At 34.8% G+C, this 72089-nt stretch overlaps 1 protein-coding gene and 1 long non-coding RNA gene across 2 annotated transcripts; both read left to right on the top strand.

Moving 5' to 3' along the window:
* Nucleotides 1-1239: 1239 nt before the first annotated feature.
* Nucleotides 1240-1890, top strand: LOC133522738 (uncharacterized). Its single transcript, XR_009800118.1, has 2 exons — nucleotides 1240-1450; nucleotides 1759-1890. It is a non-coding gene; the product is annotated as an uncharacterized LOC133522738 (long non-coding RNA).
* A 27476-nt stretch (nucleotides 1891-29366) lies between these two features.
* LOC133523120 (uncharacterized) lies at nucleotides 29367-41206 on the top strand. The gene is made up of 4 exons (XM_061858629.1): nucleotides 29367-31086; nucleotides 31557-33155; nucleotides 40944-41041; nucleotides 41134-41206. Exons 1-4 carry the CDS (start codon nucleotides 31027-31029, stop codon nucleotides 41204-41206), a joined length of 1830 nt encoding a protein of 609 aa, XP_061714613.1. The 5' UTR covers nucleotides 29367-31026.
* The last annotated feature ends 30883 nt before the right edge of the window (nucleotides 41207-72089 follow it).

Below are 72089 nucleotides of genomic sequence, written 5' to 3' on the forward strand. Positions count from 1 at the left end.
AGGCTTATTGAAAACAGAAAAACATAAGTTATATTTGCCTTATTTATAATGGTTTTAACATAGAAAACGATTCAACCGCATTTGAGGATTTTTATGGGGTAAGTAGGCATGTATTGAGGGGTGAGTTGGGACGACAACGGGGACAGTTGGGTCATGAATTTTGTCAATTTGCATGAGTAGTCAAAAGTGATAAATTATTAAGTGGTAACTATGATAAAATCGTAGATATTATTAAAATAAATATTGAAGTATCGGAGGAGTTGAAGAAATTGCAAATAAAATGAACATGTAATATTAAAATGTGCCCTTTTTATTTCATACAGTAATACAGGCTATACTGAGTATTTAACCGACTTTCATTCAAATTAAGTGTACATAGAATATTTGAAAAGTCGGCCATTTAAACTTCCCCGCGACCGTCCTCGCACTATCGCCCGATAGAACTGTACCTCTCACCCACCACCGCTCCCTCACACCAACTTAAACCAAAGTAATTAATTTTTTTTTCTCTATAAAACATAAAAATAAAGGTCACTTCTTACAGAAAATATTAAATCGTTTTATGTAGGAGCATAAATAAAACAAAATTTTGCTACATACAATAAAATATTCTCTTGACAAGTCAAGCTATTGTCATAATCCGGAAGTGTCAACCCTAGCAATTTTCCCATTGCTATCCCATCTAACCCCAACTACGGTGTGAGCTGGGATTGCCTATGTGTTTATCGTTGAAACTATGAAATGAAACAACAAATTATCATTGAATAACTAAAATTCATACATCCGGGACACTTTTTTGTATATAAATAAATGTGCTACATATAAAAATAAACTTTTATCCAGGTTTGAACTTCGATTTCGTCCCTACTCATCCCATTTTACGGTACACAGTTACTTGAAATAGGCACTCTATGTCACTAAAACCAATTACTACCTGAAGATAACACCAAAACTTCATAATCCGTCAACAGATCAAATCCACTAAGGGCCAGTTGCACCAAACCACCTGCTAACGTAAGCACAGTTCGCTAAATTTTAACGCTTACGTGGGGGTCTTATCGATTGCTAAATAAAATGCGTTGCACCAACTATAAAATAACAGAATGTCGTCGCTAATCGTGTGGCCATACTATGAACGCGTTCCTACCAAAATTTTTATGGTAGAATTATTTTTTCATATAGCAACCCAGTCATAAATGTCAAAGTTGTCAAATTTTTCAACAACGAGAAAACTTTTGTAGGCGCGAACTAGTTTCTTTTCAGGTTTTAAATCTAAATACTACACAAGTTATGCCATGCCAATCTTCTATATATTTACTTATGATTATATTAAAAACAATGTATCTTCATGGCACTTTAAAGTAAAACTGCTGACTATGACTACGATTGTTCAGTGGCCAAGTGCTTTCCAAGCTGCAAAGCCGAATCAAACGAGGAGCTGCATTGCCTGGTAAGTTATCTTATTAGTTTAATACGTATCCCTAACTACTTTCAGAGCCTTAAGCACAAGGAATTACCTACGCTATCTACGACTATGACCCAAATACCGACAGTTGGAGTAACATTTCCATTATTTCCAATTACATATATTGTTGACACAATAATACATAACTGTTAGTTCTGTTAGTAGCAGGTATTCAAGTTACTTTTGTACTTTAATTTAAACCTGCTTGATCTAAGCATTTTCTTTTTGCCAATGGTTGAAACGGATCACAATATATTTTTATGCATAATAATTTCATGTTACTTTCTTTTCAGGTTTGATATACACCATTTGATATGGAATACAAGAGGAAAGTTACACACAAGTGAATCGATTCAAGAAATCAAAGAGTCATACACTAGATTAACTGGAAAAACTTGTCGCAAAAAATAAAGTATTATAAATAGTATCTGAATTTCATTGATGATAATAAAATAAATTTTTAGTTACCTTATCTTACTTTATTTTCTATCTTACACTAAATCCTTTTTAGGTAGTGACTAATGGAGGTAAAAGGTTATCCGGAGAGAAATCAACAACTCATTGACATATAATATATTATTTCACAATTAGATTTAAGTGCCTACTTATTATATTTTCTGTCATACTGGTGACTTCATTTGTTTATTCCAACTATTATTATTTTTTTCTTTATTGGGATGATCATGATATAAATCATTTATGAAACATGCATGGGCTGTTGAAAAACTGGTATTATGACTGAATTTAGAGCTATTTAGGTATGTTAGGTTTTAAATGATGATTTATAGGGACTGGTAGGTTAATATGTAGGTAGGGTATTGTCAGTAGTCAGTTGTGTATAATAAATGTGTAGTCAGGTTTAAAAATAATGGGTTTACACATTCTCTAAAGTATGTTGTAATGCTCTTTTGCAAATTAAGACCTATGGATTATATTTTTACTAATTTACTGTTATGTTATTTCCAATACATGGCTAGGGTTACATATAATTGTTACATTGTCATTTATTTATATGAGACTCCACTGTATGACTGGTTGAACACAAGTAAAATTCAGGTGACAGAAGGGAGGCCATGTTATATTTTATCTAACCCAGGTATTGGCTGTTATATTTATAAATGTTATCCAGTATGAAAGGAAACAATTAAGATGGTCAGCTCTTTATCATTTGCCACCATGCCTGTCACGTTCTAACAAGTATGTAAGCTCAAAAGTGACAGGTATAGTGACAAGTGATAAAAATGGAACCATGCTGCCACCGCAGGTTATACTTATACCTATTAAACTACTCAGTTGTTCTCATGTATATTCGATATTTCCAGAAGAATTACTTTATTAGGCTCGGAGGCCACTATTGTCTAGACACAGTAAGAGATCCTTTGGCATAGTATCAAGGTAAGTATGTCAGGGCATGCCGAGGCATCCCTCACACAAATAAATGCTAAGAACATCTGGCATGTCTAAGACACTTTGGTAAACCTGAAAATTCCAGAGGGATACCTTGACATTCACAAGCAGAGCTCAATGTGTAGGGATGCCTCGGCAATATGCTGAAGGACACCCTGCCATGCCATGTCGCTAACGGGTGTGGGACCCTATAATAGGTATAATGTAATAATTGAAGATAAGAGATACCCAGGTAGCCCACACTCAAAATAACTGTAGATTTTTGGAGCTGTTAATTGGTAAATCTAATTGTAACTTTGTATTCTAATAAATATTAATTTAAATATAAATATCACCATAAATAAAACTGTTTTTAGTTCATTACTTACAAAGTTGTTGTTTCTAGGGTTAATGAATAAGATATGTTGTAAAAGCAAATAAAACACAAGCAAGTATGTATGAATTGAAGTATTATAATCAGTTTTACATTAGGTACACATTTTGCCCACTTTAACCTATTATGCAGACTGGTCTGGAATTGTCCAATACATTTTCTTCACACTAAAATACTTGATTTCATATGTAGCATCTTGTTTTATGTGCGTTTATAGTTATAAATATAGTTCACTTCTGTTGTGGGTTACGATTTTCAGAGGCCGACTTTGTATATGTTTATAGTTGTCATCTCGCTGTTTTCGAATATCTTAGTTAGTCCACTAATATTTCCAAGGGATATAACATTCTTATCTTCATTCCAATAAACAGAGAGCGTTTTAAATTGATTTTAATGACCAGTCTGTAGATAAATAGTGTTCATTACATGCCGTCGAATTTCACTTTATGGGACGTATTTTTTAACCTGTGATAGCATCAATCTGGTTTTATCCTCAACTTAAACTCATTCTGCACTCGATTTCAATTTAAAACACACCTTTTCTTTGAATATCCAGAACAAATTAATGCATTTTATGAAACACGAGTCGTCTCGCAACTAAAATGACATTTAATACCATTATGTCAACTATCACACGTTTTTGCGTTTAGATATTTCCACCTTTTTATCGTTATAAATATATTTTTAATAATTTACATTACTTTTTTACTCAAATTCTTTAATAATCAAACATAAATTCGTGAAATACGGACAATTTCCAAAAAGCGCCGCCATATTTATCGAACGACTTTGCTGTTAACCAGTGGTCTACCACCGGTTAAGGGCAGCGTAACTTTTTAACGGACACATAGCGTGGTGCAACGCAAATATGCAGTTAGCATTCGCTAGCGCCATTTTTACACATGATCAGTACATCAAATGGGCATGGTGCAACTGGCCCTAAGAGTTTCGTTACACAAATAATTGATTCGCCGCCTCGTCGGCAGAGAACTCTCAGTTCTATTTAAGTTTCCTAAAAGGAAATGAAAGGAAATCAGAGCTCGTGCCTTCGGAGCCTTTATCGAAACTTATCGCCTTATAACCTAGAAGAAATCGGCAGTAGACCCTTTTATTAAGCCAACATTTAGAAAAATGGTTTTTGCCCTTAACTAAGTATATCATATGAATACTAATAATTATGTTTCACTTGTTGTATATAAATGAAACAGTAGTAATATCTATATAATTAATGGTCGAAGATGCAGGTCAAAAAATACGGCGTTGCGTTAACTACTTTGGCAGGATTTGGTGATATTGATACCATTCCGAAGTAAAAACATAAAAAATATGAAAAAAAAGCCTTTACAGTACATATGGGGCTACTTTATAGCACTAGTGCGAGAAGTAGCATATTACGTTACTGTGTCGAACATTTAAAGGGCCATATGTACTGTAAAACGTTGTACGATACATGTGCGAAGTGGTAATTCGCAACTCGTGTCGATTTAAAACACTCCCTTCGGTCGTGTTTTAATTTATCGCCACTCGTTTCGAATTTCCTATTTTTCGCACTTGTATCGTAATGTACTATTTTAGGGTTTCAAACCCAGCCAACCAGTTATGGGTAACCATAACTGATGTAACTTCTCTTTTTATAAATAAAAAAATACCCAAAGGGTAAAACCGGGACCCTATTACTAAATCTCCACTGTCCGTCTGTCTATCTGTGACCAGGCTGTATCTGATAAACCGTGACAGCTGGACAGTTGAAATTTCGTATAGAGATAGTTTGCGAGCCGGGGAAGAACATGGGATAGTTTTTAGAAAAGGGAGGTGGACATTTGTATGGGGAGTCCATAACTGCTGAATCAATTTTGATGAAATTTGGTATAAAGATATTTTGAGTCCTGAGGAAGAACATAGGATAGTTTTTATTCCGAAAAATTCCTTGAAAAGTGAAAAGGGAGGTGTAGGTTTATATGGGGAATCAATAACTGCTCAACCGATTTCGATAACCTCAGCCGTCGCCGACGCTGAAATTCCTCCCCTTTGATCAAAAATCTGGGTGGCCCAGTTCTTAAATTTATCTTATTTTTTTATATACTACGTCGGTGGAAAACAAGCATACGGCCCACCTGATGGTAAGCGGTTACCGTATTCTCCCCACATTACCGTACACCCTGCACTCTCGCAACACAACATAAAATACAAAGATAAATTCTGCCAAAGGAAATCTTTTGTTCAGACGACGCCCTATTTGACCTTTTTATGCTTTCTGCACCTTCGACTATAAGGTATACTACGCTTCAAACTAATTACAAACGCGCAAAATTCAACTCAAACAGAAGAAGTTCTGTTACATTTATAATTAACTTATGTCAAGGTCGAAATTAAAACAATTCTTTTTCAACATCTAAAGGAGAGGAGACGAACTCTAGTTTACTTTTAAGCGAAAACTTCTCAAGTAAAATGTGATAATTTCAAAGGCGAAAAGGGGGGAAGGGCTGTCAAAATGGCGCGAGAGAAGTTCTCAAGTGGCTCGTCAGCAAATTACTGTCTAAGTCGGAGTATCGCCGGGATACAAGTTCGTGTATAAAGCTCAACTTTCCGCCATACAAACTTATGATTTTCATTAAATCCTCTTGGAGTTAAAACCTTTACCGAGGCCATTTACACACGGACTTTAAATATGCTTGACTTGCGATTAAGTGGCATTTAATTTTTCGAATGAATTACAGATCCATGGGGAGATTTCCGTTCAAATTCTCAGATATTTCAATTAAGTTTTTGTTTCAAGTAGCAAAGATGGCATATTCTTGTTTTGGTCGGTTACCAAGTAAATTAAACCAAGTGGTCCATTCTGTGTTAGTTGATTCTGGCCTACGTAAGTACTTTATAATGAACATAGATTTTGTACTTTGACAAAGTTTCCACATCAACATCAATTGATCGTCCTATGAAAATTAGTTATTAGCTATCATATTTAAGATGTTATAACTGCTTCCACGTACCCTGCTTAAAAGCAAGGTCGATTTCTTCCGCCAGATAGCGTCGAAGCTACCTGTCCGCGTCTCAGCAAACATAAAAATGAGTATAATAATCTTGATGATTTAGAGCCCTGCTTAAAACTAAATTATCAAAATAATTTAATAAAATATAGATATATATGATTACCTCTTACGCTTTCCATTACAGGGATTAATACGAAATTCTGAACTCTTTCGATAAGAATTTATGTCTGTTATCTCGAAAAATACTTAAACCTACTCAGTTTCCCAGCAACTAACTTAGTCAAGCAAAAATCACATTAACTCGTTTCAACACCAAGTTGAACTGCGAATCCAAATGTAGCAGTGACACCCAACTCGCATATCGCACACATGTGAGCCTAACTAACTGAATACTGCCTCGCCCAAAACTCCGCGATACAAACTTTCGACTTGCAAGATTTGCGAAAACGCTCGCGGCTTTTCTGCTGAAGCGAACCATGCATAGTACGATTACTATTTAACGATTGCGATTGAAAATTTTAAAGTATTTACGTTTAAATACTATATTTAGATATCTATGCCTCCACTTGAACCACCTACGAGATAACACCTAATTTCACAACTCGCAGCGCCATCTATCGCGCCACTCAAGTACTAATGTCAAATGCCAATGTAAATACGTGGCTAAGTGGCTATCATATACTTATTTTTTAACAAATTAATAAGAATATACATTCTGGTAGCCACGTTGCGATTTGTTACTATCCCAATATCGTATAATCGGGCTTTCCGATATGTCGGTGAGAAAAATCCAAAGCTAAAATAAATATTCATGAAAAACTTTCGTTAACCGCGACTACCGTGATTTACATGTTGAGCCTCAGCGAGCCTACGGGACGTATTTATTTCTCAAACGAATAGCTGCGTGCCGTAAACTTGCCAAGATTAGCGCAAAATATAGATCAGACTAAAATTAATTTGCTTTCATTATATACTTTGAGATTAAACAAATGCGACTTTAACCCAACATTAATTTGTATTTCGTTATATTAAAGAGTTATTTAAAAAATCTACACCATAAGACAATTGTATTGAAGAAGTATTACAATCTGTCCACGAGTAACCTGCTTTAGAAGCGACACCTACAGGCACTACGAAAGTGGATTTAGAAACACGTCGCTTCGTTTTAAGTTGCAATATAGGGTGATTCTGTAATGTAATGCATAAATTTTCACACCTTTCAGAAAAAATGCGGACTCGTGTTTATAGACTAGGTACGGGCGGGCGAACGGGACTATATTGACTTGGGGACTAGAAAAGAAAATATTATAAATTTAGAACAAAGAATTCCTGTAAACTATACAACGTGTTCACGACGAACTCGAAAGATTTTAACAGTGTATTTCTGATCATATTTAAACACTAAAATGTCCTTTAAACTTTTCAGATCAGTTTCAGAGTTAATACCAATTTAAAAAATACTGCATTGTTACTTACTGCAAAACGCCTTTTTGATGGCGATTTTGCCACGATGGGGCCTAGTTTAAATATCCGTATTGAGAGAAACAGAGTATCGTGAAAAAATGCCAATTCATTTTTAGTAATACTTTTACCTTTTTATGTACAAATAAATTAAAAAAAATACATTAAAACTCATATTAATTTTTTAGGGTTCCGTAGCCAAATGGCAAAAAACGGAACCCTTATAGATTCGTCATGTCCGTCTGTCTGTCCGATTATGTCACAGCCACTTTTTTCCGAAACTATAAGAGCTATACTGTTCAAACTTGGTAAGTAGATGTATTCTATGAACCGCATTAAGATTTTCACACAAAAATAGAAAAAAAAAATTTTTTGGGGGTTCCCCATACTTAGAACTGAAACTCAAAAAATCTTTTTTCATCAAACCCATACTTGTGGGATATCTATGGATAGGTCTTCAAAAAGGATATTGAGGTTTCTAATATCACTCAACACATCAATTTTTTTAAACTGAATAGTTTGCGCGAGAGACACTTCTAAAGTGGTAAAATGTGTCCCCCCCCCCCTGTAACTTCTAAAATAACAGAATGAAAAATCTTATAAAATATCTGAAAGCTACGGCACGTAGAAGAATGGTATATTAAGAGGCAACAGCAACCTCGGTTCTTCATAGAAACCTAGTTACATTCTCATTTTAATACTACTAGATTGCTCTAAAACTATGTACTTGCAATAGGAAAAGGTATGACTGTTATTAGTTTGTGTAGCTTAAGGTACCTACCATAGTTAAATAATACAGCGAATTTAAGTTTTGCATATAAAACTTGTTTTTACCCTATTTCGTTTGTTTTACAAGCTGGAGCTATATAAACTTATTACAGGCATATATATATCTCATGTCATTGCACGTGCAAAGTTTCATTACAATCCAACGAGTAGTTTTAAAATGAGAACGAAACTTCGTTGGTATCGGAAGGTGGAACTTATCCGATCTTGCTGCGGACTCTTAAAACGACTCGTAAACCAGAACCAGTACACTTCATTGGCAAAACTTATGTTTGAAATTGCAAATAACTAATATAAAATTTCCATTTAAATCCAATATTGAACGTCTCTGCAGATGACCGAAGTAGGCTAGCTAGCCAAACTAGACAAAGATGATACAGTAGGTTATTCAAAACATTTTATAATATGTATATCGCTTTGATAATTTAAAGAACAAAATTATTTAATAATTAGATTAATATTCTATCGCTGCATTGCAGCACAAAAACTAAATACTTATAGAAGATATTTAAGCTTTTATATATAATGTCTTTAAAATTTTAGACAATTAAATTTTTAAATTTGCGACAGTTATGTGGATTTACAATATTATTAAAACATATGCCGTATGGCGAAGCAAGTCGAATCTTGACTTTCAAGCCAATTCGAATGTCCACTGATATCAAAATTACATCTAACTGATGTCATTCAGTTATTGTGTATTTCGATCGTACTTTTCCCTAAATGTTAGCTTAATGACACGATTCAAATATCATTCTGATGTCAGTGTACATTCGAATCGGCCTGTTTGTTGCTATTTGTATTTTTTACTTATATTTTCTCCTCAAAACGGCTGCAATTTTCGAAATAAGATGCACTGTTTCTTTGTCCATCATCGTTCTGGTTGGCACAAGAGTTATGCCCGACACAGTTGGCAAGAACTGAACATTTAGCTCTTCGCTTGAAAAGAATAATAGTCCTGAATATTGTATAAGAAACTCAAGAAGAACTAGGCGAACTACTTACTTAGTTTGCTCTTAATAATACTTCAAATAGAAATAAGTATCGAAAGTTGCAAAGAAAACAAAGCGAGCCACGAAATTCCTTTGGAAAATCTGCTATCGACATTTTTATACATGATTAAATATAGTAAGTAAGTTAAGTTAATCAAATCATTTTGCGAGTCCGTTTTTGAGATATAATTGACTATTTTTTACTTTATTTATAAGTAAGCTATTATTTCAATTTGTTTATTTTAGAATTTTTATTTCTTTTTATTTATTCCTACTTTTTTAGTGCAAAGATACAATGTTATTTTCTTTTGACTTGTAATTTTTATTCTTATATGTTTGTACATTTTATCATAATCATGTTAGGTAGATCTACCTATTATCTGAGTGGTTTAGGGGTTCTAATATCAGCCGGGATTGCAGAAGACGATAGTTCAATTCCAGCCCCGCCAAGTGGGAATTGTTTATAGGAAACGCCAATATAAACTTAAGTATTGCAAGGAAATGAAAAATATATGTATGTATAAGTACATCTTTACACTCATGCAGCTTATGGAGGTATTATACGCAGAGAGCCTATGGAGCCCTCCGAATACAATATAATAATGCGTTTCGGGTGTTGGTGGGGCTGCCCCGCTTCTGTAGCGCATCTGGGATGTTTGCGGAGGCGCGTATGGATTGCTTTCATGCGACCATACGCAAGCGATGCTGATCCCTGATGCGCCGGGTGCGGGACAGCCCCAACCCCATCCTGCGCTCAATTGCGGACAGGTTCGACTGTCCATACTTGAGGCGTTGCTGTGAGATGCATGTGTCTTGCAGCCCTTATTATGTTTAATTTATTAATTATATACTAACATTAGATATAAGAATTAATATTGTATTGTATACTAACAAATTGTATGAGTCATGTTACTTGATAAATAAAAATTAATTGAATTGAATTGAAAAATAAACTTTAAGTCACATCTATCATTCCGAGAAATGTTATCTCGCAATTAGCGATTGTCGATAAACGCATGTCATCAATCCCTAAAGCAATACAAAATAGATAAGTAAGTACTCAATATTCTTTATTGCACCACAAAGAAAACAAATTTAAATACAGATTTACAATGTAAAGAAAGGTAGCAACAGGCGGTTTTATCGCTGTAAGCGATCTCTTCCAGACAACCTTAGGGTAGCATAGATGTCAGTAACTAAGGCTTATCTCACTAAGGCAGTATAGAATAGATCTTCTCATGTGGTTGATTATATATTGATAAAATTAACTTGATATTGAAATGGCGTACCAAAATATAAATCCTAAAGCTAATTCACCAAAAAAAGGAAACACTTAACTTGTTTAGATTAGCAAAGCTGTTCCGCAAAACGATAATGTCACAAACTATTTGGACGCGTGTTTTGCGTGGTCTAACAAAGTTCATTACGCAGCGATTAAAACAGATAAAATGGCGGGTTTAGCATAAAATAGGGTGACCCTACTCATAAAGGTCCCGGGATGTGTTGTATGTGGGGAAAGGGACAAATTTATGTTGCTTGGACACAAAAACCAACGGTCGTGTCCAAAGCGGCAGATACTCGTGGAAGCATGGAGTTTGACATCGGCACGAATAAGGTTTATTTATTAGGAAAGTTTCTAACTGGGAGCAACAGTAAATCAGCAACATGTCCAGTAGAGGACTAAATATGAACATTGGGCTGTGAATGGAATCTATGCTATGGAATATTTTGTGATTTGTTACTAGAAAAAGAGGTTTATCACTGGACCAAATTTATATCTACATAATAACATTTGGGCCGTTACGAGTTTTCCTAATAGATTCGAGTATAAACATAAAAGTTACGTGGGTCCGTTTTAACCATTTGTTATCTTCATTATTTAAGAATTTTATTTTATTACACGATGCCAGTAAATCACATGCGATTGATTTTTATAACGTAAGCCGTTACATAAGATTTACTTTATTTTTATTTAAAGCGACAAAACTTTCAGTTGATTTGCTTACATTACTATTCGAAATGTTTTCTTGAGTGTCATTACGCAGCAGGGTTCTAACACTAACAGATTTAATAAAATAATCGGTAAAAAAATTATACTTACTTAAGTAAAATTCTTCATTGGGTTCTGTATGAACAGTATAATTATATTATTATTGAAGATAGATAAGTCAAGAGGAAATAAAAAGAATCCGATGGTAAAGAATTGGCTTCACTATTAAATTTCATTTCATTTGCATCATGTCATATTAATGCTAATTTCGTTTTCTGTAAGATTCCACTATAGTTGATTATTTCCCTGTAAAGCTGAGTATCTACTCTTTACTTTTTTAAGGGTAAACGAACGAACGTTGTCAAAAGCTTCACTTTATAACACGTACTTACAGTACCCTAAAACCGATCATTTCATAACATTTTACAGCATTCCCGGCAATAGAAAACAATGACATTTACGTTAAACGGTCATACCCGAACGCCGTGAGATTTTATTGGATTTTTATTTCACTATAACAAATACCGATTCGAATGCAATAGAAATGCGTAACGGACGGAAACGATAGTCATTTATATGTAGATGTTCACTTAATTAACATTGTTGTGGGTTACTGTACTATTTTTATGTTTTTTTTTTAAAGAAGGAATGCACATTTCCATGTTTGGTATTCTATCCGTCATAAACTAAAAAGTATTAAATATTAGTTACATCTAATTATAAAATGTATATTGTTTACCATTCCCTGATATATTTATTTATTTCGTTTGAGACAATTAATCATTAATGATCATATTTGAAGAGCTGATACATTTTAAAAAACTTCATTTATACATATGCTGCAGTGCTGTCTAAAAAGAGAAGAGAAACTTCAAGTCAAATTACAGTTTAGGACTGAGTTTATCTAGAACTTATTAAACCATTAAACATTTAAAAAATAATTGCATATCATAGCACCAAATTAATGAAACGATTGGGTCGCTGCGCAAGTGGTCTGGACTTGGTTCTTTGGTTCATCAATTAATATTTAACTGGAAACAACCATTTGTATCAATTACAGCCAACGCTTAATTTGGGTAAATACCAATTTTATGGGCATGAACGATTGTGGTTTCAATGATGGAGCAAACGGGTCTAAAGAGGTCTCTAATTTAATATTGTAGACAAAGGAGAGTACAGTTTTTTTTTCAATTATTTGATGAGTATTTATTGCTTTGGTCCCGTTATTAGGGATAATATGAATGGAACTAAAACATACATAGTTTTATTTTGGCTTTGAGTAACAAACTCTCAATTAATTGTTCCCATAAATATGTTTAAGCGACAAAAAAATTCGAAACTACAGACATAAGTCCATTTTTACCTATAATACCTTACGTAAAGTACTAAAAACTAAACTACAAAACTTAAAACCTAGATCTAAAAATAAATAATACTAGTCTTAAAACAAAATACTAATAAAAACTATCATGGTGCCGTAGATGCTAGCAGAATTTCCTCGCTGTATTGCAAGACTAATTCTTTGACCGAGGAAGCTGCCAGCTCTACGGTCACCGGTGACCTTTCTAATCCTTTTAGATAGTTCCTTAAACAGGTTAAGGGCGCTCAGACTCCACGGACCAAGGGTCTCGACGCCAAATGGTACGAAATTGTATTCCGCGCCGAGACCCCTATAATACATAGCCCTAGCCTATATTTTAGTATTTTTCAATTTTTCGGCCGCCTCTGCCGCCGGCGTCTGCCTTAGCAGTAGTGCCGTGGAGATAGGGTGTTCCACACTAGCACCCGTCCCATACGTAAAGTGATATTATAATATTATTTAAAATAAGAGCACAGTACCCGCGATGTGTTTGGAACGCAATCCTGCCATGTTAGGGAGACACTTTGCACGCAAATTAAAAATTAAACTTATTTCGTGAAAATGGCCATACTATAAGTACCTCGAAAAAAAAAGTTTCTTCAGAAACTTGGTGTACCTATATGCAACACCTACATGTGTAAGTTTATGTAAAGTCTATTATTATATGAATTAATATTAACCACCTTTTGTAAACGTCATCGTGCCCTGACGTGACCTCGCCTCGACAAGGATTAGGCATGACTCCAGATAAATTACACATATCATACCTCGACACGACATCGAAACATGTCAAAAACATCGAGCACAAAAAATTACGAAGCATTATCGGATGTCCCTCGGAATAAATTGCCTTTTAAAACGGATCCTCCCAATAACGTTAACAATAAGATCGAATGTATATCAATGGAGTTTCGCCCACCTCATCAACATAAGTACACAAAGGTTTGGAATGCATCGACATTACCATATCGATGTGTATAAGAATTTCGATAGTATTGTCGCGAGGAAGCATCGAGTGCGTCCGATACCGATCAAGAAAAAAGGTCGCTCGACCCTCAGGATGATATCTCATTGCGTTTATGCTTCAAAAACAAACTGTTATTGTATTTTGATCTTTAACTCGAGGCATTTAGGCACGCTTTCAGGTTCGAGGACTGCAAAAGTTATCGTAGAATTCGTATAGTCTTATTTCATTTTAAATCACTGGTGACTCATTCCGTTTCTACTACTTAGCTTTTATGCAGGCACTCGTATCAAATTGAATCCTGGAAATGAAAACCAATTCTTTTTTCCATTTGTGTGATATCGTTTTTAAATTTCAAAAGAATTTCTAGAACGATGAATAATTTCTGCAGTGTTAAATAAATTGAATTTAGTGATTTTGTGCCACAATATGCATATTTAAATGTTGAAACAATGAATAACTTCATCACGATGACGGCTTCAAATAAATCCCCATTGAAATTTGAAACTAATAAGATTTTTGCATACAAACACAGCTGGCTCATTCATAAGCAATAACAAATAAACTAGAAAGCATTACAAAAGAATTACTGCCACGTGGGTTTCTTACAAAGAACCCCCACGCGCCACACATGTCAAGATTTTCTTTTAACAAGCGAGGTGGACGAAGAAAACAAATGACTGTTACTGCATCAATGCTGGTGTTTCGTTATAATAATCATAAATTATTCCAGTAACTTAACAACGATTCATTTACATATTAACAATTCAAATTTGAACCTTATTTTAATAGAAGCAAGTCGTTGTGTTTATATTGCGAGATGTAAATATTGTGTTTGTTGTTAATCTGTCACGTGAGCATGATCCCAAGGAGGTGGACGTAATGAGACGCGTTCTGAGTGGAATAGATCATCTTGAGTGTCTGGACTTATTAGAATGTAAGATGTTTCAAAATTTTTTTGAATCCAATTGGTTAAACACGTTGATCGGAAGGCAGACATATAAGTAGGTATTCAATTATAATAACAGTATCAGAGGCCAATTCAAACGATGACATCAGAATTATATCTAAATTATGTGCATTTTGTTCGTACTTGTTAGTACATGTATTTGGGCGACATCATTTAGATATTATTTTGATGTCAAAATGTACGTAAGTTTAAATTGGTCCCTTGTACCTTTGTTAAAAATGATATTATCACTATTTACTATGTGGTTCCCATCCATTCTCCTTAATTTAGGGCTTCCATTATACATTTTTACTATTCCGCTCCGCTACTATTATATTGCTTATTATACCGTGTGTATTTTTGATATAACCGCAAACTTAAACTAGACGTAGTTTTTAGTGCTATAAAATAATTCTGAAAGATTTTGAATTTAGTCTTAACTATCAGAGTATAATTATTTTTTGTAAAATTTTCGAGCGGCAATGTATTCGTATATCATTGTCACTTATGACAGGTGTGATGACATGTTGCGTCAACAAAGCAGTGATACTGATACATTGTTTGCTGAATTATTTTATATGAAAAACAAAAGGCGTCCATTTTTCATAAACCCTATGAAAGTGTATTCATTAAAGCCTTAACTAACTACCCTTTGATTATGCGGTTGTAATGAAAATACAAGCTGTATTTTTTGCAACAAATTCTAGGTTCAAAGGAGAAGGATTTCTAATGTCAACAATAATTTTTATGCGTGGTGGGGCATTATGCGGAGCGGAGCACTTATCCTCGTAATAAGAAATAAATTAACAATTTATTCATGAGAATAGGTGTTCAGTCAAACGTATAACGTTTGTTTTACATAAATATAGTCAGGCATTTTTATATTAATGTTAATATTCTTTACCTTTAGTATTTATTTCAAACACAAGGCGATATTTCCAAATAAAATTAAATTAAGCAGTTTCTCTATGAAATGTTATCTAATTAAACAATCCCCAGGATTAGAGTAAAAATTAGGATATTTTTCAGCTGTAGGAGTAGATACAGATGTGTTTAAAAATAATTGCTTACCGAATACTGGCAGCATAACAACAACAAAGTTGTTGTTTAACTTTTCGTGTTAATATTGATACACGAGCGTTGCGAAGGTTTCAAGGTACGAGGGTTAAACAAACTTTGCTACCGAATGAATCACAAAAGTATTAATAACACCAACGCGAGGAAAATACTATAAAATATTTTTAAATTACGCTCCTTTCCATAATAATCTTGTAGACTCAACGTCCATAAATACAACAATATTCGTTACTTTCCTGTGTGTGCTACGTCTTGGTCTATAATATTATTGTAGATATCTGTGGATTATTTATTTTATGAGCTCTGAAAAGGAGGAGCGTGAAGTTTTGAGACTTATCTCCAATTAGTTAAATATATATAAATAAAAATGGAACAAGCTAATTATTTCAAGCAACCAGGCGGCCAGAAGCTGTCCCATATCAACCATCAGTTTGTTACGCGTAGAAAGTGTGGTGTGACTCGATCACTTATAACTGTCACGTACATTCATTTGTAACTCCGGAAGCAAACACGTTTAGATCTTAATGTGATATACGGGTAAATGGATTTTAATACTTTCTCATGTCATAACTCGTTTTCCTTCAAAATATTCAGATTTTCATTTTTATTACCAATGTGATTTTGGAGTGTATAAATAATATTCTTTTAATTGCTTAAAAGACGAGAGCTGAAATGTCTAAACCGTAATAAACTACATTCTCACACCGACGATCGAATATTTATTTATTAATTTTATTCATTTATACTTTATTGCACATAAAATAATAAGTACAAAAGGCATTCTCAACCACTGGGTCAAAAAGAGATGTTTTGTTAGATGCAGGCTTTGTAAGTACTTGAGAAAAATTAACCGACATCACTACCTACAATTTACAAATTAAATACTAATAATACAAATTAATATATAATTAATATATTGATTAATATTATAGTGTTGTAATTATATTTAATCCCAGGAATGGCACGCAAAGGAAACCGTATAACATTATGTACTAATTAATACTTAGTACAGGATGGCAATAAAGAGGATACGGGAGCTGAGATTTAAATATTTTAGGTGAATATATCCGACTTCCGTTAGGAAGCGGTTTCTAAAACTAGTGCGATAAGGACAACGCCAGGTTAGGCTATAAATCCTGCGAAAAAAATTAGTTGCGTACTCGACTGTTTCCTGCTCCAAAACTTAATCAAATGTAATGGAATTTTGAGATCTAAATGGTAATTAAATTATCCGTGTCGGACTGTTTTTGTTTTTTCGGCTAATTGATGTCAGTTTTAAAACCGATGCTTCTCTTTGCGGCCTAGTAAATTGGGCCGTTTTTACGAATAGTTGAAGTACACTAGCGCCTTTAGAAACAAAAATATTAAATAAAGCAAAACAGCCCAACACAGATAAGATATCACCAGACCACTTAGGAAACAGACGAGTACGTTTGTATGGAGAAATGAACACTCCTGTTGCCTCTTAATACAATAACTGCTAGTTACGAGTAGATAGATAATATTAAAATCGCTAGTCGCAACTAATATACACCGAGCTGCAGAATAGCATACCTGCCAATTTTATGAATGAATTCCATTCAATAAGTGGATATAGCCTTTTGCAGCTAGTGTTCAGTAGCATGACTTCCTTTTAAAAACAAAAAAAATTGTAAACACTGCAAATACGAAAGCTCTTAGAAGTTAACCCTACTCACGCTGGCAAGGAGAAACTCGCAGTTAGCTAATGCCTGCTAATAATCGTTATTGTGTACGTAACTACTGCCTTGCTGATTGCCTTAGGGTCCTAAAGGCAGTTTTTGCTTCAGTGTTCTGGATTAATATTGCTCTTTTATTCGTTGGAATAAGAAACTAAGTGATTGGCATGTCAGTTTAATACGCGAAGATACTATTTGCACACTTAGTTTTATTTCACAATAATATGATACGAGTATGATACTGTATGACAGAAGTAACGACATTAGTATATAAAACTTTTGTCTAAATTTCGTCACAGACATTTAGTAAGTTTTTCTGCTGTTTGCAATTTATTTTAAAGTTCTTATCTTAACAACTTAAAAACTTGTATATGATTCCGAGTACCTACTGAGGAGTTTGTAATTTAAACATTTTCGTTTATAATAATTCACAACGTATGTATATGTAGGAGTAAAGTTCGTTTCAAAACGTATTAAAAAAGAATCTCCTATTTTAACATCTCTACAGTAACAAACAATTACACAAGTACTCTACTTTACATACAAACTATGTTCCCCATTTACATATATTTTTTTATACCTTTGAGAAAAAAAATTGATCGCATAAAATTCGAATAATTTCGTATCTGATTTCCCATCGCATTTCGTTCCGCTTCTGAATAATTTATGTAATAGAACAAATATAAAAGGTGTGGTAGTGTGGACTCCACCTTAAATAACGAGTATGAGTGGGACAGTCACGCCCCTATTTGCGGTTAACTAGGTTGTGGAAAATACATTAATGTTTGGATAATTCTGGGTAATAATCAAAATCCCGAAAACAGGATATGGATGCTGCGGATGCTGCCATCAAAATTCGCACTCCAGGTGCAGTTATGATTTTTTTTTAATCAATATTGAGGCATTCTGAGATCAGGTAGGTCTACACTGTATAAATAAATTCACGCGTCGCGTACACTTTCTCAAGTGCGAAGCCAAAATATAATGCATCAAGGCACTCTTTACAATGCAATCATTTAGAAGAATAAAATGGCTTTGCTTTTTATTTTTAATAATCAGGAATACGAGTATTTTATTAGACTTAATGTTAGGTAGTTAAAATTCAGGAAACTATAAGATATGACACATATCTGAAACCCTTCGTTGCGAGTTACTATGACGATAAGGTTGGTTCTACTGTTTGTGACATGTTAAACTGCCTTCTACTAGAGAAACACCACGGAACTCCCTGGCTAACAGTTTCCCTTAAGCGGTAACTTTATAGGCACAATAGCATTTTTAACTAAAACTCAAAATGGCTGCCGAAGTGCTGAAGCCTCTCAAACCGCATCTAATATCCATACCTACGCATAAAATAAGCAAACACGTATAGTCAATGGCGTAACATTACACCCTAACGCTTTTATTGGTAAATAGTCGCTAACCTACATAAGGTTTCGTACAGACTGACAGCCCTTCTCGTATATCACAGAGTGACACTCTCGATTTTAGATGTAAAAAACTGCCAAGAGTGCGCCGTAAAATTTTACGAAGGTTCATTTGCTATTGCAGATAAAAGTTGACGGTATAACATGGCGCGATGAATACCTAGTCAAATTTACCCATGTTTGAAGTCGAAATACCAAATTCAATTTCAATACTATGGCAAAGATTTTATTCAAAAAATTGTGTAAATTATTTTTCCTACTCCTCTACCGTTATCCGTCATTTATGCATTCATTAACACGAATATAAGAACATACATAAAAGGTTTCAAGAAAAGTCTATATTGTCTATTCCTCATAACAGCTCTTGTGCTTTTAATCGCTATAACGTTACTGCGATTAATGGCTACCAACCTAACAAAATCAAAACGAATACATTTTTAAACTAAGTGCATTGCTGCCAACTTACAAAATATTCATTTGGTTGCATAGTAAAAACAATTACTTCATAAGTCAGAAACGCGCATGTGACACCCGTAGCAACACCCATAGACTACAAAGACCGCTTAGCGTTGCTTGTTAGTCTCCGTAGGCTACGGTGGCCAAAATCGAGAAAAAACTGTCCAAAAATTTAATTTAGCAAGTAGCAAGTACCAGGGCCTCATGAGTTACGAGAAGGTGTCGCTGACCGGCCGGCCGCGGCCCGGGGCGGGCCGGGCACGTAACAAGGTACGAGTATGCTTGCGCGTCTTGGCTATATACTTTTGCTCTGTTTACCTACATTAAGATTTATTTTTGTTGACTCGTAGGAAAAGTATTGTATGCAACGTTGTATAAGTAGGTCAAAAAATGCTCGTGGCGTATTCCTTTACAATGTTCGCCTACGCCTTCGGTTCCGGCTCACATTGTAACTCACGCCACTCGCCTTTTTTGACCCTTCTTATACAACTGTTGCATAAAATACTATAACAATGTACCAAAGAGAATTTTAAAATTGCAAAGTTCCCATGAAATGTTTTCGGCTCTTTTTCTGCACGTTCAAACCTTCTTTCAGTGGACTGACTGGGACATTATGGATTATCTTGTCAAAAAAGTGCAGCTCGTTTACTTTTTACGAGTATGACTTATTTTAAAATGTTTATTCGGTTTTTATTAAGCCAGTGCTCACACTAACAAACAGCAATGGTACGCACATATTAAATATAACTATTATTGATAAAAAAATAAACCCTCCCACACGGGTACACGACCATGTCATTGAAGCTGCGACTGAATGTGTTCATTATGTCCTACTATGCTTCGTAAAAACCTTGCTTTTGGAAAAAAATATGTTTTTTTTTATGCGTGTGGGGTGTGAGTGGGGTACAATTTAGTCTTAATCCAAATTAATAACAACACGAATACTGGCACAAGTAAGATCAAGTGTCTTTGAGTTAGCGGGTTTAGGTAAATTTGTCCTTATAATTAACTTAAACGGCTCTGTGTTCTCACGAGGTCTCATGGCAACGGCCGCATAATGAAATAGTCGTCTGTAAAAAATGGAACCCTAATAAATATCGATAACGACGGAAGTAAAGTTAAGTGACGCGGAAACTTGTCTTTTGGCGAGAATCGAACTCCATTAAGGTGTAAAGTGAGTCGGCTTGCGCTCGAGACATCCTCGCCTGCCGACAATGTTAGCTTAATACATTTTGACTTATTAGAAGTTGCGGGTGCGAGTCTCTTTAATAAAAAAGGAAGGTAAAAGTTTGTAAAATTTGGGCAAAAGTAATTTTTCGATACGATATTTAATTCATAAATATTTTTTAGGACGGTCACCATGGCCGTAGTTGTCAGAGTCAGTAACGAGTATAGGCGTTTTTCGAATATTCCCTGTGTCCTGGAGCCTCCGGGTTTGTGCCGTTCGGATGACAAAAGGGTCTTACAGTGGTTTATTAGCAGATAGGTCGGTGCCTCTTATGGGAGGCAACAACGTGTGTTAGCATCTGATTCACACCATCAATACTTCTGGTTCGGCTGCGGAGTATGCGTAGTAAATAGAAGCATAACACCAATGTTTTTTTTTTATACCACGACGGTGGCAAACAAGCATACGACCCGCCTGATGGTAAGCAGTCACCGCAGCCTATGGACGCCAGCAAAACCAGAGGTGTTACATGCGCGTTGCCGACCCTTTAAAAACCTGTACACTCCTATTTAGGGTTCCGTAGCCAAATGGCAAAAAACGGAACCCTTATAGATTCGTCATGTCCGTCTGTCTGTCCGTTTATATGTCACAGCCACTTTTTTCCGAAACTATAAGAACTATACTGTTCAAACTTAGTAAGTAAATGTATTCCATGGACCGCATTAAGATTTTAACACAAAAATAGAAAAAAAACATTCAATTTTGGGGGTTCCCCATACTTACAACTGAAACTCAAAACCCATACGTGTGGGATATCTATGGATATAATGGACACTTCCAAAGTGGTAAAATGTGTGTCCCCCCCCCCCCTGTAACTTCTAAAATAAGAGAATGATAAACCTAAAAAAAATTTATGATGTACATTACCATGCAAACTTGTGACACTCACAACTCTGTGACACCTGTTGTGAAAAGATGTTTGTTAAATAGTCCATGACCTGTTATGACACTGGTTACCATACTCAGTCGGACCTTCCCTAGTTGAAGGAGCGCCCTTTCCGTTGATGCCAGGCATGGCTTCTTTTGCCTGTCTGCATACAGTCTGGTTCAGCTAGTGTTTTGTGTGTAGTTTTCCTGTACGTGCCAGCAGCATTGAGCGTACCTTGCTATACGGTATCGGAAGAATCGCACTCGATCCTTGCCTGGCAAGCTCGTCCGCAGCATCGTTACCTTGGGATCACACTGTGTCCCTTGATCTATTGTAGGGTGATCTTGTTATTATGACATACCTCCATTAGTCGTTCGTGGCATTCGTGTATAAGTTTGGATTTAACTATATGGCTATTTAGAGCTGCTCTACTGTCGGAGAGTATGCGGATGGAGGATCCTACTACCTTCCTTGCAGTGATGGCAGCCGCCGCGTTTATGATGCCCATGCACTCAGCTTGGAATACCGAGTTATGGGCTCCTAGCGGAGTGGTGATTGACATGTTCAGGTCTTCTGAGAAGGTTCAAGAGCTCGATCCGCTGTCTGTTTTGGACCCATCAGTGAAGATTCTCAGCTCCCGGGGATTGAGTCCTTCGTGATTGTCGTCCTCATATAACTGTATTTTGTACTTTTTGTCGAAGATAGCTTGTTTGTGAATCCGATCCGTGCCTGACCTGAGCACTGGAAATTCGTGATACACTTTTTCCAGGCATGTTGTGTGAAGAGCTCCTGTGATGTTAGACCATATCTTAAGGGTTCGCAACCTTACCGCTGAGAGACTGGCCTTTTGCTGTATCTCCAATACCGCAGTCTTTTTTTGTACCTCGCCTTGGCTTCATAGTACATAGTTATCCCAGTCCACTTCGGCCGTTGTGTTCATGGCCCTGTTGAAGAGTCTCCTGGTTTTCCGCCGGAGTCTCTCCAGTTCCGCAGGTGGCACCTTAGCCTAGTAGCCTAAAATTGACAAAACCTGTTGCTGATTACATCATTTGTAAGTAGGTTGCCTATCGCTGATTTGCTTTTGTGTCTATGAACTATGGATGAAGTTTTGGACTTATTCCTACTTAAATATTTTTCTTAACTGAATTTACTTCAGCATTATGTTATTTGAAAAAAAAACAGTGTCGTTTAAGTATTAAAACGGCAATCTAATCGCACTATAATTTATATTTTAATGTTCGGAAGGTACTCAAAATGTTACAAGCAAAAGAGTTATTATTAAAATGATATAATGTACCTAATGGATTTACCTTACCTTGCAAATAGGTTTTGGTTTGGTGGCTCTATTGTATTGCATTAATAGAAATACACCTCAGAGTACCTAACTACCTCTAATAGTTTTAATACTCTCACAAGTAAAAATAATTAGTTAGCTACGTCATTCAAGTATCATATAGTTATTTTTCATTATCACCCATTTTTTCCTTCTTTGTATTACTGATTTTATTTGTACACCATTTTACAGCAAGGGTGAATATTTTATCATTTGACATAAAATATAGGTTATAAAACGGAGTTTAACGACATTGGGCGTGGTAAATAGGTCTCATAATGAATATTATGTTTACCAGTTTCCAGGTAACGTTATTAAAATATAAAATTGCATTTTGCTATATCGCCGTTTCGAAGAAAATAATTATAATTATTTTCCGCTAAGGTATTAATTTAAATTTACGGTATTTGGATAAGTTCACACATTTTTTTGACGTACTGTAAACTATAATATTTGTTGCTACTTAAACAGGCGTATTCTAATTTTAATTATAGACAGGATATGAATTCGATGTGGATTGGATCTGTCAGTGTCAAAAGTAACATAATATATCTTCAACCAAACACATTACTTTTGATGCTGACAGAACCGATCCGTATCTAATTGTATAGACATGGGCCTGCTAAATTTTGTAAGAAATTAAGCTTGGCAAATAACCTGAAATTTTGATGTGTATTATGTTAATTTAACTCAATTACTACAATATCTGTATCAACAGTGCCAAAGGTGGAAAAGCGATAATAATACGAGACGAATATTCGATTCTAATTTAATAAAGTTGGCACAAAAATAGATGATTATTTTAACACTGATTCTATAAAATTTCCCACTCTGCGTAACCGCGGAGAATCGCCATTGCGTTGCTTATTTTTTTTATGGTACGTACATATATTTTTTTATTTGTATAGCTTTTAATAATCCTCGGTGTCGCTCGATCATAAACCTATATTACCTGCCACACACTGACAAACCAGAACAGATTTAATAAACTTTTTATGGTTCTGTCATTGAATGAAAATATCCGGAAAACTAATTCCTACCGTCATTGCCATAATAATAGAATACAAACATGACAAGTAATTTTTACCAGCACGTGGTACCGCTCTATCCGGGACTATTTTTACGATGTTTGTTTCAACTTTTCTCGGTTAAGTTCCGACGGCTTGATTAAAACAAGGAAAATAATATTTGTTTATGACTCTCTTTCCTCATACAGAGATAAACAAAGTCGGTAATATGAAAATGTTTTTATTAGGCAGGAGATCCCGTTGCTACTGTATAATTACGTTTTTTTTTTAATTCGAGATAAATTGTTTGCGTAGAATTTTGGAATTTGAATATAGGATAGGTATATAGATATATATGAATAGGGTTTTTATACGCTTGTAGTGTTCTGAGATATGTAGGAGACTAGTGTTACACGAATGAAATAAAAGGAAAACAAGACCAGTTTTAGATTACTAATGGAAAAATACAGGAAAGGGCGTATATTTCAATACGCGTAATCAAATTTGTTAATGCGGATACATCTAATAGCTATTACAGTATGTTATTACTTTATAGCCACTCAATTGCTTTTGGTAACTTTAGTTACCAGCTGTCACCCTTATTTTATTATAATAATAGAGGTCACTGCAAAATATGAAGCATGTGAGTGGCTATGGTAATATTAGTGTGAATTATATTTCCTATCTTACACTTTTACAAATATCCATTTGTTAAGGGGCTGTAAACACCCAATTTCGTTGAAATGAATGTTACTTAAGCAGTTTTTTTAAGAAAAACTTTTCGTTTTAGTAAAGTAAAACAAATATATACTTATGTGTTAATATTCATCATATTTCAAAGAACGTGAACAAAGAACATACTCGACATATGATTGAAAGATATCGGCTCAAAGGAAAATAATTGCAATGATTGGTCTTAAAGTCGCCATTATGGTTCTACTCATAGGTATGTCTTTATTTTTTTGAGTTATGGATCTTCAATTAAAATCACAATTTCAAAACATTTATAACCTAACCGTTAACGAGTAATATTACACAAATAACCTACATTTTTTCCAATAGTTTTCTTATTATCCCCTTGCCCAGGCCCAGTAACAGCGACAGTACTATCAGCGCCAAAACGAGCAAGCCTTTTCTTGAAGCGCTTCGTCGTTTTTTTTAACCCTGATAACTTGGGTTTGGATTATACCAGATTACCAAAATTCTCGGGATATAATGTGTGATGTGATGTGAACTAATTAAGTATAGAAAAAATCATTTGCACAGCTCTCATACTTTAGATTTTATTCATATCTATAAACCTGATTTCGTCACTGACTCACTCACTCACTGATGATCATCAAAACCCTTAGGGTACTTCCTGAAGTCCTAAGCAGCTGAAATTTGGTATGTAGGATAAGATTAGTATTGTATTATAAAAAAATATGAATAGTGAATAAATTTTTCACCTTACGCCCATGTGACGGTACCGAAACGGTCAAACCGTATATTTTGACTAAGGTGTAGAGTTTGTGAATTGAGGTTTTATAGAGTTAGAAGCTTGTCTCTCGCAAGCTCTCTGAAGCAAGAGATCTGATCTGATAACTTTTTGACAGTGCGAGCCTTATGGTTTCGTCTTGGCAACATTTTACATTAAAATGTTTTTGATGGGAACTCAGTTACTCAAATACAAATAGACAGCGATATTGGTAGCTTTTTAGGTATTGTTTTTTGATTGGCAGTATCATCGCAAGTATGGTTCAGAGCTCTATTGTTTTCTTAGTAAACAACGCATATTTTGAAGTCTACCAAATTAGCACCCCATCGAGTTTTTTTTATATAATTATAGCCGTACTTTAAGGATCCACTTGTTATAAAATGCGTTTTAATCCCTACAACACAGCAATTTTAAGTACTGTTAAACCTATAAAATATCCAAAATGTATCGTTATTCCAGTTATGTCACAACGTCGGTCTTTAAAACATGGGACAGTAAGGACCGTTCAATCAAACTTTATCAAATCCAGCTGATTCATTGAAACACGATACCAAGTCGTTTGACGTCCAATACTCATTGGGTAACAGATGGATATTCGATAAATAGGGATCATAAAAAGCTATCACCTGTCCACTTTCCTTATGAGGCCGACTAGCTCGTAATTAATAAAAAATAAAATCTGTCGAGCGAAGGCCTTAAAACGCATTTAATTCTTGATAAGGGTAACAAATTGGATAAAGATAGCACGCCTGAGACGGAGATCGTAAGTGCATTGCTGTGATAAGTCGCGTGTGTGACTGTGAGAGTTTTGTGGATATGACAACTGAATTTAACTCGTTTAATGACAGGATATGACATGGCAATATTTTTTTTCATCACACTTGCTCGTATGCTGTGTTACTGTATGCCAGCATACTGAGATAGAATGAGCTATATTATGCCCTCGGGCGTAATCTTTTTTTCATTACGCCTGTGGGCATGATGTTTTTTCAAGTAGGTATAAATGAGTTTTACTTTTAAAATACTGAGTTTATTTATGTAAGTTTATACATATTTAATTTGTTTAATTTAATAGCCGATTGATATATATTTACACAATTTTCAATCGTCGCCGGATAGGTCTGTTCCTTCGATGCCTAACCTGTCAAAAATGACAATATGGTGGAAAAATGTTTGAACTGTCACCTTACTTAAGAATTAGTGTGAACCACGGGTGGTACAAGAATTACGAACTCGTGTTAATCTGTTAATGAAGAAAAATTAACATTTTGTTCGTAAATTCTTGTTTTCCACCCTTAATACACAATGTACTATTGTTATAAGGTAGACACTAAAATTCTCTTAAAGTAATGATCTAGTGAATAAACAACAAACTAACAAAATTTGATTTTATAAATGCATTAAATACTTGCGTCATTCAATGATTTCTGATACTCGCAAAAATATTGTGAAAATGTGTCATTTGAAATGATTACTGTACTTCAAATAAAAAAAATGTTTATTTCGCTGCTTTGGTGAATCGACTTAAATTTCACACTCATATGCAGCATGACGAATAAAACACTAATCCTTTTTAAAACTGATCCATTCTATTCTTTACTTTGGCCTTCACGCACTCACTTTTCAGTACTGTATCGTTGATGTTTGTAATCTTAAAATGTCAAAGGTATTTAATTTGAATATCATGCCACGCCTTATCGTACAGTCGTATTTTAAAATTTATCGATGACTTATCTACGGCGAGGATAAAAGCGGTCGGATAAATGATACTAAATAAAAAAGGACCAATCTGAATAGGATAGTGGATGTTCGCTTCTCCATACATAGGTTGTCTCCATTTTTCTCTTTGCAATATAAATAAATTTTCACCACACTAACTGGTAAAGGCCCTCTTGATTGTTCAAAAACGAATGAGAAAGTTGCATTTTATCCACATGTGGGGCAAAGTAATCAGATGCAAATTTTGAGTTGTTTCCTTATGTTAGCTAGTAGAATTGACTTTTAAATGATGATTTTGAATGATTATTTTTTTATCACGTTCAATTGGATTTGATTTCATTTGATTTTTTTGGTATTTCATAGTTAGTAGTTTCCTCGTGTTGGTGTGGTGTTTTGTGTTTCACTCGGAGGCAAAGTTTGTTTAACCCTCTTGCATTGAAACCCTCGCAACGCTCAAGATTCCAATTCTCCTCTTCCAATTTTGAAATCTTTCGCTTGCTCAGGTATCAATATTATCACGAGCGGTTAAACAACAACTTTGCCCCCTTGTAAAACAAATAACGATTGATATTGCCATTATGTAAAATATTTTTTTTTATGGTGGCGCCGACCGTCTACTTTATATATCAGTAATTCGTCTATTGCGTATGAAATAAGTATTTTAAGTGTAGATGTAGTAGATTCACAAAAGTTGTAAATTTTGGCACGGCTAGAAATATATAAAATATGTACATAGATATAAATGTAAATTATTAACCTAGTCTAGAAAGTTTGGAAGTGATGATTATTATTGTGGTAAGGTATAACCTTTATAGTAGTTTACCTAATATAAAAAACTTTGTTTCGAATAACACACATTGAATATGGAATGATGTAATTATGTAGCTTTAAAATAACTATAAGTAAGTTTAATTTTGTTTAGTATTTCAATAGTAGACTAAATATGCTAAAATGCCTCACACTTTGTAAGGTCATTATTGTAGGTTACCTTCTTGGGGTGAAAATACAATGAATTGCAAGTAACCATGGTAAACACCTAAATAAAGGATCTTCTGAATACAGCTAAATAAGTCAAGAATAAAAAAAAATCGATCTCATCAATGGTCGCTCAGTTGTAATAAGTTGTATCGTTCGGTAAGTAAGCAACCTAAGGCAACTCTCGAGCTGAGTTTTATTTCTTTAATTAAAAATATAGTAAATGGTGAAATATTCGCTACTGACGGATTTGATTGTAAAATAAAACTTTAAGATCAATCTGAAGATGATCAAAGAGATGCTTAATTACATGTTAAACTAATATTCTGCGTTTGTAGTTCTTCAGTTTTAAGATCGCTCATTTCTTAAGCTTAACAGTATACTTGATATAGATCATGGAGAATGACATATCATAATTATTAATTGTTTCGTTGAGTTAATTATAAAGCACGTGTTACAATAGCGGGTGATAAAGCATTTAATTATTTTACATTAAAAATTAAAATACCTGACCTCACAAAAATTTAAATGTACTTAGCCAACCGCTAAAGTTAACAGACTAAAAATATATTTAATATCGGTAGATAGTCGAGCAATAGAATAGCTTTAGACGAACGCATTTCTATCATGCTATCCGATGTCTGCTTACGACACCGATATCAACTCTTACGGATGTCTCATTGTGTTGTCAGAGCGTGATCGTATCAGATTCACTATATCGTACATTATTTTATTTCACTACCAAACGCCACTACTTATATAAAATGATGTGTTATTAAATTCGTAAGTTAACTTACTTCATTTTAGCTTTTATGGGCATTAAAACAAGTTATTAAGCTAATAAATACACATATAATGGACTAAATATGTACAGCTCATAAATTTCAACACTAAATTTGTTTCCGATACTAAAACATGTTCGTACAAAATAAAAATCGATTGAAAATGATAAACGCCCGTAAGTCACAGAGGTTCGGCTTTAAATAGGCATTCAGATTCCGAGATAGTGATTCTTCCATAAACACGTTGTATGGCGTCCCACTTTATTGTCATATGGCACGGCATGGAATCGTAAAAAGCCGTTACTGTAATAAATTCTCGAGCATGGTTAGGTGTGTACAGACTTTGAGAACTAGCTTAAAACATGCTTGCTATCTGTTTAATACAAAACATATAGCGTGTAAGCTTAGCTTAAGTTATTTTTCTATATAGCAACATATTTTGTAGTTGCCCTACAATTTGCATGTGGCAACTCTCTCTCTTCTTCCTCGATCCGAACCGACGACACGTCCCGCGATCACCTTGTGAATAAAAGTTCATTTAAACTTAAAAAGCGCATTTTGTATTCTCCATGCGCAAGTGGTCCTTCGTTGCAGTGAAAAAAGTAAATCAGTGTTCGATATTTCGGCAAAGTAGTGTTCGCGGCAAGTGCGTGTGCGAGCCATGTGCGAGCTGGCCGTCTATACCGGCTGGTAATTCGTCGTGGTGGTGCCTAGGCTGGCACTGCTGGCCTGCAACTTCGTTCTATCTATAATAGAACGAAAATCATACACGGATTGGAGAAAAGAGCATCATCAAAAACCGCAAGTAACTCGGTATAAGTCGAAATTTTCGACCACCGCCATTCCTCATTTTTAAATAAGGAGTGAAGTTTGCGCGACCCGCAGCCATCTTGCAGAACTTCGCAGCGGTTTTTGACATTTTGTGTCAACTGTCACGTTTGACATTGACGTAAATAAAAATCAAAACAAAGTGCTATCAACGTCTTTGTGCATTCGATTAAAAGTGTTTGTGCCTTCGTTCGTTATAATAAAAAACATTAAAATGTCTAGCGATATGGATAAATTAAAAAAACTACGCGTTATACGCTCACAGTGCAAAGGAACCATTACAAGAATCGACAGTTTTGTCAAGGATCCAGAAACTTTGGCAGCCGCCAGCGCCGATATATTAGAGGCGCGTAAAGAGAAGCTCATTTCCACCTTAAAAAATTACGAAGAGGTGCAAATGGACATCCTTAGCATTGATGAGAACGACGGTGAACAGGTGGGAGAGGTTGAAGACAAATATTATTCTATATTAGCCAAAATTAATAGCTCCCTTAAAATGCTAAACACGAAAGTGACTGCGGAGTGCCACAACGCATCCACATGTAAGTTGCCCACAATCGAAATACCCTTTTACGATGGAAAGGATTTCACTAAATTTAAACCTTTTTTCGACTTATTCACAGCTGTCATTGATCAGAATAGCTCACTATCTGATGTGCAAAAGCTTTTTTATTTGCGAAAGTACCTACAGGAGGATGCGTTGGCGGTTATTTTGAATTTACCATTGATAAATGAATCATATAAGGAAGCAATAAAATTATTAAAAAAGAGATTTGAGAACAAGGCTAGATTAGTAGCAAACCATATAGGTATATTATTAGATATTTCTAGTATACAAAAAGGCACAGCGGCTTCCATACGAACATTTGTTTCACAAATTAATCAACAGTTGCATGCATTAAAAAATTTAGATGAACCCGTTGATAAATGGGACATGCTTTTAATATCAATATTGACTCGTAAGCTAGATCAATTCACACACCGGGCTTACCAGTTAGACCGGGACTCTGATACCATGCCTACTATGGCTGGTTTCATTGAATATTTAGAAAAGCGTGCTATAGCGCTCGAAGATAGTCATCAAAATAAACATAGTACCTACTATGATGGTACCAACAAACATTTAAATAATAAAAGTACTTGCTATGAAGGTACTCATAAATCAATACCTAAGGTCACAAATGTGGTATCGAAGTCGTTACCGCCCTGTAGGTATTGTGCTAATAAAGACCATCAGATATATAACTGTCCCATATTTAAAATGTTACCTACAGCTCAAAGGCAATCTTATGTAAATGAAAAGCAAATGTGTAATGTATGCCTTAATAATCATGATGGTAAATGTAAATTTAGTTTTAAATGTAAAATGTGTAAACAGGGCCACAACACATTGCTGCATCAGGAGCGCAATGTGAATGTGGACAACCCCAGGACAAATAATGATGTCAGTCAGCAGCCACTATCATCTGATACTGGTGAGTTTGAAATTGAAATTGCTGTTAATACTATTTTAAATTGTGTGTCAGATAGTGGTGTTTTGCTGCCAACCATAAAAGTCAAATTACTAACTAATAATAATGAAGAGGTGGTATGCAAGGCATTACTAGACACTGCATCTCAAGGCAGTTTTATAAGGTCAGATTTGGTAAGCAGGCTTGGCTTAAAACCTGTAATAGAGCCAAACAATATTATTGGTTTCCGTAAACAACTATGTGAAGTAAATGAGTATGTAATTTTGACTATTCAATCATGTAAAAATAATGTTAAAATAATATTGAAATGTCATATTAGTGATGAAATTACTTCCAAACTGCCTCAAAGATCATTAGATGTATCTAAATATCACATTCCAAAAAATATAACTTTAGCTGATGACACATTTTACATGACAAGTGATATTCCTCTGTTGCTTGCAGCCAACATCTATTTTAAAATATTGTTGCAGGGTTGCATAAAAACTGAAAATGGACCGGTATTCCAGAATACCATGTTAGGATATATTGTCGGAGGAAGTATTCCTGAAAAAGGTACCACATGTAATATTGTAACAAATTTAGTCAATATATCTGATGGTGAAAAATTGGAAAATGTAATGGAGCAATTCTGGCTTTCTGAAAAACTTCCTGAAGTGGAAAAATCTACAAATGATGAATTTGTACAAGCTGAAAAAATATTCCAGGACTCTGTTTCAGTAAAAGACAATAGATTTTATGTTGATATGCCATTAGCTTTCCCCATGGAAGAGTTAGAGTTAGGTGACTCATTTTCTGTTGCCTATAATAGATTCATAACGTTAGAAAAAAGGTTCAAAAATGATCCTTTGCTATTTGAACAATATAAAAAATTTATTGACCTGTACCTGGAACTAGGACATGCAAAGATAGTTGATATAGAGGGTTATGATTTAAATGGTCCTGTGTTTTTTCTAGGACACCACTGCGTGTTCAATCTGTCAAGTCGAACCTCACATCATCGTGTGGTCTTTGATGGATCGATGAGATCTAGAAATGGGACATCGCTGAATCAAGTCATGCTGAACGGACCTGTTGTACAGAGTGAGCTCTTTGACATTCTTATTTTGTTCAGGACTTATCCATTTATTTTAACTTGTGATATTCAAAAGATGTTTCGCAATGTTTTTATAAATGAACATCAATGCGGACTTCAAAACATTTTATGGCGCGATTCGCCCAAAGACCCTATCAACTGCTTGCAGCTTCAAACTGTTACATACGGTTTAAAATCAAGCACATTTTTAGCTACAAGAGCTTTAAAGGAGCTAGCTAATATGCATAAGGACCAGTTTCCTTTGGCCGCTCAGGCTATTTATAAAAATACATTTGTTGATGATGTGCTGACTGGTGCTGATGATGTGGAGACACTTCAGGAGCTGAAAAGGCAAATTGTAGAGCTTCTAAAATTAGGTAGTTTCTCATTACATAAATGGTGTTCGAACCATGCTCCAGTTTTGAGCGATATACCAGTTGAGCACAGACAAATTGATAGTGTAGAGATAGGTAAAAATGACACAGTGAAGACTTTAGGTCTTACACTCGAAATAAATTCAGATAAATTGAGTTTCTCTTGCCCTGCAATTGATGAGGCAACAATACTGAACACAAAAAGAAAAATTCTCAGCTTTATAGGGAAAATGTTTGACCCACTTGGTTTAATTGGCCCAGTAATTGTGGTGGCCAAACTATTCATGCAAGAACTCCATAGCTCTATGCGTAAAGATTGGGACTCTACAATCCCAAATGAACAATTCCTATACTGGGCAAAGTTTTTAAATAATTTAATGCAAATGGGTCAAATCAAAATAGAAAGATGTGTTAACTTTAAATTGGTATCACATGTAGAGCTAGTAGGATATGCCGATGCATCTCTTAAGGCTTTCGGGAGCTGTCTCTACCTAAGAGTTTTTATGACTGATGGCTCGGTTCAAGTGAACTTATTATGTTCCAAGCCCCGTGTGTCGCCACTTTCTAAATCTCACACTATACCTCAATTGGAGCTTTCTGCTGCTCTACTTTTAGCACAATTGGTAGGTAGAGTCAGTAAGATTTTAAATGATAGAGTTCCTCATAAAATATTTCTTTATAGTGATTCTCAAATTGTTTTGTGGTGGATCAAGACAGAGGCAGTAAAAAGTACTGTATATGTAAAAAATAGAGTCAAACAAATTGTAGAGCTTACTGAAAAATCACAATGGCTGTATGTTAGGTCAAAAGATAATCCTGCTGACTTATTATCAAGGGGCGTTGAACCGCATAAGCTGCAGGAGTCTGATCTATGGTGGCATGGTTCGCCTAGTCTTTGTGATGTAAATTATACACATGCAAATTCTGAAGAATTTAATTATAACGATTTCATGACACATGTAGACTCGCATGGCGCTTCATTTGATGCGTCTTCTGACGATGTAGAGGGAATTTTGTGCCATACCACAAATATAGAGCCTCTGGATTTATTAAGAAAATATTCTAACATCAATAAACTTCAAAGAGTTATAGGTTTTATGTATAGATTTTATAATAACTGCTTGAACAAAGACAACAAAATTACAAGCAGTTACTTAACTGCAAAGGAATTGCGTGACTCTATGACGAAGATTGTACGTTGCACACAGGCAGAGCATTTTGGTAAAGAATTAGTCTTGCTCTCAAAAAATAAGCCTGTGTCAATTGGTGATCAATTAGCGTTTCTAGATAAAAATGGTGTAATTAGGGCCGTGGGGAGACTGCAAAATGCAGAGAACCTGTCTTATGACAAGCGGCATCCATCTATACTTCCAAAAAAACTCCTCTATTACCGATCTCATTATAGAACGAGAGCACTTGAGACTTCTGCATGCAGGCGCTAGACTAGTATTAGGGTCTCTATCTCAGAGACATCATCTTGTGAATGGTATACGGGAGGTAAAAAAGGTGGTGCATAAATGTATGAAATGTATACGAATGAAAGCTGAAGCGGCAAAGCAGTTGATGGGAGATCTTCCTAAAGAAAGAATCACTCAGAGCAGACCCTTTCAGCATGTAGGAATCGATTTCTGCGGTCCGTTTAACGTAAAGGTCTCTCGCATTAGAAAACCTATTATTACTAAAGGCTACATTGCGCTTTTTCTTTGCTTTGCTGTAAAAGCGATTCACTTAGAACTTGTTTCTGATCTCACGACTGAAACTTCCTTAGCATGTCTTAAACGATTTATTTCTCGGCGTGGAATGCCCACAAATATATTTTGTGACAATGCAAAAACCTTTAAAGGTGCTTGTAATACGTTAAAAGACTTGTATGACCTATTCTCCTCCAAAGATTGTAGAGACTCTGTCTACAAATATTGCTCAGACAAGTACATAACATTTAATTGGATACCGAGTTATTCTCCAACATTTGGAGGAATTTGGGAAAGTGGCGTCAAAAGTGTAAAACACCACTTCAAAAGAATAGTAGGCAATCTATGTTTGACCTATGAACAACTTAACACTGTAATCATAGAGATTGAAGGAATTTTGAACAGTAGACCTATACTTTCTGCTATTTCTAATGATTGTGATTATATAACTCCTGGACACTTCATTTGTGGCGCAGCCTTAACAAGTTATCCAGAAATTGATCTCACGGAAACTTCAGTAAATCGGGTTCCATTTTGGAAAATGTGCACTAAAATTAAGCAAGACTTCTGGAAAACCTGGTCTCAAAGTTATTTGACCCAACTTCAAAGCCGCCCCAAATGGAAATACCAGCAAACTAATTTAAAGGAAGGTGATTTGGTAATTGTAAAGGATATAAACACCTCTCCATTAAATTGGCCAATGGCTCGTATAGTAAAAACGTTCCCTGGTAGGGACGGATTAGTAAGGGTAGCTGATGTTAAAATTAATAATAAGATATTTCGTAGAGCCATAACTAAGTTATGTCCTTTACCTGTATTGTAGTTTTAATAACTTCTCTTATGTTTAGATTCCTGTTGGCGGGTCCAATCTTTACCTTTATGTAATTGCCTGGCCCCAACTATGTTTAATACAAAACATATAGCGTGTAAGCTTAGCTTAAGTTATTTTTCTATATAGCAACATATTTTGTAGTTGCCCTACAATTTGCATGTGGCAACTCTCTCTCTTCTTTCTCGATCCGAACCGACGACACGTCCCGCGATCACCTTTGTAATAATTTTTAATATAAAAGTGAATAAAAGTTCATTTAAACTCAAAAAGCGCATTTTGTATTCTCCACTATCAAATAATTTAACATTCATGACATAAATATATGATAGACTTTTTTTCATCAGAAATAGCACGAAAAATTTGATTTGAGAATCACCCGAATCTAGCAGCCGCTTAGCTAAGTTACGTTCTCGTTTTAAGGATCAACATTCTTTTCTTTGTTTTCTTTTACGTCCCCAAAAAATCTGAAGGAGTGGAGCTTTTTGTATGGGGTGAAATTTAGTTTCTAATTTTCTCAAGAGAATTATAATCTACAGCTAAAAATACATGCAATAGCACTCAACTTTTTTTATTGATTTGATAAGAGACAAAAATAGAATCGTTTTTCTAGAAATCGAAGTAAACTGTCCATAGTGAGGACGTACACCCAGTTTAAAAGTGATTAGCATATCACCACAGTTGTCGCGTTTAAGTCAAAACTCGCGTGCGGGTGACCATCGTCCTGCGGCGAACTATTTAAAAAACGTATTTTTAAAGAAAATACGTGAAACTTGAGTCCTTTTTTAACGGAGGGAAACCTCATTTAAATTTATTGATGGCACCGTTAACTTGTTAGCGTGTATGTGCTATTTATCATGAAAATAGGACATTGTTTATAGGGTAATATGTAAATGTTAGACACGCTATGAAAGGGATTGTTAAATTAATGCAATTAAAGGCGTCGTCAAAAAGGTTTCACTTAAATGTATGTACTTATAGTAAACACTCCTATGATATTACTGGCACCAGTAATGAGATGGAGTAGAAAATCCTGCAAAATAAGTATTTACCATCAGTTTTTATACGCTGGCAACATTTTACTATAAACAAGAGTAATAAATCTGCTTAAGTTAAATTTTTATTGATATTTTAGTTTCAAAATTAATGGCACCATACATTCCATGACTGGATCTAAAAAACATAGTTTTAATTTGGTTTCAATATTGAAACCAATTGCAGCAGCTATGATTAAATACATCGAAAACATAAAGGACGAATAGGACATTCAACTTTTAACGCAGAAATCGGTAGAAATTTTACAGGTGTCGGTGAAATATCGAAAATACTCCAAATTTTCTCTTAAATGTCCCATGATAGGTGCTGTTAACATAATTTCTTTGTTTTTTTTAGTAGTGAAACGAAAAGCCTATATACATAACTAATACAAATCAGAAATGAAAAATATATTAGATAGGTAATATTTATCCTTGCTTAGACACGGATTTTTATTACATTTAGCTGCGACCACGTTCTAATACCTAATTAATTGAGATTCCATTGTATAAATGTATATTGCATAGTTTGGTTTCTGTTATGTGGTGGCGCAGCCCAAATATTACATTCCAAAAGGGAGACGTTACCGGGGGTGCCTTGATGGAGTTTCACGTTTAAAAATATTACAGGCGGTAATAATAATCACGACTGGGTTTACATATGTAAAAAATGATATAGATATTGTAAAGTGGAGTCACCCCCTTTTATTTAAAATGTAATGCGTAAATTAAAGCTGGCGATGAAGTTGACTTTCATAATTTGTGTCACGATCTAATGAAATGCGTGGAGAATTATTTGAATAATTTCTTTCAAAAATTGCTTTTTTTTCGCTATCTGCTATTTCAGTTACATTCTTAATCAATTTAAAATAGTTTGCGTAAAATTGTTAAACGTATCCATCACCCATATAACCTAAAAAGGTTTAAAACTATTTCTGTACCAAATTGCAACTAAGACAGCACTCTGGATTGAGCAAGACTAGTCTATTTGCGTATTAAATTTGCTTATTGGATAAATAATTTTAAAAATGTACAAACTCCGCTATTTTCACTACCTCATGACAGGACCCCTATGTTGAGGCTTAATGAGCGTTACCTGTCCACAGCTTTAACATACGCTTGTAAATGTGATTTTTGAGTAATTAGTCCGTTTGCCCGCTCATATATTATGTGGTAAACGGTTGCCTTTTAATTTGCAAAGGACTGCGATACGTGCCCGTTTTTAATACTACCTACGCTTTTAAACAGTTTTGATAAATGGTTCTTTGAAGTATGCGTAGAAAGTAATCGCCGAGGGAGTTATGCTGTGAATGCAGTTTTTATTACATTTATTTTCAAATTAAAAACGGATTTTTATATGGACGGCATTGTTATTTCGCTCTATTAGACACTAAAGTTAAGGTTTTAATTTATCTAAGTAATATAAAGATAAGTGCCTATTTCTAGGATTTTGCGACCATTTCACGGTTGATTTTATGATTATTTCAATTGTATAGTATCTATAGCACCCACAAGTTTCCTATATTTCATCGAATACCGATAAGACACCCTCAATTTAAAAGGTTTCCCGAAGTAAACAAGATCGTTACCGCGGCGTACTTACAATGTCGTCACTTTACGGTATCGGATAAGTACAGAACCGGCCGTAAACAACCACGTTAATATCAAATTGACGACCATTTCTGCACTCGAAAGTTCTTACATCGCGAATTGATTGCACAGCACCTATCGAGGTTTAAACCCACGCAACACTATCGATTCGCCACGCGTCCCACACGACCAACATAAATCAAACATACATCCTCACTAACGAACGTAGTTCAAACAGTGGAATCGAGTTATATGAATAAAAATGAATGAAACAATGGTCGAGGCTCCATGGTACTTCAATTTGTCAAAATGTGTCAGGATGACACTGTTTGCGCGTGCCGCTGCGGGTCTGAGTTCGGGATCTACCGACGCTTTCAATGAATATTGTATTACGAGCAAAAATGAAATGAAAAAGTGAAATTGAAGGGGGAACGTGAAAAGAGAGCCGAGCCCGTGGGCTATCGCTGGCGACAAGCGGGCATAGGGAACAATCTTTCAAGCTAACGAGCACAGATGAGTCGAACGCTCAAGCAAACTAGAATAATTTTGCTCATGGACTACATACATTTTTTACAAATTTGGACGTCGCAGACACACTGGTCAGCCTGAGCACGCGACACGCTTGTGATAATAAGCAATGGCAATACACGGCGAGTTTTGCAGTTTTGTTGAACGGTGACGTTTTTAGTTTTAGTTGGTGCGCGTCTGTCCTTTGTTCTGTCTATTCGTGTGTTTATTCGGACGGAATAACGGTATGAGACAAATAACAGCTTAGTTGAATCTGTTTGGACACATACAAAAACCATATATTTAGACAAAAAATATTCAATTAAAAGTTCCAAATATCTCGTGTGAAAATATCATGGGAGCTCAATAAAATTTTGATGTTTGCTGCACTGAATTGCTCTAAAGAACAGATTTGACCTTTCGAAAATTGTCGAATTCGAATATACCTAAACATACAAAAAAAAAAACGATAAATCAAAACAAAATCCAAAAACAAACAGCTAGCCATCTAGGTTAGGTTAAACGGCAATTACTTACATCAAATTATTTGTTAAATTCTGTACTAAATGAATTATTTCTGCTTTTTTATGTTTTTTATTAAATATACAAAGTAGATTTCACTTTGATCCCTACACTAAGCTATGCCTGTCAAGTAGGATGACACTATATTTTGTTTCACAATATAAAGTATATCATGCCTCAGGGATCGGAACTGGTTTTTTGCAAAAACATCGAAATAACCATATATTTCGGTTTTTTTTATACTCTAAATGTAGGACTCAGTTGTGTTTTCAGATAACGACTTCGTATTATTATATTGCCTAATTAGAAATGAAGTAATTAACAAAGAACGAAAAAATACCGTTTTCGTTCCCATACAAAAAATAACGGTTTCCGATCCCTGTCGTGCCTAATAGAAACTATGCTACAATTTAGTTAATTTTATTATAGCCTCTTTTTAATCCAACCTTTTAATTAAAACACTTTCCACTTTTTCTGCTCTTGGTGATCTTGCGTCCACCTTATCCACTCCAATGATCTGGCGATCGAATGCTGTTCGTGTGTAGAGCAAGTTTGGTAGCCTTACCTAATTTATCGTAAGCTTCCATAAGTGAATTAAGTTCTCATACGAATGTATATTTATTTAAATGTTGTGAGGTTGTTATTTCAAAACTTTGTATATTTTATGATTGAAAAATGTCTTATTTGCATAGCTAAACTGTTGTTAAACAATCGGAGATCATTTAGTCTGTTTGTAGTTATTTAGCTTCGTGCTCGTCACGCTGTCTGTCGGCTTAAAACACGAGAATCGGCTTTGCAATTAGTTCACAATGTTCCCCGAAAATATTTGCATTTTTATTGAAATTCTGATGTCACAGTTGTGAACACTATAACAAAAATCGACGGTTATCTGCGTATTTTAGTGTGTTTATTTACGACACAACTTTCTAGTGGATCTAAATTACAGATTTATGAATTGGATTGGGGACTTCACATACGCCTTTGAATTTCTTTGCAGATGTATGCAGGTTTCCTCACGATGTTTTCCTTCACCGAATAAAAGCATCATTCATTCATTCATTTAACGAAAAGCTAGTGGTAAAAAAATTAACAATCATGAAAAAAAATTTGTTCATTTTTCATTTGTTAGAAGTCTTTGGTTAAGAGCATTCTAAGATTTTCTAATAACGTTTCACACCTAGTCAGGAAATTAATTCTGATGTAAATAATATATTTTTTCTGAAATACGAGAATTTTATAGCTTTTCTTTACGTTCCATGAAGGAAAATCGCGATTATTGCCCAATCACGTGCATGGTACACGCCGGAGGCCTAGATAATTTCATTCAAAAATTAAATGTAATTAAACAAAATCTATGAACGTAATTTTTATTTCTTATCTCTAAAACCGACGGCGTTGCAACGTGTTGATCCGTATAACTAATAAAGATAAAGATAGTTTATTATTCAAGTAGGTATATTAAAATGCGCTTATGAACGTCAAGTAAAGCTACACCGGCTCTAACCCTACACCTCTGACCCGAGATTTAAATCCCTCCTCAATTGGAGGAGGGTATCCCAATATGGATTGGCAAGAAACTCGGCGGGACACATCTTTTCAAAACATTACATCTTATAATTATCATGCATTAAATAAGAAAAAAATACAATTTAGGTTACCAAAGAAACCATGCAATTACATACAGTAGCTACTTTTCTCACACAATTCAATTCAATTTATTCACCGAAGTAAATTATTTTTACAGGGAAGTAATTTTCAATACTGTCACATTTGTATTCGTGAACACACATAGAACGATTCATTTATATTGATTTGTGGCTAAAATATCTCATGATAAAATAAATTTCTTCCAAATGTCAAATGTAAGCAAAGTCAAATTGTTAACGTTTTTCATATTCTGTCGATTGCCATGCCACTATAACTACCCCTTTGCACGCCGACCTTGCAATTAAAGCAATAATAATACAGTATTATTTTCTTTAATTATTTTGTGAAAAAAGTGTTTACTTAGTTAGGTACCTACAAACAATTCTTAATAATACCTCGACTGAACCTTTAAAATGCACCCCGCTTTTTCATTCATTTTAAAATCAGAACAATTAAACGCACGGAATAGGGGTTAGGTGCTATCTGAAGGGTGCATGCTTGGTTGAAGTGTGCAAAATAATATTTCTTCCTCTTCTTAAATACTAAAATGAATTCAAAACATTTAAGCATAAGACTTGTTTTTGTCTACAGCGGGACCGTGTTACTGAAACGAGCGATCAGTTTTCCGCAATTCTCGTGAGTTATGATCTGACGGATTTTTCACGAGGAAAAGCTTGCATCGGATTATTGTACGAACAAAAATACGTCTTACGACGTTTGAGCACCGGCTAAGATTCAGTAAGGAATTGGTTAAGCACTTAATGGTTATTTTTGCTTGCAGGCGGATGGAGCGTGTTGATAATTTAGCGTTTAATGAAGCAAGCCTGCTGCGTTTCTCCGGCGGAAGATGGTAGAAAAATGGTCGTAGTGAATGCAAATTTTCTCCCTTATTGTTTGGTTTATTGTCTCGTTTATGAAGTGAAAAATATGAATACATTTGTCTGCTTTTAGATTTGTTTCGCATTGAATTAAATTGATCAAACTTGAATAGGTTTTATTAATCAATTGCCTGGAACGATAATGCGTTACTGTATTTGATTGTTGTACTTTAATAATTAAAAAAACGATATTTAATTACAATTGTCACATTGATCATTTATGCTCTTCATACATATAAATTGAGCGTATTTCTTTTATGCACAGGCGCAACTTTCATGAAAAAATTTCAATACCAAATAAAAGAATTAAAAAAATTATAAATGTAATTAAAATAATATATTTAAAATAACACTTAAAATTAACACATATTAATTATGTGACATACTTTTGTGATTTATTATCCACCGCACACAAAATTCAGCGCTGCTGATTTTCAGTGGATCCTTAAACTTATGACCTAAACCTTAAATTAAGAAATAAATTAAATACGTTACAACAACAATATTTCATAAAAAAACAAATTAGCCTTTTTTACTTCCACAACAAAGACGACTAAACCTCCAAACCAGCACGTGTTGACAAATTTTATACAAAGATAACTTTGTATACAATTTTTTTGTTGTTGTGCTCTGTATATAAATACAGAGCACTAGAAATATACATGCCTACATACAAAAAGGTATATAACATTATCCTTATTCCACTGTCGGTAGAGTAAATAATATCGTCAACATCGTACTTAAACTTAAGTACCTATACTGAGTCACACATCCACCATTAAATATCAAGACAGCAAGTTTTGCTGAATCACGACCCAAAACTCGAATATCACCGGTCTGACCGCCCGAAACTTTTTAATTGTAATGGAGATTAGCGGCTATCTGATTCAGCTTAGTGTGCGCATTTGTAATAACATTGTTATTTTCGTCCGTTTGACAGCTGTGGGCGGTGAGATACACAGATAAGGTAAGAGCGACGAGGCACAACTAATGCGAACTAGAATGCACGACTTCAGCCACTGGTCTTGAACCACGTCTTTTGTTTTAAACATAGCTTACCATTAGCATTAAAAAAAGGTAACTAATTGAGAGAATATATTAATGTCAGGTAGCCATTTTGATACAGAGAATCTTTTGTGTACCACCATTTAACTTATTGTACAATCATCTCGTAACTCGTAATTTAAAGCTGGCCATACACACTACGGTATGCCTGTGCAGTTTTATCTACTGAGCGTGTGTGGCATTCGACTGTGCAGTTTCCTATAAGTACAACTTTAACTCTACAGACAAAACTGCGCAGGCATGCCCTGTCTATGGCCAGCTTAATTAATAGATTTGTTTTTATTACTAAATCTATACGTGTTACTTGAAGGATATTTAACTCGTTGTGGTAATTAATAGATCATAATTATGGATACTTGTGGTATTATGCTCTTTGGGAAAGGTCTTAAAAGTAAGTTTACGGAGATACAATTAACCGTCGATATACAATATTTATTACTATATTTATAATTAGTATCTGAGTGAGTACAAACATTGTATAAAACAATGTCAACAAATAAACTTCTCCTAATGCGTCAACATTATCAATAAACTCACATCGACTCGGCACCCCTTCAAACCCTAATACAGTCATTAGAAAACTGCAACTCATGTTGGCAATTCATGTATTTAATAACGTCGTCACCACCCTCTAGAAATCTATTAACGTCACAGCGTTTTAATAATCAATTTACAGAACCCCTTGGTTACGAAAACCGAGCGAAACGTCAATAGCCATCGTTACTGCAATTTTGTAGAGGTTTTGACTAATGAATAGACTTAATTTAGGCCCATGTTGTAATATATATATAATAACTTCCTACAAATAATAAAAGCCTACCTTCGCGCTGTTGCATGAATTAGAATTTGTGGTAAGTATGTACTCAATAGGAGAATTAACTCTGTTGCCTCGAAAGCCGATTCGTGCGTTTTCAACGCGGTCATTTTTTGATTCATCTATTTTAATCTGAAGTTCAAGTACTTAGCTCGTGGATCGGGATAATTACTTGAACTTGAGCTAAGTACTTGAACTTATTATAAATATATATTTATAATAACAATATACATAATGGATTTATACAGAAAATTACAATTACTAGCTTAAATCCAAAATAGGCCCTTAAAGCATTGTACTCTATATAATTATATTGAATATTTGATAAGCATCAAATCAGAGTACCTTAGCCTGAGGTAAAAGAAAAATCGTGTTTTTATCTTATCCTTGTCCTTGAGAAATGCAATTTTCACTCAAATGTTAGTCATAAAAAATTCAAAGTCTGAAAAATGGCATTTCTTAAACTTTCATAAAATATTCTGAAAGTGTACGGCTGTGAATGATTTTCAGACAGATTCAAATCAAAGCAATATACGAAAATTGAACGGTCCGTAGAATGGTTCCACTATTTAAACTGGATTCAGCAAATAATAACCCAAGAATTTAAGCATGTGGGAAAATACTTGTAGTGATACCAATATCTGGTATTCATAGATATTTTGAAAAGAAATGTATGTTTGAAAACTATATTGTATTTTATTAACAAAACTTCGTGAGACACTGATAGATTAAATATATTAAACCGGATCACTCACGTATGTAAAGTCGATAATTGCTCGACATGTTTCGTTGGATCGTTATGGATAACGAGGAGCATCTTCAACGGGAGCAGGCGGTGGTGGTTGGTGGCTGTTTGGATTTTTCATCTCTAAGCCCCTCATAGAGTGACTACTTACCTATTTCCTAAGTAGGTAAGTACCTTAGTACCTTTTCTTCTTTTTCTCTTCTCATGGTGCCGTCTCCTGCCGGAGGTGGGCTGAGCTATTCCTACTTTCGATGTTGCAGCTCGAAACAGGTTTTTAAGCCACGAGGTACGTCTTCTTCCACGTTTTCCTTTTCCTTGGATTTTCCCCTGTATCATCAGCTGGAGGAGGTGGTATTTGTCATTTCGCAATACATGAACAAGTACTGACCAAAGTACCTTTTCACACTATATATTTTATTGTTCGCTTCGATTGTTACATTGTATATTAAATAATAAACGCCATTTTAATACGTGTTAATTTCTCTACCCCTCTCTAGATCCTTCTTTTACTGACTACTGGTAAAGAGAAAATCGATTCGATCAACACTATTTACTTCATCTTGCCCTTGGCGAGACGGTTAGATAACTTTCTATATAAATGCCTATACTTTTTCAGATCTATGATTCTTTTACGCGACCATGGTTTTTTCATAACTCTTTTTTTGTTCGTTTTGGTATCAACATTATTTAAAAAATATGATATTCATTTTAAAAAGAGTTTTTGGTTTCTACACACCACCCAGCCCTACGATACGCTTGCTATCTTGATCACGAGCAAGCGACGTGTGATCGTCGCCCAATGAATTGCGAATTGCTCACGAATCGCTGGATCGTCTAGACGAAGGTTTAACAGCGACGATTATATTGTGCCGAAAAGTATAAATGATATATATCAGTATAATATTACTATCATATTAAAAAAATAAATCGTACGTTTCTTTATAAAAATTATGGTAGATGTAACAAACGTATGCGTTCCTTAATTAAAACAACTTCTAGGTACTGGTAGGTTCAGCACACTGTTTCGTCTTTTGTCATAAAATAATAATACTTATTTTTGCTTACATAAAATTTATATTAATTACTCAACCGAAAGATATAGTAGACATATACAATTAGATTCATCTGTACATCCTAGATATGAAAATAAATTTCACAAATATTGACACAGTAAATTAACGAGCTCTAGTCTCAACATTTCTTATATCAACCAAAAAGTTTTCTAAAATGTTAAGCATTATGGTGACAAGGCGAGATTTTATTCAAAAGCCTTTTTGCAAAGTAATGTCAATCTTAGCCGATCCTCCAATAATATTTTCTGACGTTTCCTGGCGTTAGATTCCTGCCCCCAGATAGGGGACTTACACGCCGCCCAATCAATCAAGGCTTTTAGCGGTTTGTATTTAGAACTAATGGCTTGGCAGAGAATATTTAATTTTAGCAGATATGAAGGAACCAGTAAAGTTTTATTGAATTAAATATTCCAACATGATACATATTTTAATTTAATTTCACAATCTTAATTTAAGTTGAATTTAAAAATATATGTAGGTATTCTACTTAACTATTAAAATATAGATTGCATAAATACCATTGTAGAACTCAAACTAGCAAGTGTTTTAATGAATAAATGTTATCTTAATTATCTTAGGTTATTTAAATATAATTAGGGTTATTGCAAATTATTAAAAAATATTGTCTGGCTTGTGCGCTACTTTACCCTATCGGTACCCAAAACATAATAAAATACAGACTTAATCGAAACAAACAAATATTTAGTACGTTTAAGTTTCACGATCTACATTAATTTGAGCTATATAAGTAAGTAAAGGTGATATACAGTTGGTAACTGCAACTGCATTATGTCAATTGCCTGGATAAAATGAGTGATTGAATATTCAAATAGTGACAGTAAACGGTGGCGAACGTCACTCAATGACGAACATGATAGTGAATTGTTAGCTTTTTTATATAAAAACTTTTTTTATATAAAAACTTTTTTTATACAATCTGAAAATAATGAATCATCAAATTTCCTTAACTTATCCCACCCAAAGTTTTATCCCACCTTCCCCTATTTTTTAATCAACTGTAATTATAGATAACTCTTATATAAAACAAATAATTATACATGGAAATCAACAATCTCATATTCGTGTTTTTTCACTTATTCTCCGTGAGAGTAGGTCCTTCGAGGTACAAACTATCACAATTGTGTCCCAAATCTATCATAAGCTTGCCAGTCGATACAAAGTAAGCATTGAATAACTGGTTGATTGAATCACACTTAAGTTTGATTGAGAGCCGGTCACCCGTTTGGCTGGGAGGTGTGTGAAATTAATTTAAGATCAATCAATGTTACGCTTATATTTGCTCCTAATTAATCGTTTAGCTATGACAAATCGACTGTCACAGTTTGACGAATTGCATGTTTTGGCAGGTCTGATTCCTATTATTGCAACCAATTACAAAATCTATAAAATATTTAAATCGAACAACGGCTTCGTATAAAAATGACTATCGTTTAACTTTATTAATTACCTATATTAACTTTATCAATTTTGCAGCAATGTGTATTTAGGTCAGTTCTTAATTGAAACGTGTTTAATTGACATTCGAATTATATTGACATGTGCTTTTTATGAAATAAGATTAAATTTGAATTATTTGTGAATTCAAACTGGCTTCTTTTCTGCCGTATGAAGGCCTAGGATTATGGCCTCTATCGTAAAAGGGTACTGGTTCAGCGGGGTCCCCGCTGGGGTTGCCAGAGCTCCCTGTGGTGGTAGCCACAGCTCCAAAAAAGACGGCATAGACCGTGTCACCTATGACACCTGAACAGTAGTAAGTCGCGAGAAAGACTCAGATGATCTTTTTTTATGTATCTTATAAATAAGTTCTGATGATGTAGCTAATACTGTGAATAAGTTAATGGAAATATTTATTTATATATTAGTTAACAGAAGTTATTTGAAATTTTCTTACTGCTCGTAGAAAGCGGTAAAAATTGGCCTCTAAAATATTTTTACTTATAGGTAGGTAGTCACGAATCATTGCAATGTTTTACCAACACTAACATTCTTAAAATAACTTATTTTTCAATTAATCAAATCGATATTTACTTTAATTCATGCCCACAAAAGCAGTGGGGCGCCTCGCACCAAACGAGCTGAACGCCACTTCGGTAATATTCTTTTAAAAATAAGTGGCAATCAAATATCAAAGGTTATTTTAATATGCAGTAAAATTTGAAATCAATTTCTTTCCGAGCCATAAAGGGGCTTTCTGTGAATCACTGGAAGCCGTAAGTAATTTCGATCCAGTGTATGATTTGTTAGTAAGAAGTAGTTAAAGGTCCGCGAGAAAAACAGTAAATCACTGCGAGCGACACCAACTGCCGCGGCTGCATATTCTCGAAAAATAGTATCCAACAGAGCCTCCACAATACAGAGTTTTTTAAAATATTTATAAGTCTTTTGAGAGTAGACGTCTTCTTGTAAATTATTTTTAAGCGCCGTGAAACGTTGAACTTACTCTTATAAATTTATTTACATCGGTATCGGTACGTAAAATATTCTTTGTGCGTAAATAAATTTAAGCGACAAATTGTTAATATCGAGATTGTGTTCAATTTGAATTTTGTACGTATGCCTTAATCTAACATTGATAATCATTAATCTAAAATTGTAACAATTATCCCTTAGATAAGCATAAGGTAGCCCATAAAACTCATTATAAGTGTAACAAATTATTCAAATTAGGAAATGATAATAAATACCAATAATGCTAAAATATGTTGCGAAACTAAATCCTTATGCGTCTCAGCAAAAACAAAAGCCAAGGATGCCCCAGATACTCGACACTCCACTCCCGAAAATACCCAAGAAAACAATTCACTAAACCGCACCACAGTCTCCGTTAATTTGTCTGAAAGCGATACTTTGTGTACGACCCAAAATCTATACGTGTAAGTAAATACGCTACCGGTAATTTGTGTTTGCCCCCAAATTCTCTTCCACGTCAATCGAACAAAGATGTACTGATTGAATAGTAACACAATATCCAAGGAAGTAAAGTCAAACATTTCCGCGAGTCGTAGTCGCGTGCGTTCTGGCCTTTGTTTTTTTCACGTGGATCTTGAAATTCGAGTTAAATTGTAACTAAGGTAACACAGATAATTATTATAATGAAAGGAATTTTATTATTAAGCTATCTTATTTCAGGACAAAATAAACACTGATATGTAAATTGTAATCCTTTTTGTATTATTTATATCCTTATATGTATTAATACTATTAATGATAACCTTAAACGATACTAAGAGGTTAGAGACATTCGTAGACAGCTAAAGCAATTTAAGTATACGGTATGTATAAAAAAGTTATTTGAGCCTGTGATAAATATATAGGTAGCAAATGCTACTTGTACATAATTAACACTAGAACGTAGTATAGATAGCGACAGTAACCACAGATTATATAATTTAAGACCGCAATGAATTTAATGGCAACGTCCAACCTCTCAAGGCGGTAAGAGCATGCAATTTCCTAAAAACAAACGCCCTCGCTGTCTCACAATTTGAACGAATCGCTTAGCAAAAACATTAGCTACGGCTCAAAGGCTTTTCAGCGCAAATTGTACGTGAAATTCAACTGGCAACGCTTTCGGGTCGCGAAGATTAAGGGTCGATATCGTGCTTAGTTTGAACTTAGATGATGCCGTCGTATCAGGCTTGAACTTGTTTGTTCTGTTCAAGAAAGCCCTATATTTTACGTGAAAGGCTTACTGTTCTCTAAATTGCGGGTTCTTTTAATATTCTGTGTGATAAGATAGTTGTCTCAGAAGTGATTCAATAATTTATAAAACAACTAAGAGAAATAAAAGCAAACCCTAAAACTAATAAAAACACGTTTCCTTGCTGTAAACCTTTAAAATAATTTGACGAATCTGTTTTGATATAAAAACAAATCCAATGCTGATATCAAAATGAAACTAGTAGTCGTATCAAGGAGTTCGTAAGCGTCGTGGTGGGCGTGACTGAGTGTTTGCTTAGATCTTTGTACGTCTCGACTGAGCAAATACTTTTATCGTTATTGACACAGTGTTCAGTTGCCGTCTACTGAATGCCTATGAGAGTTTTTTTTTGGTGGCCCTTCGATAATAAAATAATATTGGTTATTGTCTTTGTCTGGTAGCTTGAGAAATAATGATCTGGGTCTCGAAGGATAAAATCACCTTACTAGACGCACTTATAATAAGGAAAATACACAATAAGAACAATAATTTATTTGCGCTTATTCTAGCCAATAATTTACAAAAATCAATAATTTTTGTTCGTGAATAACTGAATAATATGGCTTAAAAATCGTTCTAGGTTTGAAAAGATATCCAAAGTCACACACGCACCATTAAAAAATAACACGTTAAAAATTAAACTACAATTTTTTTTTTTAAGTTTACAAGAAAACAAATTGAGATGTCTTTAGAATTCACACGGCGGAAACGAATTTAATTTATCGACGTCTCATTCAAACTGTGGACGACTTCGTTGCGTCGTACGACAATTATACGGGTGCAACTTTACACAAAAAGTTGGCAACAACTGTATAAACTGGAATTAAAGCTCAAATTTGAATAACCAAACTACTGACTAAGTTTGCTGATTCAGTATTGAAGTGACAGAACTTTAATAGGACTTTAACAAATAGCTAAACATTTTGTAATTCGAGGAACATTTTGAATGCGTAGTTTGCTCAACAAAAGGATGGTCCGCCTTCATTTGTTCAAACTCTCGGCCGATGCCAACATCTGCGCTTTTTTTGATACTTGACCAAGGTGAAATAGATATTTGTTCAACTAGCCAGAAAATCAATAGTCATTGTGTTTTTATAGTAAGGTGGTAATAAGTTTGTTTTGACAATGGTTCGGTACGGTCCAGGATGCACATTGCACATTTGACGAAATAATTTTTCTTTGAATGCTTTCGAATTTAGATGTTAAGTAGATTTGCGTTTAACTCGACAAAGATTAAATTCTGCTATCTACTTTAAAATCCGCATCCGGATTACTCGTGGCTTTTTAACTATCAAACGGCTACCGAAGAACGTAATAACAGTAAATTTGGTAAAGTTATTTTAGAGCTCTTCCAAGAACGCTCCTAGTAATTGAGCAATTCTCTTCTTTCCCAGTATAAGTACTGAAATTTTATAGCGGTTTAGCCTTTCTTTTAATGACCAATTTTGAGAAATAAAATCTGAGAATTACTGCAAAGTCTTCTAGCTCCCTGACAGTAAAAACAGCTTATAATCAAAATTGTTTAGTAATCATTTACAGATTTTTCTACATGTTGATATTTTTCTAATACAAAGTGCTCACGAGGTTGCCTTCCATATTACATATATATTTAATTTAATAATAAAATGAGTTCATGTTCAGAAACTCACTTCAGCCAGTAGTTAAAGCCTTGATATCAACACTGAACTCGTCCTAACAATAAATACGAAGATAACGCAATATCTGTCTGGCGCACAGTGAGTGCAGGCCATTTGCATCGAAAGTAAATGCACTGAAACTGCCTCTGGCGGAATTTAATAAAAACATATATTAGAACATGGCGTTGTTTATTTCTGTTCATTTATTCGAAGCGTAGCAAGTATGCTGGGAAGCTACCTGCATGTTTTATATGGAGAATGCACCATTTAACTTTTATGGGCGTTTAATTGTTTTTGCTGAATAAATAAATACCTGAAATCTTTTTTCAGGGAGTTTATTGTTATATAGGTTTGTAATTGGTAAAGTAAAAAAAGCTGATAATTCCAGTTTACAGAGATTGATGATGTAATATTAACTTTTTACCATAAAAAGTATTATCTAACTTTAAAAAACTCTTATGTAATACACAGTTTTCATTATTACAAATTTTGTAATGTACTGCCTTATACATAAATAAATATTATAGGACATTATTGCACAAATTTTCTAAGTCTCACTGTAAGCTCAATAAGGCTTGTGTGGTGGGTACTTAGACAGCGATATATGTAATATAAATATTTATAAATACTTAAATACATAGAAAACACCCATGCTTCAGCACACCAGGAATTGAACCCGGAACCATCGGCTTCATAGGCAGCGTCACTGCCCACTAGGCTAGACAAGTCGTCGCCTTACAAATAGCGCACCGTATATAAGTAAGTAATATTTTCCCATTAGCGCAGAATTAACTTAAATTTACTGTGGACAAATCAGTCTATTAAAACTCTGAATTTGATTAATGGTGCCTGAAAATGAGAGATCTCTTCCACGGAAATTTGTATTCACATAACCGCGTAGACGACATAACTAACATCAAATAACTTGATCTATTACGTTTTGTGATAGCAATTGAGATTGCGTCCTATAGTAATAGAAGCTGATTAAAGAAGATCTCTATAAAGTCTAAGGATGGGTTGTTCTACTATTAATTTGTTGATTTCAATAAAATATTTAATAGATTACAGAGAGAAAATTAGTTTTACTTAGTAATAAATAAAACTTTTATATTGAATTACTAAAGAGTTTATCTTCTAGTCATGAAACTTAAATACAAAATATTAAGTATTCATTTATTCTATGTAAATTTGTTTACAAGCATTTTAGATTCACTGAGTCGTGCCTTTTGATTCGGCCAAATCTTAAAAGTAAAATTTGCAGTAATGCCCAGCACTTTTTTCAATTTATTTGTAAAATCAACGCTTTAAAATCTATGTTGCTTTTTGAGATAAAATTAAGATCATAGTGATGACAACTGAAGATGCATTACTATTGCGGCATTACTGATGCATTGTTGACGCGCGCACTATTATTGTCAATTTCTCGATAAAATGAGTGACGATCATTACCGCATTACTGCCACGATTAGAACGTTCCATCCTTCACTCATTTCATCAAGGACAGTGGTCTACATGATCTCAGTCCGCGTCAACGACGCATTAGTGCGAGCAACGAAGATGCCAAGTGGTAATAGGAACCACTAATACCTATATATAAGACAACAGAATTTCACTGAGATGGAGAAGTGAGGAATCAATTACCAAATTGGGAAATTAAGCTTGCAAGCAACAATGGTACAATCCCTCAACGGCCCATTTTAGATTCAAGCTAGTTCTAACTAATACATAGTTATACTAATTCTCATACGTAATACCAGCCATCAACTGTTCTGTATTCGAGCCGACCAGTTGTCTGGTTACTTTCAGAATATTGTTACTGTTCTTGGCTTCAAATATGACATTGTCCGGTAAAGACCACTCGATAGATATCTAATATTTCTTCCGAAGAAATATGGAACTTGGCAGCGTTTCTTGAATGAATATTGCATAAATATACCCCTATTTTGTGGCACTTAAGTTTATGGAACTTTAGTTAATTGTTTTGTGTAATTAAAATAATGCAGTGATAATGATTTATTATAACTCGAGATAGGTTATAGGACTTATAGGCGCTCCAAAATTGAAGCGCTTACCTTGTGACAAATTGTACAAGTTGCCTTTAGTCGCATCTGGGCAAGCGAGAGATGTGCACGTGCTAACGAGCTCCCGCTTACCGAAAGAGAAAACGACAAAGTCATGTTTAACAACGATCATGACAAAGATGACTGGAATGCAAAAAATAATCAAAAATAACAGATTTTTTCGTGGGTATAGAAATAAAAATAGAAGTGTTATTTGTGCTCCTTATGTATGATTATAACCTATCTATAGATATTGAATATATAGATATTCACCCCGTAAGTTATTACAGGTGACTAAATAAACATCATGTATGCCCTCAACGAAAGTGAAACACCTTCTTATCACAATTTTGTACTCAAATGTACCTATTGTGAAAATTTAATTTTAACTTTTCTTACGTAAAAGGACAAAGCCCATCATCTTAAATCTACGAAGCTCTGAATAAGAGCATATTCACGCTATTATATTATCACTCTCACGTTTATTGAACGTCAAGTTAAAGTAAATCCTTTTCGAAATATTATTTGCAGTAAACTCACGATTTCCCTCATATTTTGTTGGAATGTTGTAAATCTTATTTCAGTTTACTTCAAATTATTGAAACGTACAATATTGATTCAATATCTAATATATCGATATCTATAAAAATGGGATTTATAGTTTAGAATAACAAATTACACAAACCAACATAAATTACACAAAACAATGAAAAATTAATAGAGTACCACGAGTAGCAAATTAGTAGCAATTTGTTGAAAATAGAAACGATAAAATGAAAGCATATTCAGTGCACAAGCAACGTCAACTTCAAGATGAAACGTTCAAATACTCCAATTTTCAGTTGAATCGGAACTCGCTTTTAAATTTAACAAAGGCACTCTATTTAGACGGGTAAATTTAAAAGTTGCTAGCGAACTACTGCGTTCTCATTTATTTTCCACGCAATTTCCGCGATACCAAGTTTCATTAAAAGCAGTGTTAAGCGAAAGTTTGATAGCGCTCCTAGTGCACGTTGTATAGCGCAGCGATCAGCCCGCCTCCGCTCAATAGACATCCATTTTATGCCTTTTTGCTAAATAAAACTTACCCCACGTTCCCATATACAACGCAAACTTTACTTCTCAACAGAAAAAATGTCAGCCATCGACCTTTATGAACTCTCGATATACAACTTTAAGACTTATGCAGTAAAGCACATTTTTATGATAAGATGCACTCCTCGTTAATACTTTATAGATACTCTACTACTTTTTCATAAGTAGCGGTGAAGTGTTTTGCAACGTGAATGTGCTTCTGTTATGCTTATGCATTTAAAGTAGTGCGCGTACTTTACTGACATAGTTCAATTTTAAGTTTATTTTATAAATTAGTAGGTGCTCTACTTGTAATTAAAAAATAGGCCAACTTGTTTGAGTTGCGCCAAATATTTATTGAGAGTCCGATAATCGGCGATTATCAGGGTAATATGAAGTTTGATGCTTCCAGGCCATTTTATATATTATGTTACAAAACCTATGTATAGGATGTTTTAGCTATATTTGAAATAATTTTTAGAAACAAAAGCAACAGACATCTTTTTGTGGACATTCTGTCCCACAATGCATACTTGCTATAAGCTCAATCACGACCTTAAAACAGTCATACCTTCATGACAAGATTTCCGTCATGAATCCAAGGGAATATAGTCTTTGTTATTCTAGACAAAAGAATGAGGTTTAGCAGAGGGTAAAGGTCTTGAGATCCCGCTGAGAACGATGTAGGCGGTTATCTGTTTATCAGATTGAGATAGTATGAAGTACGAAGGTCGGGTTCGGCACGCGAGCAAACACGCGGGAACTTGCTAGTTGACGAATATGGTTCGAAGTTCCTAGTTTGTACTCGTACGTGTAAAGGTCGTGTCAAGTGTCATATAGACAATCGTGGAATATATTGGAATAAAGGAATAATGTAAACGGCATACCTACATGTATGTATAATGAAAGAAAGTTGAGTAGTTCACTTGAAAAACTAGTTAATTCATTAAACTTATTTTCATGGAACTTGAAGGGAATCACGCATTATCTTTTTAATTGTTCGTCTTTAAAATGCTCCTCTCTGGAATATAATAATCTATAACTTGGCTAATATATAAGGCAATTGTTTTAATAATAGCAAGGGCTCTTTTTATTGTTGACGTATATACGAAAAAGTCAATAAGATAAACGTAAAAGAAGGTACGTACAGATTGGAAGCAGGACGTGAGGGAGTATATGTAAAATATATCCACGTAAAAATAGGACCTGATATTCCTTTTTTATAATAAAAAAACAATTAAAATAAGTTATTTATTCAAACAATTAAGTCCTTTAAAATTAAAAATATTCCTTTACGATCACAACAATACTGAGAAATCTTCTTATAAATACATCTTTACAATAAAAGTCAAATAAATTTATATCGACGTCATAACTCAATTTGCACATAGAAGACACTACGTTCCTCCAGCATTCGAAAACGCAGCCTCAGCATTTTTATCAAATATCTCTAGAAATGCGCTTGACAGATAATGTTCTACCGAGCGCAATAAAATCGCATTGGTTGCATTTTCAGTCGTTGATGTCTAGAAGACTTCCGTTTGCTGTTGATATGAGGTTTTTAGATTTAATTTATTTTATGCGAGGGTTTTATGTCATATGGGAAACAATTTGTATCAAAAGCATGGATGTTATGTTTATAAATAAAATATAATTTAAAATAATATTTGGGAACATAACATAGATTTACTAAGCCCCAAACTAAGCAAAGCTTGTACTAAAGGTACAAGCCGACCATGTACATACTTATATACATATATAACATCCATAAGATAGGAACAAATCTTCGTATAAACACAAATAAATAAAAAAGATAATTGTTCAAACAATGACTGTGTTGTATAATTGCTCTGTACATTAGTAAAAGGTGTATAATTATTATGTCTCGACCTTTAATATATAATTGCCCTTAAAATTATTTTAGTTATTTAATTAATAAAACTTAGAAATTATACTTTATGGATATCAAAAAGTAAAATTAATCGACAACAATCGAAGTCTTGGTAAAGTTACAAATTAGATTTAATCAGCCCCATAATTGACTTTCGAGTATCTTGATCGTATTAATCAATTACTTAATCTTTTAACTATGATAACAATTTGACTAGATTTATTAAGTTATTTCATTAAGTTTTCAATAATGTCTACTTTATAGCAATTATCTAGTCGCAGACTTATTATGGATGACTTCATCTACGTGATAAAATAAGTGTATTTTTTTTAACCATGCGATTGAAAGAGACAGGCTAATTCGAACGTTACACTGACATGAGAATGATATCTAAATGGTGTCATTTAGTTATCATGCCTCTCACTCGCGCTAATACATATGCGGTCAATTAAGAGCGAAATACACGATAACTAAATGACATAATTAAGATGACTGTCTCTATTATGGTGTCACGTAAACAACTTTACTATACTACGACCATCATATCCGTAGGTATATAATAAATATCATCATTGCAGGTACCTACCAGGTACTATATCTACCTAGTATCAAAAGTAGCGAATGAAACAACGCTTTAAAAGTATCTACCATTTTGTAGCAGCTTATCTAAAAGAGGTATGGCAGACACTTTGGGCGATTTGTACTGACTAGCTACTAGGTGCCAACCTATTGTTTATACATGCTATCGGATGTCAATGTTTTTTGAATGTAAAAACATACTAGTAGCATGTTTTGTAAGGTACAGAAGTAATTAGATGCCTCATGGTCCTTGAGATGAAGACAGTTGAGTAGTGAATTTCAAAACCATGCTTATAAGGGAACCGTGTTCACTTATAAATAAAAGTAAATTGAATTATTTTTCGGGGAATTTTTGTACAATTCCTTGAGCGGTCGTTAAAGCGTTCTATAGTAGATATCTACGGAAGATTATTGATTTCCACTAAATAGAGACACAAATGAGGCCACGAGCATCTTGACTGGACACAGAAAGAGCTGTCCTTATTCAGTTAGACAGTACATGGTATTCGTGACTTACATTCTGTATAAAACAATTCTCGGACAAAGGTTCTGTCCACGAGCGAGCAACAAAGGAACAATGCGGTCGACGGAGATGCTTTGCTCCGTCCGATTGTGGGCAGCCGGTCGCCGAACTAGCTTTGGTGATTGTGACATACATTTTTATTGTGAACGTTTGCTTTTGGAGATACGAACTGTGCATGCTAAGCGAAATTTACGTCAAAAACTTTAAGATGTAAAAGGAAATACTTAGACTTTTATGACTGTGAGGTTTATGAACTTAATTTTAAAATGGAGATATAAAGCTGACGATCATAAAATTTCAGTGTGTAAAGTTTATAGGGGCATATTTTTACCAGGCAGATTATGATATAATAAAAAAAACGTATCGTAAAAGAAATGGCATTAGTTACTCTAGTTCTTACAGTTATAATGATCATTTTATAGGTTGCGCTGTAGTGGTTACACTTAATGCATAGAGTGAAGTTGGGTAGCTATTTTACTTTATACTATTTAGAATAAAACCGGCCAAGAGCATGTCGGGCCACGCTCAGTGTAGGGTTCCGTAGTTACTCTCCCGTCACAATAAGCTAAACTGGAGCTTAAAGTGTAGTAAATGGTACCTTTCACCCGAGTTAAACAAATAGGCAAATTTGCATAATCAGTACCTAATTAAAGTAAGTCTTTTTACTATCGAAGGGAAAACTTTTTGCGATAACTCAAAAACAGCTAAACTGATCATGTCCGCTATAGTTTTCATTTAATGTATTTCTTAAGCTCTACTTCCACGATTTTTTTCATATTTTTTGGACCTATGGTTCAAAAGTTAGAGGGGGGGGGACACATTTTTTTTTTCTTTCGGAGCGATTATCTCCGAATATATTCACTTTATCAAAAAATGTTTCTTGAAAACCCCTATTAGTTTTGAAAGACCTTTCCAACGATACCCCACACTCTAGGGTTGAAGCGAAAAAAAAAATTCACCCCCACTTTACGTGTAGGGGAGGTACCCAAAAAAAAATTAAATTTTTAGATTTTATTGTACGACTTTGTCGGCTTTATTGATTTATATATCCATGCCAAATTTCAGCTTTCTAGCACTAACGACCACGGAGAAAAGCCTCGGACAGACAGACAGACAGACAGACAGACAGACAGACAGACAGACAGACAGACAGACAGACGGACATGGCGAAACTATAAGGGTTCCGTTTTATGCCATTTGGCTACGGAACCCTAAAAAGCAGTAAAACAAGCACAACATTTTAAATTAATTTGCATGATAAATACAGAAGGTTTTTTGGCCATATTTTCATAAATATGTCCCTTTTTTAGGGTTCCGTAGCCAAATGGCAAAAAACGGAACCCTTATAGATTCGTCATGTCCGTCTGTCTGTCCGATTCTGTCACAGCCACTTTTTTCCGAAACTATAAGAGCTGTACTGTTCAAACTTAGTAAGTGGATGTATTCTATGAACCGCATTAAGATTTTCACACAAAAATAGAAAAAAAAAACAATAAATTTTGGGGGTTCCCCATACTTAGAACTGAAACTCAAAAAATCTTTTTTCATCAAACCCATACGTGTGGGGTATCTATGGATAGGTCTTTAAAAATGATATTGAGGTTTCTAATATCATTTTTTTCTAAAATGAATAGTTTGCGCGAGAGACACTTCCAAAGTGGTAAAATGTGTGTCCCCCCCCCCCCCGTAACTTCTAAAATAACAGAATGAAAAATCTAAAAAAAATATATGATATACATTGCCATGTAAACTTCCACCGAAAATTGGTTTGAACGAGATCTAGTAAGTAGTTTTTTTTAATACGTCATGAAATTTAAAAAAAATTTTTTCATCATACCCATACGTGTGGGGTATCTATCAGTGGCGGATCGTTCAAAGAACTCGATTCCCACCGGCTTGCCTAATATCAGCCTGTTGAGTACTTTCACGATCGGTTCATGGAGAAAAGGAAAGCAAAATTAGATCCGGATTCCCTACGAATATTTGTGACGCGCCGCCACTGGTATTATTATTATTATTTATTATTTATTTATTTCAAATAACAAATTGCACCTTACAGCTAATGCCAAAGCGGCACAAATTGGAATACATTAACAACATAAAGCATTAACATTATAAAGCAATAACACATGAGCAGCTAAGACACAGGAATTCATAACGGTATAGTACTCTCAGGCATCTCTCTTTCTAATATCCTCTTGCATTCCATTATCACTCGCCCCATCGCACTCACAAACAAATCGCACTGTGGCTGCGCCTCGAGCAGGGAGTTGAGCAGTGCGTGAGCGCGCGCGACCGGCGCCTGCGCGTGCGCCTGCGTGCGCGCCGCGCCCCCCGCCAGCAGCGGGTGCTGTCGCGCGCGGGTGTATTGGTTAGGTACAAACAGGCGCACACAGACTTCGACAAGTTTTATACTATCAATTTTATTTCTAAAGATTGCTAATATAAACTTGGCTAAGGAGAGCGACCTTCGCAACTGTAAGGAGTCATACCCTAGTTGACCCTGTAAGAACAAGGTGGGGTACATGTAAGGATAATAGACGTATATCCTCTTGTACAAAGCCCTTAGGTACATTTTCTGGACCTGTTCCAACATAAGAATATATTTATTCTCATGCGGACTCCAGACTACAGAATTCGTCTCTAGCAAACTCCGGACGAGTGCAGCATAGAGCACGCGAGTGGCGCAAACGCTCAGGGACCCAGAATTACGCAAAACGAATCCGAGCCTCTTATACGCCGCATCAGTCACTGCCTGAACATGATCGCGAAATGAGAGTGCAGGGTCGAAGAGCACACCTAGATCACGGACGCGGGCCGACCGCGCTATACAAACGTCACCGATGGCATACTCGTACTCAATAGGACCACGCGATCGCGAAAAGGTCATCATCTCGCACTTACTCGAGTTAAAATATAATTTGTTTTTGAGGCTCCAACGGTAGACCGCGTCGACATCTACCTGTAATTCCTGACAATCCTTCTCGCTTTCGACCGATCTTATTAGCTTTACGTCGTCTGCGAACAACAGTAGTGTGGAATTATGCACTTCTAATGGCAAGTCATTTATGAGCAGTACAAAAAGGAATGGTCCCAAGTTAGACCCTTGACTAATGCCGGAACGCGTGCCGTAAATCTCAGATATATAGGGTCCGTACTTCACGTACTGTGTTCGATCGGACAGATAGCTCGCAAACAACTTAAGAAGCCTCGGAGCAAATCCCACTGCGCCTAACTTCAGAAGAAGAATGTCGTTGTCTACGCGATCAAAGGCTTTTTGGAAGTCTAGGTAGATGACGTCGACTTGAGCCTTCCTATCTAGCTCGCGCGATAAGATCTGGGTTAAGGTTAGCAGATTAGTTGCCACAGATCTTTTGGGTAAGAACGCGTGTTGCGCATCAGTGATATGAGGCAGGCATTGAGGGAGCAGTCTTCCTTGAATAGCTGACTCAAAAATTTTGGCTAAGACGCTTAAAATGGCAATTGGACGGTAGTTTTCCACTTTGAGTTTCGAGCCCGCTTTAGGAATAGGTGTTACCCTAGATATTTTCCATACCGCGGGGTAGACTCCTGAATCCAGGAGAAGGTTGAAAATATACTTAATCGGAGCGACTAAATCATCAATACAAGCCTTGATTAGAAACGCCGGTATCGCGTCAGGCCCAGGTGCGGCACTAGACTTTAACTTTTTCACAGCGTTTCTAATATCTATCGAAGTAAGACATTTAACGTCCACGTGCCTAGCATCGGCCGGCAAGCTAGCGCTGGCCACTTGGGGATCAAGAGCTGGCTCATTTGGCAAAAAAACCGAACTGAAGTAATCTGCAAACGCAGTCGCAGCAGCAGCGCCCGAGTACTCTATATCTCCGCGCGTTACTTTTGGCTCCACGCCACCTTTGCAACGAAGAGAGTTCACGTATGACCAAAACTGCGCCGGTTTGCAGGATAGCTTTTCAGATAACTGTCTCATATAGTTGGTATTCGCATGGGCTATGCCGGTTTTAATTCTTGTACGGAGAAGACTGAAACGCTCGTACACTAACCGGTCTCCAGATTGCTTCCACTGACGGTGAAGACGCGATTTTAGTTCGATGTCGCGGATTATGGCTTTAGTGAAGAAGACAGGATACGCTCGACTCCTTACTGGCCTTCTATTTTTTTGTAGAAAGCACTTGTTAAAGGTCTCATAAAGAGTGTCATTAAAGTACTTTACCGCATCATCGGTTTGTCGGATTTTATATAACGATTCCCAGTCTTTGCCCCTAATTTCGTAATACAGCTTTAGATAATCCCCCTTACCAAAATTCCAATCATTGTGGCCTCCGATATTAGAAGGCTCAAGAATAACTTTACCGGATGCAAAGACATAGCTAAGCTCAACTATGATAGGTGGATGGTGGGGGTCGATTTTTGTTAGCACCTCATGTGAATCAGCAGAACGAACAAATACCGCACCTCTCAACTCCCTACTCGTCAGCACTACATCTAAAGTCCGGTCATTCACATTCAACTCGCTATTATATTGATAGAAGTTACAAGAGCTTATGAAACATTGAAACGACCTCTCTATGTTTAAAGTAGCACTGAACAGATTCAGGTCGCCCAAGACAATGACCTTTGAAGTATCGTACAGTAAACACACTCTCTCGACACTGTCAAACCACTCAAGGTACCTTTCATCCGAAGACCCCGGGGGTATGTAGACTACATTAACATATACATAATGTCCTGAAACTGTGAATCTTGCCCAAAGATCTTCGCCATGCGTGGTCTCGTAACAGGTCATTCGCTCCAGGCGCAGTGGGTCACGCGCTGCCAACAGCACCCCGCCACCGCCTCGTCCACATCGGTCTCTCCGAAGCACATTCCACTCCGCGCTACACAACTCTGAGTCATAAACTGATTCGTCCAGGTTTGATTCCGTGACCGCAACTATGTCCAGATCGTCAGATGCAAGGAGATTACATTTCCACGATACCAGCTTGCTTTTCAACCAGCGAACGTTCTGATAGTAAACATTTAGTGAAATCGTCTTAGGCATCTATGGATATGTATGTATGGATATGTTTGGTATCTATGGATAGGTCTTCAAAAATGATATTAAGGTTTCTAATATCATTTTTTTCTAAACTGAATAGTTTGCGCGAGAGAACCTTCCAAAGTGAAAAAAAGTGTGTCCGCCCCCCCCTGTAACTTCTAAAATAACAGAATGAAAAATCTAAAAAAAATATATGATATACATTACCATGCAAACTTCCACCGAAAATTGGTTTGAACGAGATCTAGTGAGTAGTTTTTTTTTTAATACGTCATAAAATTTAAAAAAAATTTTTTTCATCAAACATACGTGTGGGGTATCTATGGATAGGTCTTCAAAAATGATATTTAGGTTCCTAATATCATTTTTTTCTAAACTGAATAGTTTGCGCGAGAGACACTTCCAAAGTGGTAAAATGTTGAACAAGATCTAATAAGAAGATTTTTTTTTAATACGTCTTAAATTGTACGGAACCCTTCATGCGCGAGTCCGACTCGCACTTGGCCGCTTTTTTTAAAACCTCCTTGGAGCTCTATCACACTAGCGATTTGTCGTGCGTGTCCTCGCTTTCAAGTCGCGAGTGACTTGAAAGCGAGGGCTCAACGAGTTCGCCGCGAGCGCGCAACGATCTCGCCGCGAGCGTGTAACGATATCGACGCGAGCACGCACCGATTTCGCTGCGTACTAAGATAATGGGATTCTTCGAAAATACGTTGCGCGCTCGCGGCGATATTGTTACGCGCTCGCGGCAAACTCGTTGAGGGCTCGTGGCGAACCCGCTCGCAAATCGCTAGTGTGATAGGGCTAGGGCCCTTATTTGCAACGTGTCTCAAGACATGTAAGATAGATGGCATTTTTTTTATCTTTGCTACTCGTAATTGTTGCCCTTTATTCAGATGCGGTAATAAATTTAACACCAATGAATGCGAAGCGTGGCATGCAAGTAAATGGCTTGTTTACAATAGTGTGCGATTGAAATATCAAAACCAAACTAGCACAAATAATTAAAGCAAACATAGTCGAATTATAAATGATATCTAGAATGCAATTCTGATATCCCACAGGGTACGACAAAACATACGTGCTATTTACCGAACCACACAATAGCGTTTTTGAAATGAGGCCACCCAGAAATGGTAGAATAGTCAACGAATAGGAAATGGTATCCAATTGTCTGACAGAATTGATGTCTCAATTCGAAGATGATTTAAGAATATGTTATCAATTTTCGAAAATATTGCATTTAAACTTCTCATAAATAGAAAGTTCGAAATATTGAAACAATGAAAACATGTTCAGAATGTCAGAAATTCATAATTCTTTCATTCAGAGACAATATACACATGAATTTAAATGTATACTATAAGTTCCACTATATTAAATTCATTCATTCATGCATTTCTTTATTTATAAAATAGTACATTTTACACGTCAACTAGCTAATTACACTTTAATATTATAGCATATTATTAAGATAATTACATTACAATATTTTGCGATTATTATAATCTAATATTTAATTAGGTTTCATTTAAAGTGTTGGTCGGCAACCGTTATCGACGAATTCCTCGACATTACGCTAAATTGGTTAATAATATTTTTAGTTTTTTTGCAAACAATTTATCGCTCTGTACTTCCGATATTTCTAATGGTCGAGTTGTATAATATAAAGGAATCTAGACACGCGGTAGCGTGTCCAGCCAAGTTTAAAGAAAAAGGAACTGGCGACGCAACCGTGTGTAATATTACACGAACCATTTCTAGCTACTTTTCCTTCCCCTTTACAACTTGGAACCTATTTAACCTGCACACATGGAATTTGGCACAGTTATTCAAGCCCTTTAGCTTGTCTTAAATACAAAATTTCATAAACGTAGCTCAAACAGTTATTGATAAATTAATGTTTAAAAACTGTCATTTTTGTGACTGACTGACTTATAGATCAAAAACCTAACCCACTTCCAGGTGACCTAGAAACTTGAAATTTGGCACCAAGGTAGGTTATTAGGTGTACATAGGGGGAAAAATCAGAAAACAGAAAATTATTGAAAATTCGATTAAAAAAGTTCCAATATTGAGATAGTTCAAAAACCTAACCCACTTCCAGATGATCTAGAAACTTGATATTTGGCAACAAGGTAGGGTATTAGGTATATATACGGGAAAAAATCTAAAAACAGCAAATTATTGAAAATTCGATTGAAAAAAATCATACATTGATATAGGTCAAAAACCTAACCCACTTCCAGGTGACCTAGAAACTTGATATGTGGCAATAAGGTAGACTGTTAGGTGTACACAGGGGGAAAAAATCTAAAAACAGAAAATTATTGAAAATTCGATTGAAAAAAATCATTTATCGATATAGGTCAAAAACATAACCCACTTCCAGATGACCTAGAAACTTGAAATTTAGCATCAAGGTAGGTTAGGTTAGGTTAGGTTAGGCTATTAAGTGTACATAGGGGAAAAAAATCTAAAAATAGGAAATTATTGAAAATTCGAATGAAAAAAAAACATGTATTGATATAGGTCAAAAACCTAACCCACTTCCAGATGACCTAGAAACTTTATATTTGGCAACAAGGTAGGCTATTAGGTGTACATAAGTAAAAATCTGAAAACAGAAAATTATTGAAAATTCGATTGAATAAAAGTCATATATTGATATAAAACAAAAACGCAACCCACTTCCAGATGACCTAGAAACTTGATATTTGGCACACAAGTTAGGTTATTCGGTGTAAATAGAAAATGATTAAAAATTGTATTGAAAAAAGATTAAATATATATTTCTTATTAAGCAGCAGACATTGTCGTGGTAATATCAAGAAACAAGATATTGTTATATAAATTCATTTTAGAACGTTGCATATTCTTGTAACCAAAAATTCAGAATTTCAACCCAGAACTTGGCATCCATATAGATCTCAATTCTTTTGTAGGCGAAGACAACAACGACGCATTATCTTAATTTTATATTGAACTTGGCTCTCATTTCACATTTATGTTTTTGATGGGATAAAATTTACTCCTTCCTTCCAACAAGTAATCCTGCACTTTTTGTCTGTGATCTGATTTATGACGATGATCTATCTTTATTTATTACAAGTGTGACTTTAGAGTTTTTTTTTAAAGTTTGTGTAATAGTAACGACCTTTGCGAATTTCGCGATTAGCAATGTTTGGTCAAATGAGCGAAATAAAATTGATCACAGCGTACAATTTAGATGTGAACAGTTTAGAGCCGAAAACTCACATTAAAACCTGTTATCATTGTCGTCCATGTACTACCTAACATACAACTACTCGCAACATCACCCGGAAAGATGGCTAGTACAACGCCCGGAGCTGCCAAGTCATTACAATGCAAATCTGCCTTCACACCGCCAGTCACAACGAACGTACCTGTCCACGTAACTTTTTGCATAGAATCCCAAATTGAACCACGACCCAGTTGGCGCGTACAACGGGAAGTGACCCTGTTTGTTAAATAACCTGTTTTAGAATACAAGTTGCCCTAAATAGGTACTAAACAGACTGTCGAAGCTCAACTAAAATGTATATTAAAATAGGAACGCTTATCTACTAAATATATACACGAAGAAAACAGGAAAACTCTTTTTGGTGAAAAAATAAGTGAAAAAAGCAATAATAGGATAATTGATCTTAGAATAAAAAAAAGATAGATTTGATAGATATATGGAATATAAATACCTATATTGTTTAGGATTTTACATACAAACAGAATATGTAAGAAAAAGTACGACACACGCGATGATCTCGCAAATATGTTTGCAATCCACAAATAAGCAATTAAAACTATAATCACATAGGCAACGATAAATATACTCGTTCACAAATCGCACGGTTTCAATAAAACTTCCAAAACTTCGAATCGCAAACAGCCTTTCCGTGTTCGCTAATAAATCCAGACTCCCAATTTATCGATAAAAACCACTCCAATGTAGATAAACTCGATTAATTTACAATTATTCAGCCTCGTTTAGTGCATAAACACACCGTCATCGGAGGCAAAATTTAATTGCGTCGTTATGTCGCCGGCTAGCCATTGATCAATATTGACCAGGCCCTTAATAAACCCTAATGGACGATGGACGATGTGTGGACCATACAAACACAGGAACGCGTTTACCGATGCTTTTAAATTTTAAATAAAGTAAAAAATGTATGGTTCTGATTAATTGAGAGACATAAAGCGACATGGGAAATACTTTTATGCATCATTATCGTTAGCCTCGATGTGCTGGTACGAGTATGCAGCTCTATTTTAACATTTGTGTTATTCTTAATTTAATTGAAAGCTGCACTCTACAGAAAAATAATAGGAGTGAATTTATATCTATTTCCTGAAAATGGAAATATTTTGTGTAATATACTTTAAATGGTTGAATTGTATGTAGGTGGCCAAGCTGTAAAGTGTGCGACTACCAAACCAAAGGTCGCAGTTTCGAACCTCGAAACCGATGTGTTTCTTGGTATTTATGTATCAACGAAATATACTTTGAAGAGGAAACTGGATTAGTCCCAATAAGGCCTAGTATATATATATGTAATTAGTAATTACACAATTATATTTTAATTAGGTATTGGTAATTTATTTTATGTCATATATCTCCTCGAAGTATTGAAAATGCCTTAGAATATTTCGTTTGATCACCAAAGCTGTAAATTGTGGTATTTTTATTTTATTTCTAGTCTAAAGTAAAGCATCAGACATCAATAAAGTACCTAATAAATACTTAAAATGCAATCCAATTAGTCTTAAACGCCTACGACACAAATAAAAACCTATTAAAATGACATTGAGATAACACTATCAAATTACTAAACTGATCTGTGTTCAGTCCATCTTCTGTTATAAGGCATGAATCAATTGAATGATATATTAAGTTTTATTGATTTGTCGTGTAAATTTTCTAGGTTTGAGTTTACAAGCTTAAAACAAATTATTATTTTGAATTCTGCAGATACAGAGACAAGGTTTAAATTCGATTGATTGTAACATGTTAAAATCTCAGTATTTTGGGCATGTGTGGGCTGTAGTAGACTGGAATTTGTGGTCGGCTCGATAGTATTTGTTTCTCATTAATTTGGTCAAAATGCAAATTTAATTTAATCAAGTCCGCTTTTATACACTTGAGCGAGCAAATCTATTCACAGATTAACATTGTTTAATGAATTTACATGGAGAGATAATCTAATGCTTAACTAGTTTAATGTAAATTATACGGGAATTTTGCAAATTATTAACCTGCCTTTGACAAAGTTAATCACTTCAGCTAAGGGAAGAGAGAGTGAGATTAGCGCAAATAAATTTAATTATATACTTTAATTACTAATTACTGATTTTGTAATAGCCTATAAGGTTAAATTTTTTAAATGGTTATTTTTATGGGAGTACAGTCAGTGGCATAACCATAATTACTACAGTAACTTTAATAAAATTACGATTCGTGACGATATATATATATATTGTGTAATACGTCAACAACCCTATTGGACTTAAACCCTATTGTGCTTGTTTGCTTATCCGTTGCTGTATATACTACATTTTTTTTGCGACAATAAATGACTTCTTTTTTACTTTTTTTTAAATTATGGTGCATATGATAAAAATGCATGTAACACCTCTGGAGTTGCAGGCGTCCATAGGCTGCGGTGACTGCTTACCATCAGGCGGGCCGTATGCTTGTTTGCCACCGTCGTGGTATAAAAAAAAAATATGATAAAGAAGAAGTATGCAAATGTTATTCGTATTTTTTATTATATTCCCTACACTTTACTAGTAAAAAAATTGCATTAAAGACATGAAAAACCACACCATAGGGACCATAAAGACAACTAGCGGGCCAAGTAGAGTTTTATTTATTAGATCTTGATCCGATATGATACTGATCTCTCAGTGTCAAAAGTGACATTTCTTCAACCAACCTGTAGCAATACAGGTATTTCTTTTTAATTTATTAAAAATAATGCGTTATATTATGGCGCTGTAATAAAAATATAACAAAAGTATGTAGGTATTTAAAAATAAAAAGAGCGAAGACTTTAGGTAGAAAATAAGGAAATGCTAGAAGTAATTTTTGTCTTATGAGAATCTAATTACGATCAAATCCATCATTAGTTTTTATGGATAATGAATCCTATCAATTCATTATGATTGCACAATTTTGATTCTGCAATAATGCAGACTAAAACGTGCCAACCAATTGCTATCTACTCCATTAATTTCAATGCATCAATTGAACACTGACTTCAAAAATGTCATTTTTAACACTGACAGATCAGATCTAATAACTAAAACTCGAATTTTCCCGAGTGTCAGCGCAACTGTACTATCCTAAAATCGGTAAAAATAAATACGTCACTCCAATTCTACTTTCAGAAACACATCAGCGTCACGTAAATTGATGCATTCCCTCAAAGTTTACCTTTCAAGAAGAAATATGAAGTTGTGACGTTAATTACGCATTCCCGCGTACGCGGACCTAAAATGTTTGTTTATTTTAATGAGTGTTAAATCAAAACTAATGTTTATCCTGTCCAGTTGATTGATCGTTGGGATGACGTTACGAACGGACATTAAACTACATAGTTGTGGAGCCCTAAGGTCATTATTTGTGTGGTATTTATCTTGTCCCAGTAAAGCCTCGGAGGTATTTAGATCATCGGGTAAAATAGTATTGGTATGGATAAAGTTTTTAAATAATTGGATTAAATCTCACGATCGTACGTTTACACAGTGAATGAATTAAATGTTTATCTGTTTGAATTGAATAATGTTAACGTAATCGTTTACTTTAAAGAAGTTTAATAAAGTACGTAGAATAATGCTAGTATAGACATGCATTTTCATTTAAGAATAACTAGTTAAATGCCTTATGTAAACTCAGGTACTTATGTATGTAATGATTTTATTAGCGAAAATGTGTATTTTCACGAATCCCTTTGGTTTCATTACACCTAAAAATCATGACTAAATTAAAAAATAAATAAATAAATATAGATTATGCTAAGTAATCTGATTGTACAGAAATTGTATATTTTATTATAATAAATAGTAAAAAAAAAAAGTTTTTTTTTCATCATAATGCCATGCCGATGCCGTTCGTCTTATCTTTCCTAAATTTCAAAACAACTTACAACTCGTTTTAAGATGCCTTAATGTCAATATGTTTGCTTCTTAAAATGACTTAATGTCATAAATGAGTTTAATTCATATCGTTCAAGTCTCAAATTACCTAAATGTAAAAAAAAAGTTTCTACAAATACCGAAATGACTTTGAATTTTAAATTCTTATTTAAATATAATACTAAGTTTAAACATGTCGCATATGCAATTTTAGAAGCTTTGTCATATAAAAAACAATTTTAATGGTCTGCTGGATTAAAAAAATATAAGTATATAAACCCACGTCACTCGCCTTTTATGACCTTATACAACGATTGCATAAAATACTATAATATCCGTCAAGTGGCAGTGGGCATAATTAAAGAAGAATCCTTACACAAACCGTAACTAGTACCACAGAATAAACGAGTATAAAAATACACTTTCTATTCCATGTATATCTATCTGTTCTTAGTTCAGGTTAGTTATACATGCGCCTCGACGGACGCTCCACCGATAAAGTTTATTTAATAAGGCAACTTAACGCATAATTCCCGGTCGATAGTGTCACAGACACCATGTTTAAGTGTAAACTGCTGTTCTCTCATGATAACGCGTCACATTCTGATAATTTAGCACGACAAACGGGTTTGGAGCCATCTTCGTAACGAATCGACTTACACTATTTAAAACGTTGAACATCGGTATTATGTGTCGTTAAAAAATATTTTTATTTAATAACGATTAATTTTCAAGGTTCCGTATATAGTCAGCTGTTGAGATATCTGGACCGTCCCCCTGTTTAGAATAGGTATTCGTATTCATACGCAGGGATCGGAACCGGTTTTTTGCAAAAACATCGAAATAACCATATATTTCGGTTTATTTTATACTCTAAATGTAGGACTTAGTTGTGTTTTCAGATAACGACTTCGAAAAAATACCGTTTTCGTTCCCATACAAAAAATACCGGTTTCCGATCCCTGTTCATACGCATAGTGTGACAACTTCTTTGCACCTGATTGTAGACCCAGCCGCAAAAGTGTATGGCCACTTTGTAAATTCAATTCAATTCAATTTCTTTATTGTTATACGTAGATAATACAGATTTTCTAAAATGGTTGTCCATTATAACCTGCCTTTAAGGCGTACAATATTCTTAAACTACATGCATTATAAATTAAACTAACATAACATAATCAAAACGTAACAAAAGCATACATTCATTATTTTACATCAAACAATACTAATTACATATCACAAACGAGATCCCGTTCCCCATAATTAAATGTCAAAATTCTCATCAAAAAAGATTTTATGTCATAATAACTTTTTTCGTACAAGCAATTCCTTTAAATGCCGTTTAAATGAAGGTGTTGGTAAACTTTTTATTTCATTCGATAGGTGATTGAATATTCTAGATCCCATAGCAAAAAAAAATTGCGGTAAAAGCTATTTTCAGGAATGTTATCGGGTAGGATATTAGATACATTTTTGGTTTTCCTAGGAAATTGGCAAGGTACCTACTTTATAAATACATATTTTTTTATCTGCCCTAACAATATAAAAAGTAATAAAACTTGTATATTAAATATGCAAAAACACCTGTTCTCAGTCTAATTTTTATGCCTTTTTTAAACCTGTTTTAGCCGCCGATGTTAAATGATATTTCCAAGAAAAATGTTATCTGTCACGGAATCCTGCGTTTGTTTTTTTTACAACGTGCCTATTTATAACCTTCTCTTGTTTAAATATGCCAATTTACATGAAAAAATATACTAACACAGATTTAAATGGATAAAGCAAACGATTCCGTATCGACCCGTATAAATAAAGCATTACCACGCTCAAAAACGTCAAAGTTATGATAATTGTGATCATTTTGATAACTTAAGCACGCCAAATGAGTTCTCTTGCGCCTTTTTAGCGGTCGTTGTAATACACATTTCGTATTTAAATTGCGAGAAATGAACACCTCGCATTCTCGACACCCCGGAATGATAGGTAATGGACAACTTTATTACATGTTGACACGTTTTAAGTTGTTGCACGATATAATGCTGCAATGTAAAAGGATTCGTGTTCGCAGCATGGTGTTCCCGGTGTTCCGTATGTCGTGTGTCAAATAAACATTTTAAATCAGTTTTGATATAGCACCCTCCTCATAATATATTACCGAGTTTACATATATGACATTCTATGTCCGTTAGATTTGAGTCTTCCTGGATCTGAGGAGGCCCTCATGAATTAGAATAAGTATTCATTTATTCATGGCAAATAACTAATACCTATACCATATAACCATGGCAAATAACTACATATAACTATATATAACGTATTAACACATTATATAAGCCACGAAACGGACTCAGCAGGGTGCTGCTAGCCTGGCTGGGCTAGCGCTGGTCTTCCGTCGGGACCTTAAGTGACTGAGAAAAAAATCACAACACTTAAATAATTATAATTTTTACACATGTTTTATTTATTTAATGACCTAAGGATAAACATTTTTTTTAACGTAGGTAGGGTAGGTACCTATGTATAGCTAAATGGTAGAAAACTTCCGTAGAAAACATGTAAAATCAGTGTGTAGGAATTGTATATGTAGTTCACCTTCATATCTTTTTTTTAACACCACGACGGTGGCAAAGAAGCATACGGCCCGCTTGATGGTAAGTAGTCACCGTAGCCTACGGACGCCTGAAACTCTAGAGGTGTTACATGCGCGTTGCCGACCCTTTAAAAATGTGTACACTCCTTTTTTGAAGAACCTTAAACTGTAGACCCTCGGAAAAACCTCGGAAGGTATGTGTCTAGCTCATTCCACAACCGGACCGTCGTAAACCTTACACCGCACAGTGCGCGACCATTTAGATTCTAGGGTGTGAGGATGAACACCCTCCCTATCTAATTATATTTCCTTAGCTTAATAATAAATATAAATCGTACCTACATTCTCCTATATTATCATTGGTTGGGATGTATAGACTCTGAAGTGATCACTTATATGTGCTTATATGTTTTGTGTGAGGCACTAACATACCTATACCAGTATAGTTACATAAAATTTGCAGTCTATTACTCTTAATAAAACACTTACATGCAGGTACTGCATTCCGTCTATTTGTTAACAACGTCGACTAGCCTAAAAAGGCTGCATCGCCTTTTTGCAACACATTCACTTTGTACTTTGTACGACAACATGTTTTATTGAACACCGAGTTCTTTCCCATTCACCACGGAATTCTAATGAATACAGCTACCCGCCGGTGGCTAAAATCTCACTGGAGGTGTTAAACCTGCCCCGATAATTAGGTAATAAATATTTATAAACGAAGCACTGACGTCTCATCACCACGGTGCACACCGCCGTATTATTTTTTACCTTTCGAACGTCAAAGAACCTTCGTAGCGAATCCTTTGCAAAAGACCGGCCGCAACTCTTTACAACCTTTCACTGGATTCTCTTCTCAATAAAGAAAACTGAAGGTTGCTTTTTGAAAAC

Source organism: Cydia pomonella, chromosome 11, assembly GCF_033807575.1.
Source record: "Cydia pomonella isolate Wapato2018A chromosome 11, ilCydPomo1, whole genome shotgun sequence".
Taxonomy (NCBI): Eukaryota; Metazoa; Arthropoda; class Insecta; order Lepidoptera; family Tortricidae; genus Cydia; species Cydia pomonella.

Excerpts from the sequence above, each read along its gene's own strand:
- LOC133523120 (XM_061858629.1), top strand. The coding sequence starts at position 31,027 with ATGTGGACAACCCCAGGACAAATAATGATGTCAGTCAGCAGCCACTAT. Across the intron at positions 31,087-31,556 it reads GCCACTATCATCTGATACTG|GGTTGCATAAAAACTGAAAA; the intron begins GTGAGTTTGAAA and ends ATATTGTTGCAG. Across the intron at positions 41,042-41,133 it reads AAAGCTTGCATCGGATTATT|GCGGATGGAGCGTGTTGATA; the intron begins GTACGAACAAAA and ends TTTTGCTTGCAG.